Source organism: Prosopis cineraria, unplaced genomic scaffold (assembly GCF_029017545.1).
Source record: "Prosopis cineraria cultivar Desert tree isolate PC_DT_omini unplaced genomic scaffold, ASM2901754v1 PC7, whole genome shotgun sequence".
In the NCBI taxonomy this organism is placed as follows: Eukaryota; Viridiplantae; Streptophyta; class Magnoliopsida; order Fabales; family Fabaceae; genus Prosopis; species Prosopis cineraria.
In genome coordinates, this window is record NW_026555338.1 from 29,310,066 (window position 1) to 29,382,154 (window position 72,089).

Sequence of the window (72,089 nt, forward strand, 5' to 3'; positions counted from 1 at the left end):
ATCTAAATGAACATCACTCGCCTCAATTAAAAATGCAACATTAGATATTAAAAAATAAGACAAGATTTATATATTTAATTTTATATATCTAATATAAATAATATATAAAATATATACATGTTTTGATTTAATTAAAAATAAACACATTAAGTATTTTATTTTTAAAAAAATATAAGATATTTTTATTTTTTAACATGTAATTAATAAGTTTTTTTCAAAAATATCTCTAAAGAAATAAAACACTTAATTATTTATCTTTAAATGAGATACTTTATTAAAGAAGGATAAACATGAAAAAGTGATACTATTAAAATATTCCTTCCATACTAAATTATAAGACATTTTTAGATAAAATTTCACATATTAATAAAGCCCATTCAATACACTTTATAATTTTATTTTTTTAAGATAAAAATATAAATTTGCAAAAATGTCTTTTATTTAATACTCCATTAATAAAAAAATATTAAAGAAAAAGAATATATGAGAAGGATAATATTGAAAAAAATATCATTTATAAAACTTTATTTTTATCAAAATGTTATATATTTTAGGATATTGAATATTTTTTAAAAATGTCTAATAATTTGAGATGGAAGGCATAATTTATTACTTCCTTTATTAAAAAATGTAAAGCATTTTTTAAAGAATTTAGTATTAAAAATATAAGCAGTTTTAATCTTTTGAGATGGAATTATTATTTTTTTTAAAAATGGCCCTAGTGATAGTAGTTTTATATTTATTATAGAATATTTAATAGGAATAAATATAAAAAAATAAAATTAATTTAAAAATAAATAATTATTTATTAAAAATAAAATTTAATTAAAAATATTTTATATGTTTGAATGGTGGGAGTACTTTATTAAGAGTGTAATTTAATTAAAAATATTTTGTATTTTTTAAAAAGGGGTGGGCAGAATTTTTTATTATTAGTACAGACAAGAAAGTTGGATTGAATTCTGCTCGATTTAATTAGAAAACAGACATACGGAGATCCAATTCCCAAAGCTTCATTGACCAGCCGTGTTCAGTAAGATAAATTTCCTCAAATTATTGTACTTTTATTAGTTCGTGTTATTTGTTTTATTTTAATGTTCCGGAAAAATTAACTCGGCCGGTTCATTTTACTCGATTCAATCAATATTGTCCCTTTCAGAGGGGGAAAACAATAGTCTTATTTTAACTCTAATCACTGTTTTAAATATGAAAATGGAATATAATAATTTTTAATCCAGTTATATACACAAAATTTGAGCTGACAAGGCATGCGTGCCCAAGCGAGTGTAAGAATTGGTGTCCATGGATTTTTTTTTTTTTTAAATTAGAAGGGATGACATTAACTATCTGAATTTACATGCCACTAAATTAGGAGGCGATAAAGTACATGGAGTTTATCTTTGGCTCTACGTGTGTGTTGGGGTGAGATCTTATACTACTCACTCTGGTTCATACTATAAGATACTATAGATAGTTATAAAAATTTAATCATGTAATTTATAAATAAAAAAATTCTCTTAGTTATCTATAAATATAACCATGTGATGTGAATATTGGCAACGAATGATTTTTCAAATTTATTGCGCGCGCGTGTTTGGGTCAAGATTCCGCTATTAATTTGAGGATCTTTTACTAAATATTAGTTAACAGGCAACTTTCATTTACTTGAGTGATGAGGTTGGTCTTGACTAAATAAATTGTTATTATTTTATTATTAATATATTATTGCATGAAAAATATGTATTATATAATTGAGAATTACGAAGAAGATCAATTGTCCATTGTGGAATATATTTATAATTATTTTAGACTACCATGATAACTTAATATTTGTCAATGGTTTTGTTGTCCAATGGCATATAAACTTCATTGTAAGTGAGAGGTTGTGGATTATGCAACATCCCAAAATAATTTAATTTAGGATTTATAAAAATTAATTGAGTTTAATCATTAAATTGGTGAATTAATTAAGTTAATTATATTTTCAAATCATCAATACACACATTGGGATGCTGGACAGCCTTAGAATTTAGCTAAGATGGCCAACCGAGCCCAAGTAAGGAAACCAAATTCTCATTATTTAAGGGTTATGTGCCATCCACAACAGCGAAGGCCTTGTGCAACATGATGAACTGAGCAAGTTTTAAATAAAGCCACTTGTGAGTCGAGCTAGCAAAAAAGGAAAGAAACGAAAGGGGTCAAAAGAGTTCTATCATTTTAAAATACCGTCATGATAATAATTGTGTATTATAGTACATGGCACATGTTATATATAGTTGGCCGTAGTGCATGTAGTTTGGCCATGGTGGGTTGGTCAAAATTGGACAAAGTGATTTTTTTCGCTCTTGTTTCAATATTTTATTCTTTATGTTTAATTGCCATGGTTTCGTTTTATTTTAGACTCTATTTTCTTTTATGCTTGAGCTCAAAAATATTTAAAAGAATTTTTCAAAATCTAAACTTTGAAAATGTTTTAACTTATTAGTTATAGTTTAACCTTTTTCTGTTGTGATAATAAAAAAAAGATTAATCAAATCCTAACTATGATAAGTTGTATTATTGTTTGTATTTGGATAATGTTAAGGTTAATATTACAGGTTTGATAATCTCATGCTATTAATACATGTCCCTTTAATTAAAAAAAGAATAACCCAGTTTTTAAAGTTTTTTTAACACATTAAGAATGATCAGACATTCAGAACTACTATTGAAAATTAATACTCTACCAAGCTCACACCAACTATAATTATATACAACAGGCTACCTTGTGTTTAAAATTGACCGGCAAGAGATTCAAAACATTGATTATTATATATATGTACTGTCAGACATATATATCACATTCACGCGTTCGAATCCTTACTCATTTGTCTTTTTCGTCAAAAACAAAATAACATTCCATGCTAAAAAAAATATACAAATAGAAAGGCAAGCTCTCTTAAATTCAATTATATTATATTTTATGAATGAAATTATCTTTTTCTGATACCTATTAATTAAAATGTCCAAGACATATTACTTCCTGTCAAGTATACAAGGCGAATTTTTTAAAATTTTTTTTGTTTTCAATGCAAGGCAAAATTAAAATAAAAAGGTTTTTTTTTAAAAAAAAAAAGAACTACAAGTGTGGTTTGAAATTATATATAACAATTTACTATAACTATTAATTGTAAAGAAAATTTAAATTATATATATATACACACACTCCTTTTATTTTTTATTGTTATAAAAAATATTATTTTATTTTTTAAATCATCCTTCATAATTTACATTAATAAAAAATAATTAATGAATATTCTTGTTCATTAACATAAGGCATTTTAATTTAATTTTTTTATTTTTAAATATAATTATTATAATTAATTAATTTTTTTATATTATATGATATAATTTTTTTTTTTTTATATAGAAATGGAGGGAGTATTATAGTTTTAAAGGCGTAGCTAGCATTTCTTAATGGTTTTGAAATTGATTAATTTTGCCTTGTTTGTATCAAGGAGTTTTGAGAGCTTCTTTTTTCTTTTTTTTCTCCTTGGCACAAGACGAAACTTCTTTTCTTCAAATACTCCCTTCATTTAATATTATAAAATATTTTTTAAAGTTTCAGGTTAAAAAAATACTTCATTCATTCAAAAATATAAGATCTTTTTCAGGGTTTGGATGTTAGAAAATACAAGATATTTTTAATTTTTTAAAGTATAATTATTACCTTCTTTTTAAAAATATCTCTAATGAATAAATCACTTTATATTTATTTTAGAATAAAACAACTCATTGGATGAGATAAATATAAAAAAATAGTATTAGTTTGAAAACTATAACTATTATATTAGAGTAATATTCAGTTAAAAATGTCTTACATTTTGTAATAAATGAATTATAAAATATTTTGGGTCTTTCAATGTACAATTAAAGAACTTTTGGCAAAAATACTCTTAATTAGGGAGTGTAGTTAATAAGGTTTTCTAATTAATACACTCTACTCCATTCGTCCAAAATTATAGGGCACTTTTAAAGTAGTTTTTCCGTCCTAAAATACAAGATACTTTAAGTAAATTAATATTTTATTAAATACACCGATTTCAGTATTACCCTTTTTCTCTTTATGATTTACCTTCATCCCTTCTCTTTTTAATATATTAAATGATGAATATTTTTAAAATTTTATATTTTTATTTTGGGAATATAAAGTTGTTAAATGTATTCAATAAAATTTATTGGTATGTAAAATTTTATCTAAAAGTGTCTTATAATTTAGAATAGAGAGAGTATTAAATAAAAATAATCATTAAAAAGAGTGTATCATTTTAGAAATAATTAACTAATTGAGAATGTAATTTAATTAAAAATGTCTTATAATACTAAATGGGTAGGGCATACTGAAAGTGTTTAAATCCATGATCTTTGCGTGCTAAGAGTGTTCACAAGTTTTATTTTATTTGTTTTTGAGAAAAAAATAGATCGGATCCAACCAATCAATTTACTATAATCTAGGACTCATTCAATTTTTTCTTAATCAAATCAGTTTGGTTTTTGAGTTACTTGGCTTGATTTAGCTTAGATTCAAATTAAGTTTGAACTTTTTTAATGAGGTATTCTTTTTAATCACTAATATATATCACTGTTTATTGATAAATTTTAACTATTAATTACTATCCACGATAAAAAATCCATTGAGCACAAAAGAATATATTATCATATATAACTATTAAAAATTAATATATTATTTTTAAAATACTTGATTATTAAATTAAAGAAAGTATCTTAAACAATTATAAATAACTAAACTTGAAAAAAGGAAAAAAAATTGACAGGTTTATTGGTTCAAATTTTTTTTAAAAAAACTTGAACTAAAACGAGTCAATTGATTTTAGCCTAAAAAAAAAATCAAACCAAACTTTATTTATAACTAAATTTAATTGATTCATGTTAATTTTGCTCGGTTTAGTTTGATATGACTAGTTTGGATTGATTTTGAATTCTTTTACTGCATGCACCTCGCTTTTACCGCCAGTACATGTATTTTTGTTTTCCAATTGAAAAGAAGAAATCACAGAGGGTAAGACTGAGAAGTTCAGAACACAAACATCGCGTTGAAAATGGAGAGTGCAGTGCCAGGGATTTAACAGGCAGGAAAAAAAAATAGAAATAAAAAAGAGCTGGAGACCAACGAGCCTGTGCAAGTTGCCGGAAATTGCGGACTGATTCCGATTATTAAATTCTTAGATAAGTACCAATGTTTCTCAGACTTTATGTGACACTTTTCATGCAACTCTATAGTCTGTATATAAGCAGATGTTTAAAGATAAAATACTGAAAATGGGACTTATAATTGAACTGATCAAAATACTATTCAAAAGCTAATAATTAAATTCTAATTAAATTAATCATAATTAAAATATTTTACTACACCAGCTAAAATATTGGTTTAATTCTTTATTAGTTCGATAAGGTGAATTGATTTAGATTTCCATACTATATTTAAAGATTGAATGACTTGAATCCCAAACTTATTGAAACTAAAATATATCTTTATTTTTAAAAAGTGTTCATAAAGATACTTATAAATCAAGCTTGACTTCCCTCCATTTCTTTCTCTTTACTTCCTCTTCACTCCCCTTATCATCTCAACCCTTAAATCCATTTTTAAATAGTAGAGATTTAATGTATCATAAACTTATTATTAAAATGCGTGGCTTATGAAAAATAAAAAAATAAATTTAAAATATAACAAATTTCATATAAATTACAACTCAATGATTAGTATTATAATTAAAAATTAAAAATAATTTTATGAAGCATTAAATCTTATTCAAAAATGAATGTTAGGGTTGAGATGGAAAGTGAAGAGAAATTGAAGATAAAATAAAAGGTTAATATTCATTTTTATCCTTGAACTTTTTTTTAATGAGCAATTTTATTTTTAAATTTTTTTAGTAACACAAAAACCCTTCTACAAGCTGTCTAGCATTTTTTAAAAAATAATTTAAAAATAAAATTATCTTATTTATCAATACATGAGTAAAATTGTTTATCAAAAGAAAAAATTTATAAATAAAAAATCCAAACAGAGAGAGAATCAAAGTATTTATAAATCTTCTATCAATGAGATAATATAACACATTATTGGTGCTTCTTTCACTGCTATCAATCTTTTATTTTTGTTTTGAATTCAAGCCATATATAGTCGTCCTTTAAATTTTTTTTCGATATGAATAAATTTTATTCATGACAAAGAGGATCATATATTTTCTCTCGCTTACAGGGCGACCAAGAAGAGACACAATTCAAACACGTGATAATATGTCTACAGACATGGACTCACAGATATTCTTTCATGGATAAACCAAGGAGCTAGTACTCGACCTTAATTTGTTGAAGTTTAGTTATTTGAATACAGCAAAACACAAAAATCCTTTTTTTTTTCGGTTACATTTTCCATTCGCTTTATTTTCGCCTTTGATATGAACTATTGTTACATTTGCCGTGAATATATCTGATTTTAACTATTATGTTTTCATATTTTATTAATATTTTTATAAAATGTTAAAACAAACTAATAATTTAGTGCCTATTATTTTAACTCTGCAGTTTTTGATTAAAAAAAACTCGTTTAATCCCTACTAGTTATTTAATAAATCAATTTAATAAATCAATCCCTAATACTTTCAGAAAATATTTAATCCTTCCATACTTTGAGCTCAGTGAGTGTCAATCATAAAATGTAAGAACTAACGGATTGAATGATTAGAAAATTTGAAATACAAAACTGCATATCAGGTTAAATTTCAGGAACAAATTATAGTTGAATTAAAACTGCATTGTTCAGAGTAACTAAATATTAATTATGTTAAAAAATATAAGATATTTTTAAATGAAACTCACCCTCTAATATAGTAGTTATTTTTTTTAAATTAATTATATCTTTTTATATCTACTCCTATTCAATATGATGTCTCACTCTAAAATAAATATAAATTAATTTATTTAATAGGGATACTTTAAAAAAAGATAATGATTATACTTTAAAAAATTAAAAATATTTTATATTTTTGAACATTTAACACATCAAAATACGCTTTATAATTTTGAATGAATGAAATAATTTTTAAAAAAATATTAAATCTGAATCATTCATTATAAATATAATAATTAATCTAAATCATTAGTTAATGTACTTAAAATTTGAATTCAGCGAGCAACGTTAATCAAACCACTTGATCGATATCATATGTGGCATAATAACAACCATTTAACCAAACGATTGTCATATATTTTTGAATGCGATAATAAAAAAACACTTAATTTTAAAATTTTGAAAGGGACAATGTTTGATTGCAAAGGTTGTTTTAAAATTTTTTAAAAAAACATATTTTAATAATTTTAAAGTGCTAATAAAATTCAATAATTATATATCTTTAGTTAGAATGGTCATTAATTAAATAGATTGATGTCACTCACTAAATTTAAATTTATGACCTTTATTTTTAAGTTTTGTTTGGATGGGAGGGGAACCGGGGGGGGGGGGGGACCTAAATTTCTCCAAACGAAGTGTTAATTTTGGAATTCTGCTAGCCTTGATATTTTGACTTCGTCATGTTGAAACTCAAATGGAAAGGGAAATGAAAAGAAATTGTTGTCCATGGTGACGCGTTTGCGTGTATTTTGCATGGTCGTCGCGTTTCCATGTCGAAGCCACTTTCTTTCCCTTTCACGACTCCGTCACTTCGCAATTTGTCCTGCACGCGTCCAAACAGTGTTTTTGCCGACTCTCTTGCGCGTGTCTCCCACTCCTCCTTTTGATTTCGGCTCCACGTGTCCCTTTCTGCTAATCACTCTTGTCGGGTCACAGATTTAAGCACAAGTCCGTTTGTTTGTTGGTGCTGAGTTCTTTTGAGTGAAAACTGTACTCAGCACAAAGTACAGCCGTCAATTCAATAATATGTCTGATTTATTTGAATTAAATTTAAAATATCTAATTATATATAAAAGTTTATGTATCTAAACCTGATCCTAATACTTGAAATTTTGAACTCATTTAGATTGTCCGGATACCTAAATTACTAAATATGATTTTACTTTATTTTTTTAGTTCATTTTAATTTTTATCTTAAAAGATAATCTTATCTTAACACTATTTTATCAATAATAATAAAGAATTTGGGCATTAAATTTATTTTTAAATATAAGGTATTTTAGATTTTACCTGCAGACATTAATTTGAAATGTAGGACGCTCTACAAAAGGTCAATAACATTAATTTGCTTTTTTCCACAAATATCTTTATTAATTGTATAGTAGAGAGAGATTATATTAAAAATAAATCAGATGTTATTAAAATAGATTGATTTTAATTGGAGGGTATCATTGTAAAGTAGTGATGATGTTTTATTCATTTAATGATAGAAACCACTTTTAGTTTTTTTTATATTTTAATTATTGTCAATGTGGTTAAAGGTATCTTATATTTACGTGGTTAAAGGCAATAAGGTGCTCTCTTGAATCCTTGTGATAATTCACTAGAATTAATGAAAGATAGTTAAGTTATTAATTTTATTTAAAAATAAAATAAACTTCAAATCCTAAACCTTTTTAAATGAAAATTTTTTAAATTTGCATTATATTTTCTCTCATACTTTATAAGTTTAAATGAGAATAATATTAAAAAATATACAATTAATACCATATCAAATATCTCATGTTAGAAACCAAATAATCTTTCTAGAAGTTGTTCTATGACAGAGACTGAAATAATATTAAATAAGAAAATTAATTATTTTTTCAACTTAGTTAGAAGTTAAACTTCAATATTTATATACATGTCAAATTTTAGTATTTATAAGCGGTTGATATTTTTAGGTAATTGATTTCCATCCTACATGTGTATGTGATGAAAAGTAAACCCAGTTGAGAGAAATTTAACTTGTTCTCCTTTTTGTCTATTTTATCTTCTTCTTCCCCTTCTTGGGGTTTCATACACATTGCAAACATTTTTTCCCTCTGTCAATTACATGGGGAATTGATCTTGCAATCCCTGGATTCAAAGGGCAGAATATGTCATTTGAATTACAAGCTCTTGGTGAGAAATTTACCTTTTTTGCTTTCCAAGGTCTTAACAGAATATAATTAAACATCTAATGTAAATGATGAGTATATTTCATTTAATCTTATTTATAAGTCAATTTTAATATTTTTTACTAAAATTAAAAGAAACTTTAAACTTTATTAACTTTATCTAAAAATTTAATGAGTTTATAACTTTATTTCTATTAAATATACTTAATTTAAAATAAAATATTCTAGCATTCAACAAGCTTCTCCTAATATTTAATAGGAATAAAATGATAATGATGAATATAATAATCATTAAAATGTTTTATAAATATAACTAAAACAAGTAGTCTCTCTCTACCTTTTAAATGGAATTTAGAGGAGTACTCTTTGTCCATTGCAAATGAAGTTCAAGTAAAAGTGAAAAAAGTACTATAAATAAAAAATGGGGATAATAACATATAGGTTTTAAGATGATTAATTAATTTAAATTAAGTTTTAAGTGTCAAAATATAAGAATTTGCAGGTTCTCTCAATTTTATAATTTCATTATGATGAATTTGTAACTTGTATTTTAAATTTTAATATGGTTGAAAAATAAAAAAAAATATTTTTTCTATTAAAATTTAAAATATAAAATGTAAATTTATCATAATAAAGTTGTAAAATCAAGAACCAAACTTACAAAGTCCTACAGTTTGGTACTTTAAAATTAGTTGGGACCTAATTTAAATTAATTGATCTCTTTATAACCTTTCTTTCATTCTTCCCAAAAAATAGGGTGTGTGTGTATAACTATTTAGTTATTTCATATATACAATCACACTTTGAGTGTCCCTCTCTAAACATCTATTTAAATTCCCATCGTTTCTACCTTGATCAAGTATTGATTTACACACTTTTTTTTTTTGGATAAGGCACAAGGAGCGTCTTTCATTAATAGTAGAGTATAAGGAGTGTTTCTTTTTATTTTAAAAATCATTCAAACATTTTTAATTATCAAAATCAATTTTTAAAAAATATTATAAAAATATCATCAAGTATTATTTGTCAGTTTTTACCAATTCAAATTCAAACACACCTTCAAAAGTTAAAAAATAAAAACCTCATCATTCGTATGGATCCAAGTTGCTCACAATTCAACAAAGTTTAGCCTAGTTATCAAAAGTAGAAGTAGGCTAGATAGCCTATTAAAAACATATAGCCTAAGGCCACGTCCCACTTTGGAGGGATTATATTGAAGAGATTTGAAAAGGATCTTAATTATATAAATAAATATACTGCATATTTCACCGAGAAATTCAGCTAAAAAAAGGGTTTAGTCTCACTATTTTTCAGAAGTGATTTAATTCAGAATAAATTCAACAAAAAAGGATTTTGCGGAGTGATATAAAAAACAGGGGGAGAAAAACACACTTTAGATTTAGTGCAATAATGTAATAATATAAGAAAAATGTGTGTTTATGTATGACAGTATGAGACCTATTTTCGGCTCACAGTAGTACATTTTTGTTTTTATCGTATATTTTGCCAGGAGTCTATTTACTTTATTATTATGATGAGAAGCATGAAAAATAAATGATATATCTCTAAATTTATTTATAAGATATTTTAATATATTTTATTGAAATTTAAAACTTATTACCTCTGTCTATAAATTTAATTATTTTTTTAATTTTATTTTTATTAAATATACATACTTTAATATGTTTTTTTATTTCTAACAGTCTATGAAAGTTAAATAAAAAAATTATGATAAAAATTTAATAAAATAACTTATAAATAGTATAAAAAAAAGTCTTATCTCTACGCTAAACAGAGTTAGAGGGAGTACTACTCCCAACATGTTTCAACACAATTAAAATAAAATTTTAAAATTTATTAATTTTATTTAAAATTTTTTAAAAAATTTAACTTTATCTATATTAAATATACATATTTTAATCACATATTTTCTTCTTCTAACATTTAATGTAAAGTAAAAGAGGTAACTTCTGACGCAAATTTAATAATAAGACTTACAAATAAAATAAAAAATATTCTATTCTATCCTACAAACAAGATGGGAGGAAGCATAAATGTAATACATATTTTCTGGTCATTGTAGCACACTTTTGTTTTCATCATATCTTTTGTCTGGAGTCTATTTATTTTATTATTATGAAGGGAAACATGAAAAATAAATGATACTCACTTTCTTAAAAAATATAAATTATTTTGAGGGATTAAATGTTAAAAAATATAAAATATTTTTATCATTTTGAAATATAATTAATGTACTTTTTTTAAAGTGCTTATAATAAATAAATAACTTATATTTATTTAATAATTAAATATTCTATTAAATAAATATAAGTATAAAAAGATAATATTAATTTAGAAACAATTAACTTAAAAAAATTTATTAAAAATGTATTCCTTTTATTTAAAAATGTAAGTTATTTTTTGAAGAGTTGGATGTTAAAAAATTTAAAATATTTTTAATCTTTTGAGATGTAATTATTATCTTTTTTTAAGTACCCTTATTAATGAATAACTTTATATTTATTATAAAATATTTAATAGAGATAAATATAAAAAAATAGTGTTAATTTAAAAGTAAATGACTATTTTATTGAGATAAAATTTAATTAAAAATATTTTGTATTTTTTTAAAAAAATATTATATTTATAAACAGGGAGTACTATATTTACAGCACATGTTAGTTAAATTTTTATATATATAAATAAAAATAATGATGATATATTGATTACTGATCCACGGTCACCTAATTCTGCTGGCTGTCGCCACTATTACGTATGAGTAGAGTAATATCAGAATGAAACGACAACGCCCTTGTCATTTTCTAGTTTCTCGCTTCTTTCTCCGTATGCGGTGGTTCGTTTCAGTACACGTCTTCATCAATAGCACTGACAACTGTTTAATAAAAAAATAAAAAAATTCTCTTCATTAAAAAAAATATTTTTAATTAAATTCCATATTTTAATAAATAAATAATTATTTTTAAATTAATATTATTTTTTATATTTATTTTTTTAATAAAGTGTTTGACTTTAAAATAAATACAAAATAATTTATTTAACTAAAATATCTTACATACTTTAATATTCAATTTTTTAAAGAATACATTATATTTTTAGATAGAGAAAATAGAAATTATTATTATTTTTAATTTTTAATTATTTGATCTAATATTGACACTTGGTATAACTATTTGGCTGTGCTTTCATAATTCAGTCATCTCTTAATCCATCTTATTTGCACAGTAAGACCTTAATTACGAGATAAAGTTAAATAATTTCACAATTCTTAAAAAATGATAGTTAATACTCTCTTAATTTTAAATTATAAGATAATGTTGAAAAAAATTTTATTATCCAAAACATAATATAGCTTAATAAATTAAAAATAAAATTTTACTAATGATTTTTTTAATATTACTTTTTATGTTGAGAAAAAATTGAAATGATATTATATTATAACGATTAGATATATATTGGTACATTTTAAAAGTTTGTAATTTTATTTCGAGAAAGTAAATTTACAAATTATTATTATTAAACTTGATTATTATGCATGATCTTGTCCAATTGTTTTAAAATTTGAGACTGGAGGAAATATTATTAAACTTTGTGAAAAACAATGTTTAACTTTTCAATTTTATTCTAAACTAATTAAAACTAATGGCATGAAAAGGTGAGTCTACGAATTAACAGTTGCATATTTATCTTATATTCCCTCTGTTTTAAATTATAAGATATTTTTAAAAAAAATTTATCATTTTAAAATATAAGACATTTTAATAAAAATAAAATTTTATTAATAATACTTTTTTAATATTACTCTTTCTATATATTTGTTTTCTTCAATTTCTTTTATCAATTAAATATTAAATAAAGAGTATTTTTAAAAGTTTATATTTTTATTTTAAAAAATAAAAAATAAAACATATTTAATAAATTTTATTAACATATAAAATTTTATTTAAAAATATTTAATAATTTAAGACGAAGTAAGTATTTAGAAACAAATAAACTCTAAAACATTGCCTCATATAAATTATTAGGACGAGAGAGGAAGTACGTCTTGCATTAATTTTGTTTCCGTTTCATAGCCAGCACTCTTTTGTTTATTACCTAGCCTCATAACTAATAGGAACTGGGTTCAATAAAAATAACCAACTCCCTCATAACTCAAATTTTTATTGCGTGCCTAACTGTGGTTCAAATTAATATTTTTAAAATTAAATCGGATATTGAACTGAAAAGGTTAATGACTCATGACTTGCATGGTTCAATCGGGTTGGATCAATAGTCAAATTTGTGATATAATAATTAAATTAAAAAATTTATATATGTATATAATAATCTAGATATAAAAAATAAATATGAAATTGTTACTTAATTTAAAAAAATATTTTAAATTTATCATAACTTAATGAGCCACGTGATATAACATAACATTAAATGATTAAAAAATTAGTTATTTCCTAAAGAAAGTCAATAAAAAAATAAAAAATTTGTTAACGGTATAGTTCTTGAAAATCAAATCTAGTTTCTTTCTTAATTCCAGTTCCTGGTCCGAAATGGACTAACTCGGCTCAACCTCCAGCAAAGTTTTTATATATTGATCGAATCAAAATCCAGATCGATTGATGGTCAAACCAATCTGACTATTCAGTCCGATCTAGTTTTGCAAGTTCAAGCATGATTGCCTTATGTAAAATGATGCCTATGAGCAATGAAAAATATAATTCAATTGATCAATGTCAATATTAATACTTAATTATTGATACGTGTTATAAATTATGCATATAAGATTTTAGGGCCCCCATTGTTTCAACTTTTTTTATGAAAAAATTACCTTTTTTAAAAAATATATTTTTTGAGTTTTTATTATATTTTTTATACTTTAAAAAATAATATAAGTAAAAAAAGTAAAATTTTAATTATTTTGAGTAGTTTTTAAAAATAATTTAACACAATAGACAAGAGAGAGTCTTTTAACAAGAAGTAATATGCAAAAATATTATAAAATTTTAAAATAAAATATCACGTTTTATAAAACAAGAATTAAGGAAGATATTATAAAATTTAAAAATAATTAATTAATAATTATTTTTTATTATTATAACCAAACATAAAATAATGCTTGTTTGTAATAAAATCTCTAAAAAAATAAATATATTTTTATAAAATATTTAAATTATCTTAAAATCACCTATTTATCATTAATTTTAGAGTCAAAATGAACCTTGAACTCTTAAAATGTGTAAAATAAACCTAAACTTTTAAATTTTCTACAAATTAAATTCTAACATTATCTTTTGGTTAATGCTATTACTGTTCACCATTTACACCAGTTAAATGCTGATGTAGTAGTCCCTTACTGATGTATCATTTGTTAATTAGCACCATAAACCCTAAACTATTGCACGAGTAGCGCCTTGAACCTAAACTTTAAAATTTTGAACAAATTATCCCATCATTTATGTGTAGATCATTGACTATTATGTAGACCAAATAAGTTTCAGTGTAGTTTGCCTTGATGAATGCATCGTTAGTTGTGAAAAATGACTTATAATTTTATAAAATGATGTTCTTGTAATGTTTTTTAAATGATTGGTATCTCATGCTTTCTTATATTCTTTAACTTTGATTTAGCCTTATTTTGCATAATATTTTTTTATTTAATGGTGAAAACTTGGGATTATATTGAAAAAGAAGTTTAACTATCAGAGAATTTTAGTTAACCTAACCTTTGAATTTTAAATTTGTTAATGAAATCATCGAATTTCACATCCATCATCTAGAAAATTTTATGATACTTAAACTTCTTTTTAAATAGGGCCTCAAGTTTTTACTATTCAATAAATAAATATTATTTAAAATAAAATTAAATTAGAGTTATAAAGTATATAAAAGCATGAGATACTAATCATTTGAAAAGCATTGCAAAAAATGAACAAAAACGTCATTTCACAAAATTATAGGTCGTTTACCACGACCAATGATGCATTCACCACTACAAACCATGTTGAAGTTAAATTGGTCTATATAATAGTCAACGTTCTATATATAAATGATAAGGGTAATTTGCTTGAAATTTTAAAATTTACAGTTCAGGATGCTACTCATGTAATAGTTTAGGGTCTGTGATGCTAATTAATTAGGGCCCACGGTGAACAATAACAATGAATAGTAACAATATTAACAAAAGATAACGGTAAGGTTTAATTTGTTATAAATTTAAAAATTTAGAGTTTATTTTGCACATTTTAAGAGTTTAGGGTCTATGACGCTTTTCGAGCAAGAATTCATGGTCCATTTTGCTCATTGACCTGCCTTATTATTTACAAACCATGTTTACTTTTTTCTTTAATAACAAATAACGTAAACTAATAAGGAGAAATTTTTAAGTAAATTGGATATACCATGTCATTTGTGATATATCAAATAAAAATACAACATTTAGATGTCATTAAATATAAATTAATTATGATGTTAATAATAGCAGGGAGATAAAAAGTAATAAATTAAATGTGAATTCTATTATAAGAATAAAATTAATTAAAAAATGTCACATAAAATTTTATTTATAATATTTTAATTAGATAAACTACAAATGATGTGATGCATTCGATCTACTTAAGTATTTCTCAAATAATAAGACCGTTCTTTATTCTTGTACCTGAAGAAGAAATAAAACAAGCTTTTTATATATATAATTTAGACATTGGAAATTGTTTTAAAATAAATATTTCTTTTTGAGACAGATTCAAATTAACTCTACAATATATATATATATATATATATAAAATTATTGTTTGGGTCAAGCAGAAGGGATTTGATTTTCTTTAAACAAATTTAAAGAGTCAGATTAGTAGGATGCAGATCCAGTTGAGAAAAAATGGTGTAGGGGCAAAGAAGCGCAATCCTCACTGTGCATCTTGTCTAATGGCTGGAAAGAGATATGTGTATAAAAAAATCACACCAAAGAGATATGTGTATAAAAAAAGCTTATTATCTGTAAAGCACATAATTAAGTTAAATCTACTGTGATTTATAATTTTTATACATCATAAAATTGTTTATTTGATAACAAAATTATAATTTTTTTTAATAAGCATGGTTGTTTGCCGTTCAAATGTGAAGTCTTTTTCATGCATTTCTCTCCTCCCAATCATTAGATAAAATGCATGGTGAGGATTTCCCACTTTAATTTCAACCACTGCATCATTTCTATTGCACTGGATCCATATCCTAGATCATCACGATGTTAAAAGAGTTAACTTCAATTTAGACCCAACAAAAACCCAAGTTTGATTCAACATTATAAAATCGCCCAGATAAACATATCAATATACAACCATTTTTTGTTATCTAAGATAATTTTTACATGTAATACAAAAATTTTAGAAAATGGTTTTATTGTTATTTACGTGGTTATCTGGATATTGAAGCTATATATAGAGTTATCTCAGACACACGTACAAGGAATTGTGCATCAGTTACAAGTCCAAAGCATAGATTTATTTGTATAATTAACAACCCTAAAACTAGATTAAATACATTCTAGGAGATTGCAGTTATGACTAATTTTGGATGAAAGCGACCCTTGTTGGCTTCAATGATCAAGAAAGTGTAAAATAAAAGGAGTGACCCTTGGGTCTACTGGTGGGAAACAAGTTTACGGACGAAGCAGGTAGAAGCTAGTGATTTAGGAATCATCAAAACTTAATTGCTCCCAAACCTATAATGTGTGTGTGTCTGTATGTAAATATATATAGACAAACACGCGCGCATGTCGTTGACTAAGATCAAGCCTGAAAGAGAAGGATAGTTGAATCAACAATTTGTGTGCAAATCTAAGGAACACTGATCCCGCTTACCCAAGCAAATGCCCAACTATTAATATCAATATATAATTTATCATTAACATGTTAGCTTATTATTATATACAAATTATGAATTTTCGTGAAATCTTTTTCTTTTTCAAAAAATTCTCAGCACATTTTATAGGTTTCATGTACTTTTTTTTTTTATTCTTTTGCTCTCATGGGAGCATATAGTTAGAGTTAGATGTACTTGTAACACCCCTGTCTTTGCTCTTTATAATTGCAATACATCTCACTTAGCTTTCAATGACTATCCTTAATTAAGATGATGTTCAAACTTTGAACGTATAATTATTCATTTGGGATAGAATATAATTTCATGCGGAGTCATCTAAAAAGAGTTCTTGATAAGTCATCCTTAAAAGCAATAGATGCAGGGAAAATTATACATTTAATTGAGTGGTTGTTGGGTGAACTTTATGAGACTCACAACATTTTAAGATATGCGTCCTTTTTCCACAAAAATGTCTAGTTAAAATAGATAATGAATACTTAGTGTATACTAGGCGATTAATATTTATTAATATATATATATATATATATCATGTTAGATTAAATTTTATCTTAAAATTAATTCTTGCATAATAAAATTGCAAAAATACTTGGAAAGAGTAAGATGAAATGAGATATACATATACAATTTGTTAAACTTGCAAGTTTAAATAAACTCATGATAGGGATGTGAACTTAAAACATAAACTTGGATCATAAACTCATAAAAGTTTACCTTTACTAATAAATATTATTTAAAAGTACATGATTAAATAATTAAAATATAAAATATGACCATAATTTAATTTAAATATATTTTAAATATAAATTATTGAAATTAAATTTATCTACAATTATGCTCAATATAGAAATTTCAAAGTATAACAACTTGTATTTGGTATTTTTTGTTTTCTTTTTTATTAATATTAATATTTGTTTTTTTCAGTTTTATTTTTCATTAAACCAAATCCCATCACTTCCATGAATTAAGTTTTACATAGTATGTATCTATCTTGCTCCGCAAGTTTATAAGCAGATTGATATGATTTTATAAGTTAGAAATATAAAAATGATAAACTTAGAGAGTCAACTTGTGAGTTTAATCAAGTTATATTTAATCCGAACTTAAAAATGAGTTAACATAATTTTGTAAGCTAGAAATATAAAAATAATAAACTTGTAAAGTTAATTCGAGAGCTTGACAATAATACATATACCATACTTTGAGATTAAAGCGTGACATTGAGAAATTATCAAGGCTAGAGATGATTTCTCACCCAATTTTTACTAATTTAAAATGATGAATCATAGCCAGAGAATCCTCTGTGACAATTTTTAATTAAAAATAGAAGAGCGAGATCTTTTTTTTTGTGTGTGTCAAGAGTCATTGGATTGAGGAGAAATAGTATTTATTGACTTGGTCAAGTGTATACAATAACAAGTCATGACCGAAAAACTTGGCTGGAAACTTGACCAAAGTCTAGCAAATCACCCCGTATATATTTGAACTCACATTAGATTTCAACCAAGCCAGCCGGATATCCAGTCAAGAGTTTTGAACGAGTTGACTTGGTTGAATTTTACATTTTCCCCTCCCTTTATAAGCCTAAAATGATCTTATTTTGGGTTTTTAAAAAATATTAATTCATCATATAGTTGTGTTTAATAACTTCGTTTTGTTAGAATGCGTGTGGTTTATACATAAATGTTCAGTTTATCTGTAAATTAATGTATTTTTTATTTAAATATTACTCCTTCCAGCATTACATACATTGATGAATATTTTTATATATTTCAGTTAAATTAAATTGTTTTAATCATAAATGAGTTGATCGCAATTTAATCATTCTTGGACTATTAACTCTTAAATTACTATCTGGACTAGTTCAACAATAGATCAGATTTTTAGTGTGGATTTCTAGTTTTATTTACAGGCAGAGATAATATTAATTGTAGTCGTATTTATAAAAAATTATTATTTTTTATATTTATCTTTACTTTTTTATCGTTATTAAATACTAAAAAATTATTAAAAATAATTTGTTTTGTCTCTATTAAAAAGTAGAGTAAAAATTTATTAAATTTTAAAATAAAATTAATGAGATATATAATTTATTTAATTCTGATGAAATATACTAGAATATAAATACCACTGGGGGAGTATATGATAAATCAACTCAAAACTATTCACTAACCTAGCCCAAACCTTTGCTAGCTAATAAATTACACGGACCACCCCACCATTTTTGTTTAACTCTAAATTTTTTTCTTAGTAGTATAATACTCGTCCGGTAATTAATATAAAGCATTTGGTAGGGTAATAATTATAGTTTTGTAACATTATTTTTATTTAAACTCATTAATTATGAGAAAAAATATAATGTATAATTTAAATTTTTGTAAAATACTAAAATTAAATGTTTATTTTTTAATAAAATTAATTATTTAATCACTTCTCCTTAGTTTTAGGGAGATAATAAAAGATGTTTTATAACAAGAATGAGAGGGATTTGAATCGGGTAAGTGCTACAAATCTATTTATTTAATTGGGCGTCTCACGTGTCACAGTAATGTGAAAAGTGTTCTAACAGCTAAGAGTTGCTTCAAGGAAACTTTGACTACTCGTAGAGAGTAAATAGAATTTAGATTTGTATTTGATGGAGGTGAAGGCGTGTGGTAATGCAGCATACAATTGTTTAGCTTTAAGGGAGACAGCCTGCTAGTCTCGTCTCTGACTCTGCCTTCGCCTTTTACTTTCCCTCTTTATTTCTCTTTTCCCTTCTTGGCTTTCGCTTTTCCCTTTCGTAATCTCTCTCTCTCTCTCTCTCTCTTTCCTTCTTCCCTCGGTAATTCTCTCTCTCTCTCTCTCTCTCTCTCACACCCACTTCTTCCACGCGATATTTATATACACACATATATATAACTCTTACAGCCATTCATCATCACAACTGTTTTCAACCTTCATCATCATCATCATCATGACAGACCCTCATCAGCACTCTAATTTCTTCTCCCAGTGCTTCAACTTCATCCCCCTCCATCCTCACTTTTACTCTTCTAATTCCTACAGCAGTTTCTCCATTCAATTCCCTCCTCCTCCTCCTCCTCCTCCTCCCCCCCCCTCTTCCCCTCCTTCTGTCAGACAAGCTCTTCCTCTGCTGAACAATCTCAGTCTTCTCACCAACCAGTACAAGCAACAAACAAGTGATCAGGAAAAGGAACCATTAATTCTGCTGGACAAAGAGGCATCTGGTCATGATGATGAAACTGTCACTGTTGCTCTGCGCATAGGACTTCCTTCCATGACTACTGGTGCTAATAACAACACTACTACTAAGGCCACTAGCAGTTGCAGCAGTAATACTCAGATTTCAAACTCTTGCTCCTCCATTGAAACCACCACCACGACGATGATCGAGAAAGATGAAGTCGGTGGTGGTGGTGTCGTTTCTGGACACTGCTCTTTTGATCCCTTGAACAAGGGCCAGTACTGGATCCCCACCCCCTCTCAGATTCTCATTGGCCCTACTCAGTTCTCTTGCCCTGTCTGCTCCAAAACCTTCAACAGATACAATAATCTTCAGGTACTCTCCTTCTCCAGTTATTTAGCTAGTTTTTGTTTTCACTGTGAAAAGTTTTGATTATTAATTGTTTGTTCTATACTGTTGTGGATACTGTGATGCGAACTATGTAGTGGTACTTTTCGGCCGTATGTTTACTTTTCTCACATGTTCACGCTTCATAGTCACAACCAGAGAGTTATATTATATATGTTCTCACTGGTAAAGCATTATTGTATATATGCTACAGTTGCGATACAGTACAGTTCCAGGCCATTATTATGGTTTATGCCTTTTTTGCATGTGTGTTTGGTTTTCTTCCATTTCTTGTTTCTTATCTAAACGTGACTATACTGTTTATTTGGTGTCACACACAAACTCAGGCTTTACTTCGATTACGCTTCACAGAAATGGGAATTAGAGTAATTGTTTGAAACGTTTCTTCTGTTTTATATATGGCAAAGAAGATTAATGATAATATTTATACATCGTGCTTGTTTGAAATGTTTACAATCACTACTTCGTGATGCCTTTTTTGTCTTTGAGCTCAATTAACCTGACTTCGTGTGTCTGCAAAAGCCAGTACTGCTACTGCATCTACATGTACAGTGTAGATATTCAAAGGCTTGTGTCTGGAACATGATGAAGTCATTATTATTGAAGCCTATACTCTCATCAAAGTCCAGATCTAGAATACAGAAAAACCTGTTTGGGTTTCCGAACTAGATGAACTTTTTTTCTATACACCGTACGGACTTCAAGTTATTGGTACAAGCTCTTCATGTGAAAATGTGTCATGCGTGCGTCGGCGTACGTGTTTGTAAACATTGATAAATACAACATTACATTTATCTTGACTCATGTACAAGAGCAGACAAAATAATAATAAACCCTTTAATTATGTCTCAAGAATTTCATCAAAAAAAATAAATAAAGAATATTATAGATTAATCAATATGCATTTACATTGGCTCATTTATAAGTCATGTACATACACAGGTCTAGAAAACAATATCTTGTTTATTGGACTCTGTGCATTACCCCTACGTCTCTTATCTTTAAAATATTAGGAAGTAGGTTAGTTTTAATCATTTTGAATTAAATAGCAGGAAAAGAGGCTTAATTTTGTAATTATAATTAATCATTCTCTTAATTATTGGAAGCAATTAATTAGGACTATGAGATATGGTTCAAATAATAGACATTGTTACAAGTCGAAGCTAAGTGAAGACACAAGAACTAAAAAATTTGCCAGCTTATATAAAAACCTCGCCTATAAATCTTAGGAAAGCCAACATATTCTATCCCAGAAACACAGGATCATAAAATTGGAAACGTTCATATGTAATTGAAGAATTGTATTATGTTAATGCTAGCATCTGACAACTTTGGATCTTTAATTTTAAATTATAAGTGAGTTGTTAAGTGCTTAATATGGATTTAGAGATACAAAATTAGAAGTGATCAGTAACAAGAGAGAAATTAAAGTAGACTCTCACTCTACATATAAAGTTACACACACACACAGATATATATATATATATATATATAAATTATTCTCTTATCTCTCTATATTAATGCATGTGTATTACCGCTAGAAACATATATATATGTATATGACTCAATCTTGTACTTGTCTATATGTAAAACCTGTTCTCAGGAGCCATGTGGCTTATGAGCAGCTCATCCTTGTTTGGGTTGATTATCGATCTAACACAAGTTTTGCAGATGCATATGTGGGGGCATGGATCTCAGTACAGAAAGGGACCAGATTCTCTAAGAGGAACACAACCTACGGCAATGCTAAGGCTCCCATGTTTCTGTTGTGCACCAAACTGCAAGCACAACATAGACCACCCAAGAACAAGGCCTCTGAAGGATTTCAGAACCCTGCAAACTCATTACAAGAGGAAGCACGGCACCAAACCCTACATGTGCAGAAATGCAGCAAGGCCTTCGCTGTGAAAGGCGACTGGAGGACCCACGAGAAGAACTGTGGCAAAATATGGTATTGCCTTTGTGGATCTGACTTCAAACACAAGAGGTCTCTCAAGGACCACATTAGGGCTTTCGGCCATGGCCATGCTGGAGCTTCTCCTGCCCTTGATGATCATTCCTTGCAGGAAGAAGATGAAGCCAATTCTGAGATTGAACATGATGCCCACAACTCAATGTAGCGATGATCTTGAAAAGTTCAAGTTGCATGTTTACATGTTTGCTACTGGTCTGAGAGGTTCGTGAGTTTGACTTTTGTGAATAAAAAATGGTTAGTGAGAGAGCTGATTAAGCTGTTGACTCAACTCATAATTGGTCAAAAATTGGATAATATGAAAAAATAGAATCATGTATAATATATATACTTTTAGATATTATATTAGTATTGTCTTTTTATTATTTTGATATCCCTCGCGCCTCTAGCTAGTTTAGTTTCTTCTGCTTAAATATGGCTTTACAGTAGTATGTTTATAATTTGTCGAGCTAAGTGTTGCTTTTTTCTTTTTCTTTGTTTTTTTGGGTGATCACGTAAATGGATAATGTATAATCTAAACATTCTTGAGAAAATATTTATGGCAGATCAATGACTTCTTTTGATTTAGTCAATCAAAATTCAGGAATAAAAAACATTTATGAGCTTTCTTGAAAAAAATGATATCTTATTTTGAAGGGATGAAGAAGGGCATTAATATATTAATTTACCAATTATAAAATATGTAGCTTTTGCCTTTTTTGTGATTTTTAAGGTTATTAAAGGTGTGTTAAGAACCACTTTGGGGGTCAAAACTACATTTTGATCGAAGTAATCCAAAACCATGTTTTATTCCTTGCGTGCTAACGAAATTTCAAACATCCATTAAAGCATTTTCAAACTCAAAGAGTATTATCACATTACATTTATATTCAAGTTTATAGGTAATATATATTCTTTTTCTGATGAAAAATAAGGTCATAAAATTCCACCGATTAAAATATAAATTCAAGGCCAACTGAGAGTGACCTTACTTTTTCCCCTGTTACGTTCCTTCGTTTACTCTAGACATATAACGTTGCAATACTCTATGCAATATTGCTGCTTTGCACATTAACTTTGGTATATATTATTTCTACATATACTACTACCTCCCATTATTATTATAAATCATTTTTTAATGTAACATATTATGCTTAAAGTATTAATTTTTTTCACCTACTAGCTGTAACTGACTGTACAAAAATTTAACCAACGAAACAAATTCCTCTAATTAATAACTTTAATTGAGAGTAATTTTGTAACTTTTTTAAAAAAAAAACTTGACTAAATTGGTTTAATTTACATGGAATTGTTAATAGGTGCTCATCAAAAAGACTGGAAGGAATATTATCCAATATTATTATGAAGTAAGGGGGAACTAAACATAACAAATCAGGAGAAATTTTGAAGTCTAGCAAAGATAGAGGGGAATATATGATAGTATTCAGAGTTAGCTAAACCTTATTGTTGAGGGAGAAATTAAAAAACACACACTACAATATTTTTATTATAAAGAAAATTTCTTGGCTGGTTGTTCTCCATTCATCTTTTTGCATTATTCTTGACTTTCATTTATGATGTAATGACTAATAAGAGAAATGCCATCAATTTTTTTTTTTTGCCTCAAATCTTTAGGGTGTGCTAGTAATAACTTATACTCTGTCTGATTAGAATTATAAAGAATTTTTAATCAAATTATACCACCAATAAATTATTTAATTATATTTTAAATTACACACTTTTTTCTTTTTGTTCTTATTTAACAGAGTGTTTTAATTAAAAAATTATTAATTACATTTCCTAATTAATTTTTTTTGAATAAACCTTATTAATTGTACGTAGAAGATATTTTTAAAGAAATATTTTATAATACTGAACGAAGGAAAGTGGAGAAATGTCTCAGCATTCTTGCTTTTTGTTATTAGGCCAATAGAGAAGTCACGATTGAGAAAATACTGTAGAAGCAAGAGAATTGTTGGATTGTGAGTGGGCTAAGCTAAGGTCTGATATACTGGACGGGCCGAGAAGCCCAAATTCCCTGCCATTAACTTTTTCCGTACAAAGAAAATGATTTTGGGCCATGTTTTTAAATGAAAAATTGAGGTAAGTTATTCACTTGCCTTTATTTGTGGATGGACTCATTTTTTTGTTAATCCTAATGTTGTTGTCTTCATTTCTCGTTCAAAATTTTAAAAATTATATAATTTTTATTTGGTTAAAATTTATATGATACTTGATGAATAGCAAGATATACAATTTTCAAAAGCTTTTACAAAATGCTTTTTCAGTATTTAAACATTACTTATTATGTAGGAAAAGAGAAAAAATGTGGAAATAAAAAAAATTAAGAGACTAAAAAAAATCTGTTAACATATTATTTTATTTATTAAGTGTTTGAAGTTTTTTAATATAAAAAAATTAGGTAAGTTAGATTTTGCAAATTTATTAAGGTTAAGGTTATGATATATTTTTAAACTCAAAAAATGTTCATAAAGATAAATGTTATTGGTCAATTCATTGTCAATTGAATCAAATTTTTTAATAAGAGTTAAAAGTTTTTAATTGAATGGGTCGTAAGACACTCAAAAATAGAGATGAGAAGATAGAGACATCAATAATAAAAACATAAAAATGAAAAGTTAAAAGTGATTGAAATTTTAAATTGACTATAATATAAATGAAATTTTAAATTACAAAAAAATTAATAAGAAATAAATAAATTTGGATTTGGTACTTAAATTTTTGTGCACCTATAAAAGAGATTTGATCCAATTCAATTTTAATTAACCAAAACAAACACATTCATATAAATTCATTAATTCAAATTTCTCATGTTTTTTATTAATATCTTTATGTCTTTTTATCTCTCGTTCTTATTTCTTATCAATTAAAAAAATAAGGGCCTATTATGTAATACATCACTTTTAGATATGTAATACATCACTATTATATAAATTCATTAATTCAAATTTCTCATGTTTTTATTTTTTTTTCAAATATCAACATATCTCTCATTTTCATTTGAAATTTTTTAAACTACCCAAATAAATATTTTTAAATATGTGAATTTTAAACATCAAATTTAAAATGTAATATTTTAAATATAAAATTCATATACAAATCCACATGGATAACAGTCATACACAAGGGGAGATTGCATTAATCCAAGCAGAAGGTGATAATATCTTCAGGTTTTTCAATATGCCAACTATTGAGTAATAGAATAAAAAACAATGAAAAAGGGATGATTATTCACATATGTCAGCTTCCCACGTCAATTATTTTTAATAAAATATAAAATTTGGCTTGATTGAAATTAAGTCCCATGCTTTCATATTAAAAAAAATTAAACTCGATTTGCATCAAATCAATATTTAAATTTATAACATACCAGGAAATACTTTTAAAAGTGTAGCATACGGGGAAATAATTTTTTTTCCTTTTTATAGTACTGCAGTCAATTTGCCCCAAACAACTCCAGGTTTTTATAATTTGCAATTTGCAATTACAATGAATTATTAATTATTAATTAATTAACAAATACTGGTAAACAAAGATAACTATTTATTTTAAATAAACCACTACTTTATTTCTTGAATTAATCAAAAAATCTTCAAAAAATAAATATATGCAAACAGACGGAACAAATTATTATAAAATAAAATTATTCATTTTTATTTTCTTGCCAAGTCGAACTTCGCCACGGTACATTTCATGAAGTCATTATTTGCACCCAAGGCACACTTACCTTCTTACCCATGGAAAACAAAAACAGCCATCGGCAAAAATGTTAACTGTACTTATAAGTTTCATAAAATACATTATACTACATTGAAATTGAAACACATTTTAAAAAATGGAACAATAATTAATCGATATTAATTAACAATCAACGATAATTTAATTAAAACATCTAACATATTTATAATGAATTTTTATGATAAAAGAAAATCGAGTCCTTAATATTTGTGGGCCCCTCAAAGAGCGCGTAGCCTTCCCGCGGAAAGAGCACAATGCGGGGTATTTTCGTAACTTCAGGCAGACAGTGGTGTTATAAGCATATTGGTGTTGGCCTTTGTACGGGATCCTAACCGCCAAAAACCCTCGGGTACCATCTTTCAAATGGGTTACGCTTCGTTTCTTGCTTAGGTCAGGCTGTTAGGCCTTTAATCTGCGAAATTATCGGCCCTTTATACCCATCTTTATCTCCTCAAGGCCTATTCTGATTCTGATTTGCCCAGCACTCGTCCGCTCGCTTTCAGTTGATCGCCATGTCTAAGAGGTAAGAGGTTCAATTTATCTTTTGCTACTTGTTTTATTTGGTCAAATTGTTTATCGTTGTTCGGTTTTATCGATTAATCCTTCGGTTTCTTTTCCTTTCTTTTTTTCTTTTTGTGAATGGGCCTTCAAATTTCGCCTTCCTTTGATGCTGTCTGTCGGTAGTTTGCTTGTTAGCCATTGCTTGGTAATTTATGAATCGGTTTTATCGATTAATCCTCTCTGGAATGAATCTGGATTGGGGATATTTGGGGGCAATGTTCTCCGAATGCTTGACGGAGGATGGATCCCTATCGATTGATATTATGAACGATATTGGAAGTGTTTTGTACAATTATTTGATCGCTTTTCTTCCCCTTTATTTAATTGTATCTGTTAAAAAAAGAGAAGTCTGTTGGGGCATTATCGTGTGTTAATGTATGACCTCATTATTTGGCATGGGTTTACTGCAATTCCACTTTCTTATCGTTGGTTGAAACTTACAACTTATACTATGTTGGAATATTCAGTAGGTTCACAACTGTGAGATTTAATTTGTATGATATCTTGTCATTGTGTTTTGTATAGCTTTCCATTGGAATTTTCGGAGTCCTCTTCAATTATTCATTCCTGTAATTATTATGTGTGTGTGTTCTAATTTTTGTTTTTCTATTCCTCGTAGGGTTTGTAAGTTCTACGCCCGTGGAAAATGTTTCAGAGGGGAGCAATGTGATTATTCTCATGACAAACAGGATACTCCAGTTGATGTATTTTACTGCCTTTCTGGTTTCCTTTACTCTAAAAAGAAGGGATTCTGACTGGATATGAGACGCCACAAAACAAAAATAGTGTCTTCATGCAATTTTTTAATTATCATGTCATATTTGATACATGTCAAACATGTATATCGTATGGTTTCATTTTGAAATTACAGTACTTGATAGCCCACACGGTATGCTTCCCATGAAAAACTTGTATATGTTTCTCACTTGTCTTATTTGCTGAAAGCAGATTTGCGCATTCTATCAGAAAGGACACTGCTCTTATGGTAGTCGATGTAGATATAAACATGTCAAAGCTTCTCAGGCAAGTTCTGCATCATCTTCAGAAAATGGTCGACAGTCTATGTCTTCAAAGTCTGTTATAGATCATACTACTAAAGGAAAATCTAGGTGGATTCCCAAGAGTGCAAATTCTGCAAGTGTTGGTCGTCATAAGCATCCAAATTCTCCAAAGAATGGTGATGTTGGTGAATCTAGTAATGCTGTACATGCAAAGCATAACTTTTGTACATATGCTGCAGCCAACTGCCCCTTAGGGAAAAAATGTCTACACATTCATGGTGACCAGTGTCTGTATTGTAGAAAGTATTGCTTGCATCCTACTGATCAAAGGGAGAGAGACAATCATTTGAATTCTTGTGAGAAAAAAGAAAAATACAATCAGGCATTGAAAGATAGTCAAGATATAGAGTGCAATATTTGCTTGGAGCGTGTTCTTTCAAAGCCTAAAGCATCTGAATGTAAGTTTGGGATGCTTCCTGAATGTGACCATGCGTTCTGCTTATCCTGTATCAGGAATTGGCGTAACAGTGCCTTAGACTCTGAAAAGGACATCTTTAATGCTACTAATAATACAGTGAGGACTTGCCCTGTGTGTCGCAAGCTATCATATTTTGTAATTCCAAGTCCTATATGGTACTCCACAATGGAAGAAAAGCAGGAAATTATCAATAACTACAAGGCAAATTGCAAGTAATTTCTTACCCACTTATCTTCCTTTTCCAACATTAATTTTAAACTTAACTGCGTAATCTCAGTTTCTTTTTAGTTGTGGTAGAGTAATGGGGATTTCTTGTGTAAAATCTTCCCTTCCTCTCTTCACTGCTTTATTCCTTTTCCATCCTCTCTATCCCTCTTGCTCTCGTATGCACACTTTCTTCCCATTATGCATGGGATTTGTTTTTGTATTTACACATGTAGTTCTGGGCACTGTATATTAGGCTTATCTAGGGAACAGTCTGATTATTTGGAACGTTAGGTAAACTTAACAATATATCACTTTAAGCTAGAGTGTTTTCATTGAATGTGATCTTGTCTTGGTCAGGTTGATTGATTGCAAGCATTTTGACTTTGGAAATGGGAACTGTCCATTTGGAGCTAGGTGTTTCTACAAGGTAATAGAATTGTCATCTCTTATGTCTTATCTATGGAAGTTTGATTGTCACGATTGCTGGCAATTGTGTGGAGATCCCTTTGGAAATTTGGCCCTCCTTCCCCCCTTGATGAAATGAACGATAGTGTTTTTAATCTGTTTGTTGCTATCAAAATTCTGTGTGCGCAATTTATCCTATATTGTTTGTGAACATTTTAACATTGATCAATTGTGGTATTTGAATCATGAGTTTATATCATATGGATTAATAATGCCCATCTGAATCAACAACTAAGATTTCGCCCATTACCATTTTCAATTTTTTGTCGGTCTAGGTAAATTTTTCTTGCATGTTCTTGGGTAATCATTTGTTTATGTTATATGATTAGCAATCCTATAGTGTCCTTTATTGTAGTGTGTTCCAGTAAAATGTTAAAATATTTATTTGTAGAAGAGTTCAAAAATAAAAATAAAAACACCACAGCTAAATTCTAACGTTTTATCTCAGTATGGAATCATCCAAAATAGTAACATTGCTCTTTCTTTTTCTTTTTGCTGTGAGTTTGTCTTCATTTCTATGGCCTTTTTATTTGTTAAAAAAGAATAATGTCGTGGTGCCTCTAATTATTTTGATGGTTGGTCTTGCAGCATACCGTGAAGCCTGGCTCGGTGACATGGAGACATGGTAGGCCACCACCTCCTCGCCGCTGCAGAGCAAACAATAAAATGGACATGTGTGACATGATAGAAATGCTCAGTGAATTTGATTTACAAAGTGGAGAATTCTACAACATCATGCGGGACACTGAGTGTTTCGAAGACATGGATCCTTTGGAGATAATGGCTATATCAGATATGCTTGGTTCAGGACCCGGGTTTTTCGGTGACGAAGATTCTGATGATGAAGAAATGGGGTTTTTTGAGATGGGCGCATTATCAGCATCGTTGGAATACCCTTTTGAGGATTTGAACGTTGATGAATTAAAACCTTCGGAAGCAGCATTTTTATCAATGATGATGCGAGCTAACATGGAAGAAGATAGTGAAGAGGAGGAGGATGACTGACTAGTCTTAGCGAGTTTATTTAATGCTCATGATTAGCTAGGTTTTGGAATTGAATGCGTGGCAAGTTGGCAGCTATCTTTTAATTTGGAAAATCTCAGTTGTAACTGAAGGTTCTTGGCTCTTACACTGTAATTTGGATATCTATAGTTCTTTTGGATCCTTTGCCGGTTTGTATAACTGGCTAGTCTCATGCTTTTTTTGAAGATGTGATTTGTGCCAGCCTCTTTCTACAGGTTGAGATTTCATGCGGCAGGGTTCTTTAATCCTCTAAGGTGGGCTTTGGTATGTGAATTTTCAATTTATCTTGTAAAGATGGGTTATTCAAGCAATGCAAACTTGGTTCATATATGAAATGGTTATATTAGGATCACTATGCTTATATCCGGCTCTTGATATAAATTTCTTTTAATTGTTAAATTATGAATAGTTATATTAACAATTTGTTGTAAAATATAAGTTGTTTATTTTTTGTCAAACTATATCCGGTTTTTAGTTTTTTTTAAAAATAATATATTGAAAGAGCAAATTATACAATACATTTTCATTTTTCAACAAGTGTAGTTGAGTCAAGCAATATTTTTAAATTTTATATCAATTGGGACCGGCATATCACCTATTTCACTTTATCAACAGAGATCTTTTGAAACATCACTTCTAAGAAGTTATACTATTTTAAATCTAAAATGGTACTTTTTAAAAACAATCTCAAATTATTACTTTTTCATCAACTGATAAAATATATTTTTCATACAATATATTTGTTAATCAATTTCAAAGTTAAACAATTTATTTTTCATTTTTCAAGTGTAGTTGAGCCAAGCAATATTTTTTTCATTCTATATCACTTGGAACTGGGATATCACCTATTTTACTTTATTAAGTTCAAATTTTCAACAGAAATCGTTTAAAACATCACTTCTAGGAAGTTATACTATTTTAAATCTATAAATAGGATTTTTAAAAACAATTTAAAATTATTATTTTTAATCAATTTCAAGGTTATACAATATATTTTTCATTTTTCAACAAGTGTAGTTGAGTCAAGCAATATTTTTTTTTTATTTTATATCAATTGGGAACGGCATATCACCTATTTCATTTTATTAAGTTTAAATTTTCAACAGAAATCGTTTAAAACATCAGTTTTTAGGAAGTTATATTATTTTAAATCCATAAATGGTATTTTAAAAAAAAAAACTATTTCAAATTATTTTTTTTGATCAATTGATAAAATATACTTTTTAACCAATTTCAAAGTCATACAATATATTTTTCATTTTTCAACAAGTTTAGTTGAGTCAAGCAATATTTTTAAATTTTATACCAATTGAGACCGGCATATCACCTATTTTACTTTATTAAGTTTAAATTTTCAACAGAAATCGCATGAAACATCACTTCTAGGAAGTTATACTGTTAAATCAATAAATGGTATTTTAAAAAAAATAATTTCAAATTATTATTTTTTAATCAATTGATAAAATAATAAAAGTAAAAGAGAAGAGTCAGGTGTGAGTGTGGCAAAAAATTTTATGTTGAAAATACAAAATGACACAAATGAAATGGTGTTTTAAATAACCTGTGCTTACATAAAAAAATAAATAATAATTTAATCAAAAAATAAAATAATTCATAATAAAAAATAGATTTTAAATCCAAAGAAAATGATATATGATGCAGAGCAATATTCATCAAGATCCCAACCTCTTCCTCCAAAATGTATATATATTTCATTATTTATATGTTTTATTTTAAAATGTATATACATACCTAAATACATACACATTATAATTGGAATCGTAAATATGCATAAATCGTAACATAGAATTATGAATTAAAATTTTAAAAATAAAAAATATCACTGGTTCAAGCATCAATTCTACTAATTTAATATCCCTCAAGAGATCCTTTTTTTTTTTGGGGGATAAAAATCCCTGAATAGATATTTAATCCTTCGGTTTTTTCTCATGTCCAAACCGGACGCTAAATCAGTTTCCCATTCAACTAATTGAATCCACTAGTTTGAATGACCTTTCACCAATGAATTTTCGCTTTAAATTTTATATTTTGTATCAGTGTTTTAAAATTTCTGTAAAAAATATAATAATTTTATATTTAATTTACTTCCTCCAGTGCCTATCTCTTCAATAAGGGTTTAGAAATAATTCATTAAGATATATTTAATGAATTATTTCTTAATTCAGTAGCTGATAGTTGGAGAGATCATTTTTGCAATGATCATTGTTGTTGACTTGGTTGTAATTTTGTAAAAATGAACCGCACAGTGCTTGCTGGAGAGAGGAGGCAAGCTCGGACTCGGACGAGTTAACCGAGCTGAAACGGCGCGAGATGGGAAATTGGTTTGTGGTGCTTCAACCATTTTCTGCGACTTGTAGTCACTGAGGCTGTTTTATAGTCACCGTCCAAATCTTCAAGCGAAAATCTATCTTTCCTCATATCTCTAATTTTCTATATTTTTATCCTTCGCCCGCCACACCCCTCTCCTTCAGGTGGGATCCCCATAATACTTGCACTCTTTTTTCTTTCCTTCAACGGTTGCGAACCCATCTAAGAGATTTCTGGATTTTCGTTCTTCTTTCATTTTCTTTTTTACAACCAACAAAAATTGCTTGGAGGTTTAGGGTTTTGATCCTCCCGCCCGCCTCTCTCGATTAATTTATCGGATTTTCTATTCCCACCATGTCTAAGAGGTGAGAACCTTATAGCTGTTAAATGCGTGATTGATTGTTGGGTGTCCATTTTGCGGCCTACGGTTTCTGCCATTCTCGGGATTGTGATGGGGCTATGGTTGTTCTTGTTTCTTTATCCGGTTTAATTTGTGTTATTGGTTCCCTTTATTTTGGGTGCCGGCTGTTTGAAGGAAATTAGAGGAAAAGAAAAAAAACTTTAGTTTTTATTATCGGTTGGGTGGTCTCTCCATATGGAACAAAAGAGCGTGGAAGAATTGAGTATTGAACGTGGAAATTAGGTTGTTTGGCTTCTTGATTGTCAGATGCCGGTAGGCCAGGAAAAGATGCAAAATGGATATGATCTATTCACGAGCAGTTTGTGTTAATATGTTGTGCCGGGAAAATTGACAGTCGATTCTGTGCCCATGAACTATTCAGAAGGCATAAATAATTCTTTTTCTTATTGTTTTTAATTTTGGGAGGCCATCGTTGGATGCAAATAGCAGGAGGTAAAAGTATGGTTTAACTTTTATGTATAATTCCAGCGACTTCGTTCTTATCATTATTGCCCATGAATCTAGAAACTCTTTCTATGTTGCTTGGAAATGTTTAGAACTCTACAAATGGGTGAAATTTGATTATGTTGCTCTGCTTTATGAGTATTTTAGTTGATGTTGGACGCATTTTTCCTATGAATTTATCTTTTAATTAGCACACAGTGTCTTTCTTTGTAGGTTTGAGGCTAAATGCTTCTAATTGTGACCCTGTTTTCTGAAGTTTGGGACAACCAATGTGCTTGTTTCCTGTGTTGAGTTAGTCTGTCGTTTTATTTCAGCTTGCAAATTGTTCTAACTTCTATATTGTTGATTTCTGAATCCTCTAGGGTTCTTTGCAAATTCTTTGCCCACGGAGCATGTTTGAAGGGGGCGCATTGTGAATTTTCTCATGAGTGGAAAGATCCTCCAAATAATGTATCCAATACAAGTTCCTCGCTTTAACGTTTACCTAAAAATATTTAGTGATATAAACTGCTCTTATCTGCTTCTTGTATCTTGTCTTGTTTTGACAGATATGTACATATTATCAGAAAGGAGTCTGTGCCTATGGTAGTCGCTGCAGATACGACCATGTCAAAGCTTCTCATGAACAGTCCTATCATCCATCTTCTTCTGCAAGTGTATGCCCCCTAAATTCAGATTCTTCTATAGTTGGTAGTGCTAGAGTCACGTCAAATGGAGCTGCAACAATTCCTGAGTTGTCTTCCCGCAGTGGACCTTCCTTTCCTATTATTCCTGCATGGAATGGAGAATCTGAGTCACATGTTCCTGATCTTTTTCATGCTTGGAATACAGAATCTGAGTTTCAAGATTTTTCAGAGGATAGTGACGCCAGTGAATCCAGAATTGCAGATCCTTCTGAACGTCCTATCTGTTCATTTGCTGCTGCTGGTAATTGCCCCAGGAAGGAGAAATGCCCTTTTATTCACGGAGACCTGTGTCCTACCTGTGGAAAGCACTGCTTACATCCATTTCGACCTGAAGAAAGAGAGGAACATATTAAGACTTGCGATAAAAAGCAAAAGCATCTTGAGGCATTGAAACAAAGTCAAGAAATTGAATGCAGTGTTTGCCTTGAGCGTGTTCTTTCAAAGCCCACAGCAGCTGAACGTAAGTTTGGGCTACTATCTGAATGTGATCATCCCTTCTGCATATCTTGTATTAGGAATTGGCGTAGTAGTAACCCAACCTTGGGTATGGATGTGAATACCACATTGAGAGCCTGTCCAATCTGTCGCAAGCTCTCTTATTTTGTCATTCCAAGTGTTATTTGGTACTCTACAACAGAAGAAAAACAGGAAATCGTTGACAGCTACAAGGAAAAGCTCAAGTAATTTCTTAACTACTGGCAAATGCTCTCTCTCTCTCTCTCTCTCTCTCTCTCTGTGGCTCTGTATAATTAATCTATGACTGAGATTATTAATCAGATTGGAGCGTTTTTGCTTTGAATCACAATTTTATATTGTTTCATCTATGAGGGTTATTGGTAATTCTACTTCACCAGTTCACCTCTCATTCTTCTCTTTATTGGTATGTATGTGTAGGAAAAGTATGGATTCTACATGATGATTCTTGGTGGAAACATGAATGTCCATATATACATATATGTAACTAATGAATCCCATTTGTAGGTCAATTGATTGCAAGCATTTTGACTTTGGGAATGGAACCTGCCCTTTTGGTACTAGCTGTTTCTACAAGGTAATTTATGAATATTATTAGTTCTATTTTTTGCGTTATCTTTTTGTTTCTTTTTCCCCTAAAAATATGTCATTCAACCTGTATCTTCAGATATGGAGTATTTAGTTTTTATTTTGTTCTAAGACTTAATAGCATTGTTAATTTATCTTTGTGAACAGAGGTCAAATTCAATCTATTTTTCCAAGTAAATCAAATTTTTATTATGATTTATAATACAGCAATAGAATAATTAAATGGTTGATATTTTACCTTCTAATTAGATGATTAATTACATAACTAGATAAAGATATGCAGTTGTATTTGTGGAATATGATTTCTATTTCTCATATTCATCATTCCACTAAAATGCTTAGCTGTTGTCTTGACTTTGACTTGTATTAACGCTGATGCTTAATTAGTGGTTTAAGTGGTGTTTATAAATTGATGGGAGCCTACGTCATCTCTGTTCTCCTTTTTGCAGCATGCTTACCGAGATGGCAGACTTGAGCAGGCAGTTCTGAGGCATCTTGGGGCTGCAGATGGCAACACTGTGATCGCTAAGGACATCAGGTTTGCTCTTTCATTTTATCAATTTGTTTATCTTATTTTCTGCTCTGTTCAACCTTTCGTCTGTTCTTCTACTTCATCTATTTTAAATTTCACTAATTGATGCATGGGGTGGACAGGCTATCAGATTTCCTTGCTAATATGCATCTAAGATGAAGGGTGATGCTCATATTTTCTGATGTAAGTTTCAAAGCTTGTAGTTTCTCTTAGTATAAAAATGATTTCCATTCGTTGATTATGCTTATGATACTTATTTTTTTCATGTCCTGTTTCATCATGGTTCTTGAGGATTTGTGTTTTTCTGCTTCTCACCTGTGGGGATTGGTGGACGATATAAACTTAGAATTGGGAAGTTTTTGACAAAATTGGCAAACCGCTGAAGTAGGACTGTGATAAAATTGTGAATTCAACCTGATCCTTAGAAGGAAGAAAAAAACTGAAATTTTATATCAAATGAATATTAGAAGATTAGAAAAACACTGTAGAATGATAGAAAGAGAAAATGACATTAATTAAAGGAAGAGGGGTGGGGAGGAAGCAGCACTTTTGGCCATTTGATGCAGTTTTTCGGGTTTCTTCCTGACAAGTGAGAATTTTAGAGACAAAAAGACTTTTAGGTCCATTTGGCACTCATAATTTGGCTTTTTAACCACAGAAAAGCAATTGGACCTTCTATGTCCCTATTTTATTGTTACATGTGAATTTTAATTGATTAAATTCAAGGAATTGCAAAAGGAGCCGTTATTTTCATTTTAGCAGGAGGACTTGCGGCAAAAGTTTGCACAATCCAAACAACTAATTTGAGATTCTATGTCATTTCAGTTTTTGATGGAATCAAATTTTTAATTCTGAACTATTATTCTGATTCCATCCTCCGAACCACAAGCTGATAAAAATCAAAAGGGATTTGGAGTTTTGGTCTCTGGCTATCAAGAAAGGAATTAGACAAAACAAGGTCAAATACTTGAGATATAGTTGCGTAGGGTTTGTCCCGAATTATTTGTACTGTTAAATCTAGAATATAGTGATCTTTCAAAGAACTAAATTATTAATCTTCTTTTAGTTGTGTATAGAAATCGAAGCTCTTTCAAATTTGTCTCTTCTTTCTTTAAATGTGTTTTCCCTTTGACTTTAGGATTTTCCCTCAACTCCAACTCCTAAACCGAAAATGTTTTTATCTTAGATGACTGCTTGGTTTAGCCTTCCGCTTACGCATAGGTTGCACTTTGCCTTCAATAACAAATACAAACATCATTTAATTCCAGTAGGTTTTATTAAGGTCTAGAAGTTTTCTTGTTGAACAGTGTTTGTCTTAATCTCTTCACACGTGTTGTCTCTGCAGGATACTTGTATGAGGAAAAACGGATAAGCTTCAATGTGACAGTTCCTTTTTATTCAAGTAGAGCTCTTCTTGTTTTCATGGTTGGTGCTTCTGCAGTAAATTGGATATTATTAATTGCTTTTTTGATTTATAATTCATGCTGAAACCGAGTTTTAATTCCATTCTCTTAAATTTCATGTCCGTAATTTTGCCTGTGAAAAAAGTTTCACTTGGATGCAAGACAGTCTCTGAGTAACAATATACTGTGATCATTTACCAAATCCCGGTATGGTAAGGATCATTTTTTTCTTTCTACAAGATTTTGCTGAAGCTATCTACACGATTGCTATGTGGACAACTTTGAACATGCACCTAATTCTCAGATGGAAATATGACATGTGGACACCTGTGACAATTTAACTCTAGCTTACTAATTGTTTAGCAAATTCTCCTCATGTAAAGAGGACATTCCAGTTTGTTGGATGTTTAGGACTGAAATTACTTTCAGCCGTGCAAAAAATAACAGAGATTTCTGACTTGAATGTTGTATTGTGAATTTCCAGAAGCATCAGTGAAAGGGCAACACCAGTGCATTGTGTGGGCAGCGTAATAAAGTGCACCATATATTGTGTGATTATGAACAGAAGGACGTGGAATGCCGACTGTAATCTCAATAAGCTCTCAAAAGAGCGCATCATACAGAATTGGAAGTGTGTGTTTTTGGTGATGGTGGTGTTATAAACTTGACGTGTCCACATTCTTTGTTCAACCCATCAGTGAGTGTGGCTTGGAAAATAAGCACTGTGTGGCTCATTTATTGATTGGGTTTGGAAGTGCTATATATGCAATAACTAATGATTTTGGGTGATGAATGATGTTCTGCAGTTATTAGCATCCTTCAGTTACTTATTCTTAAAAAATTCGTATGCTCATTTATACTCTATAACAATAGATTGCTTTTGTTGCTGTTTGATTCTGCAACATTACATTATACTTCTTTTGCAGCACGCTAGCACCTTTGCAAGGCTTCTATCATGCTAATATTGGAGGAATTTTTCTCTTTGGTTGGCTAGAGACGGGATTGGAGAAGATACTTTATTTCCTTCTTCTTCTTGTTTTCTTTTTTGGTGGATACTTTTTTGTTCAAAGTAGTTAATATTTGATATAGAAAATGTCAGTGGCAGATAAGAGATTTTCAATACATGAAAGTAGTGCTGTCCATTTAAACTAGGACAGATGGTTAGACTATTGCAAAATACAATCATAGATGAAAATAAATAGTTATAGTATAATTTATTAATTTCATAGTGTATGTTTTAAAATTATATATTTAATTTTATAATGTGATAAATTTTTTGTTAAAGGAGAGAGGAAGATAAGTCAATTTTTTAATATCAAGAGTAGTTTGATAGCTAACTGAGGTGAGGGAATCAACTTTCCTCAGTTGCCTCTCCTCTCCAAAAACTTCAACCAAACACATCTTTAAGGGTGGAAAGAAATTTCAAATAGAAAATTTAGGGATAGAAGATTTAGTTTGGCCCTTCCAAATGAAGGCAACAAATTCTGTCAGGATGAGTAAAAAGAATGTATATTAGGCTTTTCGTGACTCCCGTGTAAACAAGTTGTGGCAAAGCATGTGAGCATGTCGACTTGATTTGATACATTATTGGGAGAATTTCAACTAATGATGACAGATGTGATTTAATTATTCATAAGTTTTAAAAAATTTTAAAACTTTAGTTCAATTCAAAAAGATTAAAATAAAAATAATTTTAATAATAAAAAAATTAAAATATTTTTTACTTATTAATTTTGTTCAAAATATAAAATTATTAGTTGTCAATTTTCTTACTTCATTTATTAATTTATCAATATGAGTTGTAAATTACATGATTTGTTATAAATTACATGACTTGACATCTGAATAATCATATAAGATTTAAACATCAATTGTCCAATCATTTTTACTGACAAGCAATAATAACAGTTGTTAATTTGTTAATTTTACTTATTAATATACTAATATTAATTATAAATTATTGACAAGTCTTGTAATTTGCTAACTCTAGTCTTTTTGGACTGAGCTTGAGTTAAAAAATATTTTTACTGTTGAAATTATGAGGCAACATTAAAAAATCTTATTGTTTCAAAATATAAAACAACTTAAAAAATGTTTCATTAATAATACTTTTTAATATTATTTTTCAAATAAAAAATAATTAAAATAATATTGTAACATAATGATTAAGTGTGTAGGGACATTTTTAATAAAGAAAAATAGCATCCAAGGACAAGAGTGTAAAATTTATATCTCATAAGGACCAAATGATTTGATAATAACAGTCCTTTGATCCTTTTGACATATTGATTCCATAGGTGAAAAGACTGAAATACCCCTCATAGTAAAAAGAAAAAAAGAAACCCCCACCGTCGCTAGCTCTGGTCATCAAACCACCATCGATGGTGAAGTCATTAGAGCCCCTACTGTCGATGAGGTTGTCAGACCTCCAACACTGACATTTTATTTGAGAAATGAGGTATTTAGGTGGGTAAGGGTGAGTTTGATCCCATGACCCTTGACCACCTAAAAAGTTTGGGAGCCACTAGGCCTTTTAATAATATATGGCAAAAAAAAAAATATAAGTAGTAAACCAAATACAAAACCATTTCTATATAATAACCTAATGGTGTGTTGTTAATTTTTGAACGAAATTTGTTATTTTACAAATGTCACTTATTAATCTGACATTGACAATTACAAATTAAGAAGTTCAAAACTTCACTCATTTTACTTGTTAAACATCCCAATATATTATTGTCAATGACGAATAGTTTGTTATCAAAACCAAACAGGTAATTGTCAGTGAATGACTAACATGTACTGACCCTTTCTATCAATTTTTCTAACAAGTATCTATTTAATTTTGACAACAACTTATCCATGATTGACAACAACACATTTGACGTTTAATAAGTAAAATGAGTAAAGTTTTGAAACTCTCAATTTATAATTGTCCATATTATATTAACAAGTAACATTTGTAAAATAACAACAATTTATTTGAAATTAATAAGAATCTATTATGATTTTAACAAGTTAACAAAATGATAGGAAATATTTAGTTGTACGTATTAGTCATTCACTGACAAGTATCCGTTTGATTTTGACAACAATCTATTTGTGATTGACAACAATACAATAGGACATTCAAGAAGTAAAATGATTGAAGTTTTGAAGCCTTTAATTTGTAATTGTCTATATCAGATTAATAAGTGACATTTGTAAAATAATAACAATTTATTTAAAATTAACAAGAATCTATTATGGTGTTAATAAGTTAGAAAAATTGATAGGAAGGATTCAGTTGTGCGTGTTAATCATTCATTGACAAGTACTTGTTGGGTTTTGACAATAACCTATTCGTGATTGACAACAATGCATTAGGACATTTAAGAAATAAAATGAGTGAAGTTTTGAAGCCTTCAATTTATAATTGTCCATGTTAGATTAATAAGTGATATTTGTAAAATAACAACAATTCATTAACAAGAATCTATTATAATTTTAACAAGTTAAAAAAATTGATAGAAAAGGGTTTAGTTGTACGTGTTAGTCATTCACTAATAAGTGCCCGTTTGGTTTTGACAACAAACTATTCATGATTGACAATAATATATTGGGACATTTAACAAGTAAAATGATTGAAGTTTTAAAGCCCCAATTTGTAATTGTCCATGTCAGATTAACAAGTGACATTTGTAAAATAATAAGTTTCATTCAGAAAATAATAACACACCATTAAGTTATTATATGAAAGTAGTTTTGTACTTGATTTATTACTTATATTTTTTTGCTATATATCATTAAAGGGTTTGGAAGCTTAGTGGCCACAAAAAAACTTTTTAAGTGGCCGAGGGTCATGGGATGAATCCCACCCTTGGCTACCTAAAAACCTCATTTCTCAAATAAAATATTCTCGACTAGCATTGGTGATCCTACTAGCAGCAAGGGCTCCAACGACCTCGTCGCCGACAATGGTCTGACAATCGGCGCCAACAACGGTGGAGGTTTCTTTTTTCTTTTTGTTTTTTTAACTATGAAAGGCATTTCAATCTTTTCTCCTATAGAATCAATATGTCAAAAAGATCAGAAAACTGCAATGCTATTATCAAATTATTTGATCTTTATCTCATATAAATATCACCTAGTAGTCCTTAAATGCTATTTTTTCTTTTAGTAATTTATAGCTTTCTTTTGAGAAAGTAAGTTTGTAAGTTGCTAATATTGTGTTTTTATTGATGTGCATGACTTTTTCTTACATTGTGTTATACTATCTTAGAATCATAATATAAGAAGTTTTTTAAAAGCTTTGCTTGGTAAAAAATGTAGGGCATCGAATGATGTTTATAATTTTTTTTCAATTATGCTTTTACTTTATTTATTATTATTATTTTAAATGATAGATTGAAATTTTAATTATTATTACCAAAAACACTTATATAAAATGTTTAATGACAGTAAAATAGAAAAAATCTAATTTTTTTTAACAAATATTAACATTTCAATTAATATTAATATTTTCATAAACAGTTAATTGATTAATAATATTCCATATTTTAATATGAGAGAGCAATCTGGTATGGAGGGAGTGAAAGCCTGAAAGGCAGACAAAAAAGGAAGGAGGGAGCAGAAATCACGTGGAAAGGACTGAATCCGATCGGAAATGTAATTCCAAATGAAGCTGACAGAAATCACGTGATGTGTTTCTGCAACATTCACGTTCACGCCTGCCAACTCTCTCCCTCTTCTTTTTTATTTTATTATTTAAAAATCGTATGATTCTTTTTTAAATTAAAAAAAAAAAGTATGTTCGTCCAAAATCCTTTTTTATGGGTAAAACAGATTAACATCAACAAATATTAAAAAATCATCATGATAGTTTATTGGGACCTAATTAAAAATAAAATTGGTTCCTAGAACCAAATAAACTTGAAGGACTAAAATTAATCTTTTATTTATTAAATAATTTAAATAAATAATCAAAATATTTATATGTGTTAATTAATTTTCTTTTCAAGAAGGCATAAAATATGGTTGCCAGAGCTCTAACAAGTGATATCACACTTGTCGGAGCTCCTCGTAACAGGTGAAGGGTTGCCAAAAAGTGTTATTGAAAAATATCAACACTCTTTGATTACATGTAAACTCAACAACTAGAAGGTGTAAGAATTCTAACTCAGGGTGCAAAAGCTTTTGGCTTGAATGCAAGGCTTATGACTTAAGGTGCAACGGTTGTGGCTTGAGTGTAAGGGTTCTAACTTATGTGCAAAGCTTTTAGCCTGATATACAGGGATTATGACTGGGGTGTAAAGCTTTTAACTTGGGGTGCAGAGTTTTTGACTTAGACAATTATATGTAATATCTTATGAATTATATATAAATCAAATAATATATAAATCAAATACACAGAGAATACCCACTGTCAATAACCTTATAATCATTTGAAAATGACAACTAATTATATGTAAATTAATATGAGAAAAAATTCACGAGAATATATGAGGAATGATTTATATGATTAAGCCAGAAACCTTAAACTAGACCCCTTGTATGTTAAGCAATAAGCTTTGTGTTCAAGCCATATCTCTTACACCCAAGTCAAAAACTTTACAACCTAAGTCATAACACGTACATTTTAAGTTAAAAGCCTTGCACCCAAACCAAAATCCTTTCATTTAAACCAAAATTCTTGCACTTTAAGCCAAAATTCTTACACCCTTTAGTTATAGTACCCAAAATAAAAAAATACATTATGGGGAGTAAAACTAAAATCATGTCCATATTAAATTACATCCTACCCTATATAAAAAACAAATAAGAGAACATTCACAATAAGTTTCCACTTATTTCAGTATCATACATTGTATATCAAGCTATATTAACATGTAAATGATACAGATTCAATAATATAACATGGATGACAACTAAATTGTCTTTAAAAAACAAGTAAATGTAAATAAGGAGAACGAATAATAATTATTTCAATGAAAAACATTAATTTCATTAGATTTGGTATCAAAAAATATATTATGAGGGCTAAGAACAATATCATACCCATGTTAAACTATATTTTACCATATGCAAAAAATAAATAAGGAGGATGATCATAGGTATACTTCAAAATATAAATCAAATTTTCATTCAATCTTTTAGAGAAATTCCTTGATCAACATTTCCTTATAGTTCACTTAAATTATGATATGCATGCAAGAGTTTTTTAACTTGAACTTCTTTTTTCTTGTCTTCAAACAAAATCTTGAACTGCTGTGCATTTGGAACATTGTGCCTAAAATAAAAATTAATAGCCATCACAAATGGGTCTTTCAAGCATTAATTGATCACTTCTTCATGGGTGACATACAGAAAACCTTTCCTTCAAGGTAGAAGAATCAAACATTTAAAAAAGAATAAAAATGAAGTTAGTTTCAGTCATCCAATTTCAAGAGTTCTTTTAAACTACTGAAGGAAAGAATTAAAAACATTGTGTAAGAGTGATGAGATGAACTAAATTATTGTTCATGATCACATTTTATAAATTGCAGCATGTGTTGGTAATAGTCATTCTTCATTCAGAAATAGAAAGCAAACAAAACAATAAAATTTACTAAAAACTATTACAATACTTGAGAATGGTTTTGGCAACTCAATATTGGATAGAAATTTTCAATAGATTTTGGCAATATATACCATTCTTAAAGAAAAATGAAGTTTTGAAGCCATTAGTAATGCTTGAACAAGAAGGATCAACAAAGAGTATCCATTTAGAATGAAGCCATATTTTAGAGAAAAGCTTACTCAATTCAAGGTTCAAAATCATAATTTCTATCACATCTAAATTGGCAATTTCATTTGAATTCACAAATGAACTAAAAAGGAATGCAACATTTGAGGTGAATATAATATACATGACAAAACAACCAGTAGATCCACTTAATAATTTTTAGTGGTCCCTCCTCAAGAAGACGAGCATTTGCTATTATTATATCTCCAAGTTGAATACTAATGATATCACCTAGAACTAGGATTAAGGCATCTTGATCATTCCATCAACTGTCTCGAAGAACTTTAACAACATAGAAATTGGAAATGAAACTAAGGAAAATGATTTCATGGGGTAAGGAAAAGAAAAATAGAAAGGGAAAACAAGATTGCACCAATAATTAAGCTAAATTAAAGTTGGCAGCCATTAATATGAAAGGAATTAAATGCCAAAATGACACATTTGCTTTTAAAGCAAGATGAGCCAAGAGAGCAGCTACAGCATTACTCATATTGTTTTCCTAGATGAAACTAATTGTTGAATTGATGAGAAGCAAAGTGATGATACCCATAAAGTCTTGCCAGTTAGGGGGCTTCCCCTTTATACAAAAGTTTTGGGAACAATTAAAATTCTCAATAACAAAAACATCAAAGGCTTGAAGAAGTTTTTTAAAAAAGTTTAGCAACAAGAACTTTAAAAGTTGAACATACTTACCCTTTCATTAGCAAACATAATTGTCATTATAGCAGTAGCCTCTATAACTTATGATAGAGGATTTCACATAAAACCCAAGAACTTTAAAATTCTTCTCTCTTGAAAGATAATTTACTAGAAAAACCAACACTTTCTATTTTTTACTTGGCTTTAATTGAAAAACAGCACTAGGAGAAGGAAAAGGTACAGGATAGGATGAGTTCTAAACCTTTTTCTCTTCAAGCTTGTTATGCTAAAAAATGATGAGTCTCTCCTTAGCTTTGCTTCTGGGGGAAGGCAATGGTTGAAAACTAAATGAAGATGAAATAGAAGCAACAAAACTAAGAGAAGAGGAAGAGAATAACGAAATCGCGAAGGGAACTACTTGGTAGCAAGAAAGTAAAAAAAAAACGTTCAGCCAACGTCGGACCAACCTCATATAAGCTTAGCTAGCAATTTTACAGTGAAGGTTGATACCATCTTGACTGATGAGACAAGGCAGTATCATCAATCAAGGAGTTGCTAGCAGTGAGATAGGCAATGCAACGATGACCTAAATGGAGGGACACAACCAAAGGGAGACACAGACACATTACATAGTAGATAGGACAAAGGGGCATTTTAATCAAATGAGGAAAGAGTTAAATGAATAAAATTAATAATCGTGGTCATTCGGTGACATTTGGTCCTTGAGATCAATTTTTATTTCAATTTGGCCTTTCTGACCAATTTTTCCTAGTTTATTTTAATTTATTATGAGACTTTGATCGAACTGGATTTATAATTGAGTTTATTAAATTTATTTATACATTTATATATCCGCATATACATGTCTATAGGTTTAGTCGCCGCCAGTTTGTGCGTGATAGCTCCCTCTCAACTGCACAACCACGCATCATACTACAGTGTTTTCATCAATGTTTTTTTAAAGAAACATAATTTAATTAGTAAGTATACTGTTATGTAAACAATTCACTCTTTTATACTGTAACTAGAAGCGAATTTTGTGTATATTGTATCGAATCTAAAAAGTGTATGATTCATGATTTGCAAATAATTATATTCAATATAAGTTTTACATTTGATATTGGTAAAAATATAATAAAAATTATAAAATACATGTTACTTTTATATGGATACCTCCCAAAACTATTTAACTCATTTGAGGGTTGAGACGTAATTTTATTTTTAAATTATTTTTAAAAGAGCAATATTGTCCATAAATTAATTAAATTGGAGCAATGTTGCTCCCGCCGTTTAAACGTCCGTTAACTATACTTGTAAAACTTACTTTTCATGAATTAAGGTGGAATTTTACCTTTAAACTATTTTCAAAAGAGCAATGTTGCCCTTGCAGTTTAAAAATCATAAACGTTCATTGATTGTAGTTAGTGAGACTCATTTTTTTATTATCTCTCTCTAGCTAACATTGAATTGGGTCAGGATTTCATCTGGATCATGACATTCCAATTGTTGAATTGGTTTTTAGGTAGTCACTTTATGATGGTTTATGTACAGACTTTTTTGTTTATAATGCACATGAGATAGTATATTTATGATGATTAATTTTGTGGGTTGATCCACTCAAGAAGTGAGAAGCAACATTTTTACCTTGGAAATGTTGTTTAATATGCTTTTTGTTGAATTAAGAGCTTCTCTTGTTGTATTGTCGATGATAATTTATATTTCAACTATTATTATATTTGTCATTGAAGAAAATTAGTACAAAAATTGAGCTTCTGTTTAATGTATAGTTTATGACTTGTTGAAATGTTGATGAGGAATATCATGACACAGATAAATACTTTCACATGAATATTGAATGTTAGAAAAGATGTGAATGGAATGGCACTAATACAAAAAGTACTTTTTATTATTTTTCTCTAGTTAATAGCCGCTTATGATTTTTAAATAGTGAGGGCAAAATTGTTCCAATTTAATTAGTTTATAGGAGACATTACTTTTTTTAGAATAGTTTAGAAATAAAATTACATCTTAATCCATAAAAAGTGGGTCCCAGTGATACAGTTAACAAACTTTTAAACGACGGGAACAACATTGCTTCAATTTAATTAATTTAGAAGTAATATTGTTATGATAAGTAGTTTAAAAACAACATTATTTCTCTAAAAATAATTTAAGTACAAAAATATACCTTAAACATTTTATTTAAATTCAGTTTGCACGTATATGTAGATTCAAAATATAGAAGGTAATTCATTGAAAAAATTAGAAGGTAAAACAAAAACCATGCCTTTGTCTTCATATCAATTAAATTAAATGGATACCTGCAAGATGAAAGAAAAACTCTAAAAAAAATACTGGTTTTTTTTTTTACTTTTTTTAAGACAACTCAGATTTTTAACTCTTTGGACAACAGAATATGGGTATAAATTTGATACAAATTATAAAATTCACCACTTGCAATTCTCTCAAAGATTCCTTTTAAATCTTGTATAGTATTGAAATATATAAAAAAAATAACAAAGGAATATTTTCCCTCCATCGAATAACAAATATTATAAATCATTTTTAATGAAATATCATGTTAAAAAATATAAACAGCATTTTGGATCTTTTAAAATATAATTAATATGATTTTTTTAATGTTTTTAATTGGAAATATAATTAATAAGATTTTTTAATAGAAAAACCAATTAAATAAGACAAACATGAAAAAAAAATATAATTTTAAACTACGGCATCAAATACCTCATTGAAAAGTGTAAATTAATTGAAAGCGTTTGTTTTTTTCTTAAGCAAATCATTTGTGCCCCAAAGCCTATGGTGTTACAAAAAAGACCTCAAAATTATAAAAAAGGAGAATTTTTTGAGTCATTTTTTTTGGATAATTATCAGTCATTTTTGAATCCTTTTTTACAATAAATAAATTTAGAACTTATGGTGTTTATAGACATAAAGCTTAGGGGATGATTTGCTTAGTTACCCAAAAATGTTTTACAATAGTGCATAAGATATGTTGTTGTGATAAAAAAGAAAGAAAAGGAATAATAATTTTTTAATTGTTTACAATATTCTCTTATTAAAATCAATTCTGTTTGAACTTTGAAGTATCAGTTGAATATTAAATATAAATATTTTTTAAGAAAAATTTAAAATTTTAAAAATCCAGATTTTAGTTCACCTTATTGTGTGAGGCTATTGTTGCAACGCCTAAAATACGTTAGTAAAATCGCAAAAGAAATGATAATTGATAGCGACGAAAGTTGCGAAAGAGCAAAGACCGAGACCACGAATATGAAAAGTATTATTTGCACCGAAAGTTATGGTCTACCGTAATGTAGGGTCCCTATTTTCTCTCTTTCCGTAAATAAGCATTCATTAATTCCTTTCTCCCTCCAATTTCCACCGTTGTTTTTGCTTCTCTTTCTGCCTTGTACCTTGCCCCCATTGCCTTTTTGCTTTCTTATTTATGAGAAACAAAAAGCAAGGTGCAGGCACATATTTCCCCCTCCTTAAACTAATAACTTTAATTAAGTGTAATTTGATTTTTCTGTAAACTTTCTTGATAAAATAAAGTTCTTAACTAATTTTGATCATTTTGTTTAATTGTGATTTGATTAAAGATATCTTATACATTAAATCCGAGGAGAGAGTTAAGAAATTGCTTTTGCTTCTTGTCTGATTGCCATCCATCATTTTATTCATTTCTAAACTTTAAATTCATAAATTATTCAATGTTAGTATGATACAGTTTACACACGAGAGGTTGCACTATTCTTCTTGGATTTTTTGTTTGTAATCAGTTTTCTTTGTTTAATATAATTTGTTTTTATACAAAAAAGGCACTGTCATTGAAAAATTATTAGTATTTAGTATTTTAATAATAACTCACAAACTCATGGTATTGTGAGTAATTTTAAATTTTTAATTGAATAAAAATTCGTTGATTTTTTCATCGTTCTTCTAGTGTAAACGGATTGAGCAACTCTATTGAGCCACTAATCCCTTTTTCCCACAACTCTTCCGAGCTCACATCTACTCCTTTCAATCAAAGGAATCAGAATAAAGATTTATATTCCCAACTTGAAAAAGCTAACTTAACTATGAAGACATAGACCTTAATGTGCTTAGACAGTAATATAGTATTACAATTCTCCGATTTTAAGATATCATATAGCACAAACCGGAAGATGGAAAATCAAGACGTCAAAATGTATCAAATCAAAACCATCAATCATAATCATCATCATATATTACATAAACTGATAAACATACATAATATAAAAACAACCTAGCAACAGAGTGCAAACTCCGCAGATTATTTCCCCCTAACACCTACAATAAATAGAGTATTAATGATAGTATTAATACTAATAACATCGATCAATGTAAATAAAAAACAGTAAAAATCTCTCTAAGTATATGCAGATCCAGTCACAGCAATCACATCTCGCTCAAACAAAACAATCAGAATCCCGAGAAAATGAAAGAACTACTCTTCCTCCCTCAGATCTACATCTACTGCTTCAAGATAGCTACCATTGACATGACGATCGAAGCGCCGATCATGGCCAAAGAGGCTGAGACAGATCCGGCCGCACCGGCTGCAGGAGCCGGAGCCGGAGCCGACGAGGGGCTGGACTCTTGAGCCAAAGCGGCTGCGGAGAAGAGAGCGACAGCAAAGACGACAGCCAAGGCCTTGAATGTAGTCACTGGAGCCATTGCGCTGTGAATGAGAGTCAAGATAAGGCCGGAAAGGACGCCGGTGTGAGAATTGTGCGGCTGAAGAGCAGGAAATCAGAGAAGTGAGAAGTGTTTGAACGGGAATGGTTGATATTTATGGGGCGGAGTTGGTGACAGGGAGGCTGTGAGGCCCAGTGCAAACGTGGACAGCTGGCAAGGGGGCTGGCCACGTTGTGGCAACAGAAAGATTAGAGAGGGAAAAAAAAAGAGGTGGGGTACAGTGTGTGTTGGTGCGGGATTGGTGCGAATAGGTTAGAACTTAGAACTGTGGGTACGTTTGTGTGCTGGGCTTTGCTGTGCTGTGACGCGTTCTTACTTGTTTTCTTGTTCTTTTCTTTTTTAACATCGATATGTATATATAAAAAAAAACATTTTAAGGTATAATATCAATCAATCATTGCGTATGTATATAATTAAAAGTTATGTTGGCTTAATATAAACTAATAGTTTTCTTATAGGAAAAATTTCCACAAAAACCTCTTAATTATGGTTAGTAAAAAAAACTTTTATAAATTTTAAAATTTTATTATAGTCTAAAAGTACTACAATATAGTTAAAATGTTGAGAGAAATTATTTGGATGTACTTATTGAAAGATAGTTATTTATTCATTATTGTAAATTGTTCGTTTTTCTACATACTATTGCTCATTACCTTATATTAAGTTATTCATTGTCATACGGTATGTTATTTGTCCATTACTTTAAATTAACAACTAATTTTTTTCTTTGCTTTTGGACATTTGTAATTTACAAACAATAAACAGTAGTGCAATGGACAACTTAATATATAGTAATGAACAGCAACATGTAGAAAAACAAACAACATGTGTTAGCATGATAACAATACTTGAAATGAAATCAATTGAAATTAATGAACAAACAACAGACAATAAGGTAATGAACAATTTAATGTAGAGTAATGAACAACAATATGTAAGAAAATGAACAACTTGTGTTACAAAAATGACAACACTTTAAAGGAAATCAATTGAAAATAATGGACAAGCAACAAATAATGGGACAATGAACAACTCAATGTAGGATAATGAATAATAATATGTAGAGAAATGAACAACTATTGTTAGCATAATAATAACACTTGGAATGAAATTAACTGAAAATAATAGATAAACAACAAACAGTAGAGCAATAAATAACTTAATATAGGGTAATGAATAACAGTACGTGAAAAAACGAACAACTCATGTTTGCATGATAATAAAATTTGGAATGAAATCAGCTAAAAGTAGTGGACAAACAACATATAATAGGATAACAAATAATTTAATGTAGGGTAATAAATAATGGATAGTAAAAAAATAAACACTTCATGCTCGCATCATCCAGGTATATTTTGTAGAGAGAGTTAATTTTGTCATTTCTCTCAGTATTTTAATTTCACTTTAGTATCCTTGGATTGCACTAAAATTTTAGAGTTTTTTGGGTTCTTTTTTTTAATAACAATGGTCAAGGGGTTTTTATTGATTTTTTTTAAATGAAAAGGAAAAATAATTATTTGATTTTATAGTTGTGGTCTGGATAAAAGGACACCCTTAAACTTTGGTGCTTACATCATGATGATAGTTCTGAGCATTAATCTTTCAAAGGAATTTACATGCAATTAAACTGAGATTGTTTAAGAATTAAGAATGAGAATCCTGTAAACCATACGCAATTGGGGAACGTAGGTTGTTTAATACTATAGGTTGGCTAATCTACTTAGCTTTCAAGGTAAGCAACCTAATGTCTGAATTTGGCTATTCCCTTTCCAGGTAAATTCTGCTCTTCCCAATAATTATTTCAAAACAAATATATATAATAATAGCAATATAAGAGACATTTTTGGTTGGGCGGTCTACGTAGCTTGCTCCTTTTTGTTTTTGACCAACTGAAGAAAAAATGATGCCGTTTCCTTTTGTAAAAAATCAAATGATAATATTAATAATAAAAGAGAAATTTACATACAAGTCCCACGTAATATAGTTAATTACTATAAAATTTATTAATAATTAAGTTAAGGAAATGACAAACCATTGTATTGTGTGGACCTTAAAGTAATTCTCTCAAAATGTTTTACAAATGAATATAAAACAAAAAATGAGAGAGAGAGAGAGAGAGCATGCGGGAGAACAGTTTAAATTTAATGTTTTAACTAGTTAAATCGAGAATTAACTTTTGATCCTATTTGGTTGACTCTCCAAAATCAGGCACAAAGAAATGGGTCAACAACCAGAAAAATTGACTAAAAATTGGACTAGTTTCCTTAAAATATCATATAGAATTAATTACAAATTAAAAATAAAAATTAATTAAAGCAAAGACAACCAAAAATAGTAATATTAAAAACCATGGGCCATGAGCTGCAAGTTTTACAAAATCGAAGCCTGTAATACTTCAGACGCCCTCCACCCCACTTTTTATAGATATACACGAGGCCTCACTTCTCTTCTGATTTGAGCGATGTGGGATTTCTACAGTATATATTATTGTCCACATATTTCACAACTTACTGCATTCTTTCCCATTATTCTTTTCCCCTCCATGATTTTGGTTTTTTTTTAATTTTACACATATATTTAATATTAACACTTTCTACTATTATCTATATTTTTTATTTAAACTTGATTTTTTAAAGTTGACATAAATATGTATTCAAAAAATGTCTAACATCATCATTTTATCAATAATAATGTATTCATCAATAATAGATCATTTTACCAAGCATTTATTATTATTTTTTTAAAAATTTAAATATTTGCATGTATTTTTTATCTAATTATAATACATAAATTAAAAATATATTAATTTAATGTCAATCAATTTAACTACGGTTGAAGTAATGAAGTAATGAATTGTGAACCAATATTTATTATAATTCAATAATCGATTTAATTTTTAAAATCTTAATTAAATCTTATGCTTGTGGTCTGGTACAATGAAACAGAAATGATGCCTTTTTCACTTTCAATTGAATCACTACTGTTTCATCATCTAGATCAATGCCTAAGTACTAGGAATATTTTGTTGTTTAAAAGATAGAGGTAAATAATAATTTGTTTATGTAAAAAAAAATATAAATAACGTGTTTTATTTTATAATTCATTACCCTGTACACATTCAAATATAAATAATTTTTTTATTTCAGAACTTGTTATATGCGTGTAAATTAAAAATCAAATAAAATGTTACGTCTTCTATGCTATAAAAAAAAAAAACTTGTTTTACTTTAGTATTTATTATCTCGCATATATTTTTTATTGTATATCTTTAATTTCCTTTTTTTTTTGTTTAAGGAGTCTAAAATCCCTTGGATACGAAACATTTTTAGTTTATATTTATTTTAAAATATAATTAATGTGTTTTTTAAAAATACTTATAACAAATAAATTATTTTATATTTATTTTAAAATGAAACACTTTATTAAATAATCTATTCTGTATTGGTCCTTATCTATAAATAATTTTTTAAAGGATTCTTGAATGTGATTTTTCTTAAAATTTTTATTTCAAAGACTGAAATACCTTTTATGAAAAACTACACTGGCAGAACCCTAACCTTAATCTGTTGGAGGTTGCAACCATTGCCAAGAAAGCAATGATCAAAATTTTGAATCCAAAGCAAAATACTTGTTTTCTTTAACTTTTACTTACTCTATTGTGGTCAAGAACTTTGATTTCTACCATTAATGGAGTTCATTAGGACATACAAACCTCATTCTCTTTCTTCTCGGCCATATCCAGAAGCAGGAATTGCGTGTTCTTAGATCTACAGAGGTACTGAAGATACTTGCCATTAAGCTTACTCGTCGGAGCTACATGGCCTTGTGATGTAAATCTTAGAGCATGACAGAAGTCGTTGATGGTTGTTGGAGGTTGTCGTCACTGAGATGTTCACCAACAATGGGTGAGAAGATCACCGACGATGGGTGGTAGCCGGTGTGAAAGGTTAAAAATGTCACAAATCCCACTTCCATCCATGGGTCAAGAGGTGGAAATCAATTTAAGCACTTTTTTTTTTTGTTTGGAATTTAATTCTGTGTGGAATTCACATTTGACATACCAAATAAGTTAAAATTTCATTTCCATTTTCAATTCAATTTCCTTGATGCTCAATTTCATCATCCCAAACGACCCTTAAAAATTTGATAGCACTTCCCTCGCAACATGAAAAATCAAAATTAAATTTCTTATTAAAAGACATTTTTATATTTAGTATTCAAACAGAATTATTTCTGGTAAGAGATTATTTTTAAGCAGTTTTGTTTTTTTTTGTTTGATGCCATTTGTAATTTTAATTTGGAAAAGCATAATTATTGGTCTTTATATTCTTAACATATTTTAATATTAGTTCTTATACTTTTTTTGTTGTTGAATTCCACAAGTTTTATTTGTCTGTGATATCAGGCCTTATATTTTTTAAATGTTACCAGTGAGTAATGCGCACATAAGCTTTTTTACTTTTTGTATTAAATTGTTAAAATTATAACGAGTTGTATAAAAAATGAGTAGAAAAAAAATTATAATATTAAATCAAAACCCTTAAAGACACAATGAGTGAATATTTAAAAGGGAAAAAAAAAACGACAACTATGACAAACAGGCAGAAGTGTTAGTGACTATTTTGCTTATGCAATGTTTAATTAATAATCATTTTACTAATTCAATGATATAATTAACATAGCTAGTTATGTGCAGAACAGCAGATTTAACTTCGGCAATGATAAATGTGACAAATGAAATTTTAGGGACTTGCATAACAAAAAAATAAAAAAAGTATAAGAAGTAATAACAAAACACCTTAAAAGTGTAGGCTTCTCCTTTTAATTTTTCGGTGCTTGTGCTTTGCCCGCGCGGCCCCTACCTATGGCCGCATCTTTTAGATGCTAAATCAATTTATCTGGGACCACATTGCACTCAAGCTTGAATATTTTATTCACACATCCCTTTCACAAATCAATGGCAATCAAATTCTTATGCTTTTTTTTTTTTGGGGTCAAATTGGACTTTACTGGGGGAAAAAAAAGGACGGAAAATGAGTGTTAAATATCAGCCCACTAACCATCACATTAGGTGCCTCTGTTTTGCAAGTTCCATTATTTTTAAAACCAGACCAATTAATCATCTTTCAATCTTACATAGATTATTTCTTGAGTCAATGGCCTTGTACCGTAAGCTCGTTTGTAAGAAAGAAGTTGTGAGTTTGATTCCACTTATAACTTTAGGTTGTTAGTGCTTGCCTCTACAATTTAAAAAAGAAAATATTTTTTAAGCTTAGCTTAACTTTAGGTCGCATTACATGTGAAAGTTGTTGCTTTTTCAAATTACTCAAAAATAATCTTCTAACATTTACAATTTGTAGCTTGTTTGGTTCTTCGTTTTATGCTCAAAAGTACTATTTGCTGACCAAGTTTGTATTGTATGCTTGTTTGGCTATGCTCCTCTGCCAGTTAGCAAAATGGAATCTCACTAGAAAACTGGGTTTTGCAAGTGGGAAAAAAAGAGTTCTTTGCAGAAAATTGGGTTTTGTAAAAGAAACCTTTATCACTCCAACAGTCCACAACAAAGATATGATTGAAATCATGCATTGTTGTGTACTACTTGTTCCAAGTATGTCCAATGCATGCTAATGAAGATTTGACATTATGTCTCTTATTTCATGATTGCAATTGTTTGCGGTTTGTTTGTTGGACATTATAGTCATGGAATTAATTTAAAAAAGGTATTGTGTTTGGTAAGGGAAAAAAACAGTTATTGCGTTATTCTTCAAATTAATTTGGGCCATACTCTATGCATCACTTCTGGACTTGGCCCAGACACACAATCCAAAGACAGTCATATTACCTAATTTGCGATTTAATCCTTGTATTTAATTGGATCACTATAATTCTTTTTTAATATGTTTTATTTAATGTTTTGAAACCCTTCGCTAAACGTTTTTTGGAATATATTCAAAGTATTATAACCATTGATATGACATTTCATTTTTCATTATTTCAAAGTCACCGGGGGCCAATCCCAAATTAATTAATTGGATGAAATTGTGAATAATAAAAGCTGTGTTCCTTTTGTAAAAAGGTTGCACAAGACAATAAACCATGATTTATTATCGATCCATAAAGCATGAAAATATTCTAAAGTTCACTTTTTAAAATTTTCTAAATTTAAAAGTATTTGAGTCGTCAGATAAATCACGTGATGACAGATACATTTGATTTTGATTCATAAGTAACAATATATGAACATAGGACAATATGAACATAAGTAATTATTTGATTTTGATTCATTTAATTAAATGCTCTCAAATTCAAGAAATTTCATAGAATGAAACCCGGAGGTTTTTCTTCCTTTATTATCAATCATGATTGAAAAAAAGTAAAGTATTTACAGTAGGTTCTTATGAAATTGCATTCAGACCTTGGTTGAAGAACATGGTAAAGGTGTCCATTTTCTTATGAGGCAAAGCCAAACCCATCTCTATCCCACCATCAACATCTCTGCTCTCAATAAGTGAAATGGCTTTGCTCTTATCAATTGATATCTCCTCTATCTTCCTTGCCTTCCCCCACCCAAAATCTGTCTCATAAAGCTTCAATTTTGGAGACCATGTTGCCACCACATGGAGCTCCGACCCGTATATCTCCTCCCAATCCGATACCCATTTCTCTGCTCCGTCCAGCATCTCCTTATCCAGCTTCTTAATTGTGCCTCCGATGGCTCTCGCCGCCGCCACAATCCCATCTTCTCCAAGCAACTCATCCCTCATCGCAGACCCACGACCGAACCCCACGCAATTCCCGAGATAAGTCGCCGGCACAGGAAATTGTAGGCGAGTCATGCCGCCGGCGATGAACCCGAAATAAGCCGGATCCTTGTGGACATGTTCGTTGCTGGTGATTTGATGAGTTTTGAGCATGCAAACCCAGAGAAAAGCACATGTTAAGACGTAAGGAGATAAGTGCACAGGCTGGGACTGGTTCTTCTCTCTGCATAATGAAACAATGAAGCGTTTGATCTTCTCCATCTGAGTCGGATCCATCAAGAAAGTGGCTCGAACCAGGTCGCTTAGCGATGAGTTGACCTTGGTGTCGTCAATGAAAGAAGTTCTCTTCCGGCGCCATTGCTTCAAGAAAACCCCTTCAAGCCCATGGGAATCCATAATCACGCTTCGATCATAAAAGGGTAGGGATTTGCATGGAAACGATGAAGCTTGGGAGGAGGAATACGCTGCCCAGGTCTTCATGAAATTGTTGAAGGTTCTTCCATCAGCAATAACATGCAGATAAGCGAGTCCGATACAAATACCAGAACCTGGGAACACGGTGATCTGAATAGCCATCAAAGCAAGCTCCTTTGTTCCAGATTTCAGCTCGGGAACAAGTGGGTAGAAACAATTGACGTCTCTGGCATGGTTGCTGCAGAGATGGTTAAAGTCGTCGGCGGATTCAGCGACGAGCAGAGAGACAGAGTTTGCTTCGGAGTAAACAATGTGGGGTTTGGAAGGTTCCGGCGAGGGAAGGAAGGTTCCGGCGAAAGGGAAGTAGTGTTGCAGGGTGAGGGAGAGAGAGTGCTTGAGGTTAGGGAGAGTGAAGGCGGTGAAGTAAGAGAGAGGGAAAGGGAAGTCGAAGAAGAAGAGAGGTTGGCTTGGGGAGAAGAAGAGCCATGGAAGGTCGAGGAAAGTGAGAGGAAGAGAGGTCGGTGAGGTTGAACGTGGCGGAGGAGAGACCTGGCTCTGCTCGATTATCTTCACTCTGAGACCTTCACACATGGTTGACACCTCAGAAGGAAGCCTGTGATGAAGAAGAAGGTAAATTGTATGGCAGGCTGCTTACACTCAGTCTCAGGTTCTTAACTCTTTTGTACTTGTCAGGACACAAGCAGAACACAAGGCTCTGATTTAGTGCCCACTCGCACTAATTTGGATAATAATATTTTAAAATTATAAGATATTTTCTTTAAAATGTTATATTTAAAAATACAAGATTTTTTTATTTTTTAAATAATTAATTATTTTTCAAAAAAATAATTTCAATAAATACTTAAACATTGACGAGAGTTGTCATTAAGATACGCTATTATAAAATAAAAATATATGGAGAGAAGCAATATAATTTTTAATGATATGAACTGTATTTAAGTGAAAATTAATTAAAAATGACATATAATTTCAGATGGAGGGAGGGATTGAGGGAGTAACATTTCTAGGTGCATTTTGTTGATGTTTGAAAACATAACAAAGTGCGGATCTTGTAATGGTATTAACAATAATTGGAGATCTTGAATTAATGAAATATTTGTGAAAATATTATATATAGTCTTCATTTACAATATTAAACCAACAAATTATTTAATTTATGAAAATTTAGTTACAAATTTAAGAATGTTAAATCCAAGGGCAAAAAAAAAAGCAATGCATGAATCATGAATTTATCATTGTTATTTGTGAATTTAATAAAGTTTATTTGTGAATTTTTACTAAATCACTTGTAAATTTGTGAAAAATTAATTCTGAATGATTAGATGATCTTATTGATTTATACACTCTCTCTTATAATTTATTAACAATCACTTGTGAATTTAAGAAATGCTACCATTTATGAATATGTGACACATATATTGTGAATGGATATTAATAACTTTAATTCCAAATCCATAATCTAGGAACTTATTTTTATTTTTGAATATTCATTTACAACTAATTTTCTATAATTTCATAAATTTATAAGTAATTATTCTTACATTTACAAATAACAATGTATAAATTCATGATATTATCTATTCATTTACGTATTATATGAATTTACATATAACTTTAAATTCACAATTAATTTTTCTTAAATTTATAATTGACTTTTCATTCACCACTTCAATAATTAGAGTTCTTTTTATTATTAATAAAAATTATGATCCTTACATGATGGGGTATCTTAATAATTCAAGATTTTCAATTATTATTATTAATACTCAACAACCATATTGATAATTGCCATTTTTCTGTAATATTTTGTGATGGTTGCTTTCGTCATTGACAATACTTTCCTACTTCCGTTCATTTGCAGAATGACCAGAAAAAGAATAGACGCGTGTGAACAACGTGTGACCGAGTCAAAGCTAATTATTTATTACGGGCGGAGCGACACGTGACTACCATATAAGAAGAAAAATTAACAAGGAAGGATTACGGAATAATTAAATTACAGAGAAGGACCGGAACATAAAAGGAGAAACAATTGAACAAGCATGCCGACAGATATGTGTTTGAATTTCAGTTGGATGTGACTAATAAAAATAATAATAAATATAATTAATTAATAAAATTTATTAATAAGATTGATTTTAATAAAAAAAATAAAAAGTATAATTAAAAAGAAAAATTGAAAAGTGGGATTGAAAATTAGGTAAAATTATAATTTTATAAAAATATATCCAAACACTTCTACTACATGTTAAAATTAATTATAAATTTAAAATTATATTTTTTAAAAAAATATGCAAATATCCACAATGCATGTCAAAATCAATTATGAATTCAAAATTATAATTTTTTAAAAAATATTCAAACACTTTTATACATGTTAAAATCAATTATAAACTTAAAACCATGATTATCTTATAAGTTATTATTATCTACTTTTCAATTATACTTTTCTAAAAATTTATATAAAAATATTATAGACTATTTTAAAAATTCTTATATAGTATATGTCGAAGAATTGTCTAAAAAATTCCCTCTTCTTGGCGTAAAATGACATAATGATGTGTAAGTTGTAAACAATTTAATTTAAGCTTCGTCTTCATTATGTGTGCATATCCTAGTGTGTGCGTGTGTGTACTCTGGAAGGGTTATTAGTTTCTGCCATCCTGAGCTGTCAATAATGAATTAAATTCCTTTGTGGAACTAATATTTTTTGTGATGAACTAATATTTCCTGCTACTCTGGTCATGCCGTATATGATTATCTATAGATAATTAATAAATTGATCCTAAATTATATGTCTAAAAGTTTCAAGGATCTTAAACTTATTTTTTAATGCAATATTCGTATTGACTTTTCAAAATAATAAAATCTGACCTTTATCATTAACAAAAGTTAATTTTAACAGTCAATTGATATAAAAATGATAAAAAAGTTATAAAAATGACAAAAAATTAATATAAAGGATTGAAAAATTATAGACAAAGATCTAAAAAATTGCAAAAAATGACCAAAAAATTTTATCGATCTTTTTCCATTATTTTTTAGCCAACTAATTTTTAGAGTTAACTTTTGTTAATGATAGTTAGTAGATGCCAAATTACTGTTTTCAAAAGTTAAAAGGAAACATTACATAAAAAATAAATTTAGAAGTCCCAGAAGCTCATAAAGTGTAGTTCAAAAGTCAATTTACTCATTACATATTGATAATAGTTGGAGAAAAATAGGCATCCTAAATAATACTAAAAAAATTTAATACTCAAATTATGCGAATCACAGTAATTGAATAAAAAAATCACAATTTTTTAAGTAAAATTTCTTTTATCAATGAAGTTCCAATTCTTAAAATAATTAATTATAATTTTGTTTAAATAATTACAACTTTTATCATGTGAATCACAAGAATTAAAAAAAATCCCAACTTCCCCCTTAAACCTATTTTTTTAAAAATTTTAAATAAGTTATTTATTATTTAACTTGAAATTATTAATGTCAAAATGATACTTAAAAACTTCAAAGAAATTATGATATCTTAAGAAATCTGATTATCATTCATATATCTTGATAAAATTTTATTATCATTTTTCTGTATAAATAAACGGGAGATCATAGAAAATGCCAATATGGCGGAAAAGTAATTAGCATATTTGTCCTATTGTGCGCAACTTTAACATTTCAGTCATGTTTCATGATCAACAACGCTATTCTTTGCACTAGGAGATGACATCCTCCGTGACTTGTTCAATTATTCATTTCTTCTGGAGTGATCTTGGGGAAAAAAAGTCCTTTTACCGAACCACTAAATCCAATTGGTTCAACTGATGAGAGATTATGGTATTCTATTTAGAAATCTTGAATTCAAGTTCTAATAATGTATTAGTGTTGTCAGTGTTTGAAAGGATTCCGTCTTAACTGGAATTACTCAAGATTCTCGTGAAAGTCCTCTCAATTTAACATGAGGTAAATCCTTGGCTCAAAGCAAAAAAAAAAAAAAAAAAGGGAGAGAAAAAACAGACGGAGAGAGAGCCAAATCTAAGATGTTGAATGCTTTAAAAAGGAAATCCTTCCATCAAACACGCTTAAATCACTTCCTTTCCTTTCCTTTCCTTTCCATTACATTGGTCGGGGGCAGTATGATTAAAAGTTCCGTTAACATATTTTAATTAAGCAAACGGGGCTTAATGTTCTTTAAATCAACGATCTTAAATTAAATTATATACACGTGATCACAAGTCATTTTCATTTAATAATCAAACCCTAATGAACGATATTATGAAAAAAATGACAATAAAATCTCGTTAAAATATAAAAATAATAATTAGGACTCTCAAAATATCATAATTATTCTCAAGTCCTTGAATATCTTTCTACATTAATAATTTTAAATTAAATAATTAAATTGCTTTTTGTTTAAAATAATCAATCATTATTCTTATTTAAACAATCACAATTTTTATTACGTGAATTATAAAAATTAAACAAAAAATTACAACTTAATATGTGAAATTTTTTTTATATTATTGAAATTCAAATTCTAAAAATAATTAGTCATAAATTTTATTCTGTAAATTTCAAATATTAGACAACAAATTATAAATTTTTACTTAAAAAATTCTTTTATTATTTAAATTTAAATTTTAAAAATAATTAATCATAATTTTTATAATAAATGTTGAATAAGAAATCACAACTTTTTACATAAAATTTTTTTATCATTAATTAAAAAATAATTTAATTATTTAACTTAAAATTATTATTGTGACGAAGGTATCAAAAAATTTTAAAGAAATTATTACATTTTAAAAATTTAATTATTATTTATATATTTGGGATGAAATAGGCACCGTACCTGAGGCTGATACCGCCAGATTTGCTGTGTCACGTTCACATGATTGCAGGAGTTTTTTTAATTTTCGGTGTGGGGCAAATAATGTCGACGGGACAAGGGACAACGGATACCAGCCAGCGTGCTTTGATGCTTTCTTTCAGATCTGTTTTCGCAATTTTTAACCAATCAAATAAGTTATAATTTTTTCGTAATAAATTTGTACTGTATTTTATAAGTTAGTTGTCAAAGGGCAGGGGTTCATAACGATTTATATGTATAAGTACGTCTGCATTTGGATAAGACTAAGGTATGTAAAATCAGACTGGTTATTAAACTGATCATGACACTAAGTTATGAATTAGTAGTTTAATTAGAATTTAATTGGAATTGAACAGGTGGCAAATCGCTCATGATAAAATAATATAATTTAAATTAAAAGACATTAATTATAAAAATATTCAACCAAATTCAACTATTCAAAAGTCTAACAATAATAAAGCACAACAGTTTAAATATCTATCCTTACAATTACAACCCTTCAATCTCAAAAGTTTAGAGAAGAGACAGAAATAGAGCTGGAGAAGAAATGGAGACAGCAGAGACGAAGATAGAGCTGGAAAAGAGACGAAGAGTCAAAGACTAAGCTAGAGAAGAGATGGAGATAGCAGAGACGGAGATAGAGCTGGAGAAAAAATGAAGAGTCAAAGACTAAGTTGGAGAAGAGACGGAGACAGTAGAGATGGAGATGGAGCTGAAGCCTAGAGAAGAGACGGAAGCTGAGCTAGATAAGAGACGCCGATTAAGTTAGAGCAAGAGAAGAGAGACACAGATGAAAGGTCGAATTGAATGCTGTCTGAAAATCTGAATTGGACTTAGCATGCTTTACCTCTAATTTTTCATTTTTTGTTATCTTATTTTTGAACTCAGCAATCTGAAAAATAAAAAATAAAAAAATCTCCCAAAATGATGTCATTTTAGGGGTTTTGATTAAAAAAATAATAACCTGATTAACCCAGTCAACCCACTGGGTTATCCGAGTTATGGTTGACTGGGTTATTATATCGATTCATTCCCTCACCGATTTATGAGTAAACTTAGACCGAACAAGGGATCTGGTCACCGATTTTCGAATTGACTCGGCTAGTTCGATTCAGGTTTCAATATCATGGATAAACCTTTAAAAATTATAAAGATAATTTCTACATAATATTACTTGCTATGGATGGTGATCAAATAGTTAGTTTGCAGGAAATTAGTAGTGTTTAGTGATAGAATTTATGCCTGAGAAGATTCCAACCCAATTCAATTTAAATTAGTCGAAATTATTGTCTTTCAAACTTCAAATGGTTTACTAAAAAAATATCAACTTTTTTTGGGACGAAATCTTGTGGTTAAGTATGCGCATTGGTTTGTAATGTTTCTAGTTTCATGATGCCTATTATACTTTTTTTTATTCCAATTAACGAAAGAAATGCAACCTATATAAGCACTTATTTGGTGAAAATTTCACATGGTTTAACCCATTGAAAAGTCTATTTAAGAAAAGGGTCTCATCACCCATCATAAATTATACAATTGAACTAGCATTTCTCAAATGTAACTTAATCACTACATTCTTGAGAGTCAACTATATCTGAAAGAAATTTTTTAAGATTAACTCTATAATCAAGTGTCAAAGTAATGTCATTGTCATGGATGGCGCGTCGCTTCTCTTTAATTTTCTTTTTCTTTTTTTTTTGGCCGAAACGAAGTTGTTATTATTTCACATGATGAATATTTTTTCCTCTATTTTTAGTTTTTCTCTTTGAGTTTTAAATTATATAATGATACCTTAATCTTTTTATTGTGTGTGTGTATTAATTTTTTTCCTTTAAAAAAAGAAAAGGGTTTCACATTGCCCATCATTGTTGCCCCACAAAAAAAAAAAAAAAAGCCAATGATCCTGCTTAATTTCCCACACATCAATACATATAAGCCCTGAGGCCTGAAGAAGATATATATATATATATATATACATATTAGACAAAAAGAAAAGGATTGAGTTTGGACCATCAAATCTCGATCACATAGTATGAAATACATAATTTCTTATTATAATATACATATAATGTGAAATAAAGATGATTTTTTGACTGTCATTTTATGAGAAAATTAGAGTTTACATATATGACTAGATAAGTTTTCCCTTATTACTAGCCAAATAATGTTTTCTCATATTTTTTGTATTCTTAAAAAACAAAAAATTTATTTCAGGCAATATGAATAATTGTAAATGTTATTTTTAAGGCCTTCTTGAACAAATGCCATTTTTTTTCAGGTCTTTTGTCAAAATTTTCCCCTATTAATTTTGGTAAAAAAAGCAAATAATTAAAAAAATGCACACGTGGGGGCAATATACTTTAAAAACTATATATGTGGAAATGTTCTTTTAAGAAAAGGAGAAAATTTCAGAACCATAAAACAAATCCAAAATACCCGGTCAACAAAACTGATTTTTTTTTTTTCATGCATAGATAAAATTACCACGTGATTCTAAGCATTGATTTTGATCTCCAAAAATAACCAAAGACCATACCAAAATTAGTCCCAAACCAGATTCGGCTCCATTCCTCCCCAGCTATAAAATCCCCGGGCAGCTTCTGCAGATCTAATAAAATAAAAACTATAAATAATAATAAATTACTATATTTATTTTTTTCTCTTATTATTTCTCGATCAATCAATCAGCCACAATAATGGAGATGAAGAAGCTTGCTTGTGCCGTCATCTTCGCCGTCGCCTCTGTCAGCGTCGTCATGGCAAACGTGCTGCCGGCCGTTTCTACCCAAGCCGGCACCACTCCGGAGGCCTCTCCCGCCATCACCGTCACCAGCACTCCGGCCGCAGCTCCGGGCCCGTCAAGCGGATCGGCTGGTCTTGTTCCTTTGGTCGGCGCCACCGTTCTCTCCTTCGTTGCCTGCTACATGCATTTCTAAGCCATGAACAGCTTGATCATTGCGTGAATTGAAGGGAAAAGGAGGAAAACGCAAAAGGATATAAGTGGTATATACATTTAAACATTATATTTATATGCACACACGCACGTGTGTGTCAAAAACATTTATTTATTTGTTTTTCTTTTTGGTCAAGACATTATTTATTTGTTAGATGATAGTAAATGACCTGTGAAAGATCCATAGAAAGAGGGTAATCAAATATCATTCTCTATTATTCCCCCCCCCCCCACAGAAAAGTCTGAAACAGATTGATTACTGATGAATAAGTTTACTGTTTTCACAGGACGACAATTTTTGTTGGCTTAATAAAAAATAATGTATCTAATTATTTATTATTTATTTTAATTCCTAACTTTTAAGCTGGCTATATTCATTCTTATACACACACACATTGAGAATTGTACTGGAAGGCTAAAATGACGAGATTTTGAAATCAATTTTTTGGTGGGGACTAATCTCTTTCACGGTGTAGAAATCAGAAAAGTGAGCTTTGACTTGCCTCTCCAAATAAGATCTTTTCTCATGCATTTTTTTTGAGAACCAAGTGATCCAATCTTCTAGAGCTAACCCCGAAACATAAACTAAATATCTAATTATGTGAATGAATTTTGTTAATCAGTCCACCAACCCCAACCACATTATTTACAATCAAATAACTCCAATGATATGTGCCAAAGATAAATGATCTTTGAGGGACTCCATGATGAAGCTGCAACAATTTATCTATTTAATGCCTTAGATTGCTTATAAAGAAATTAAACTTAATCTTGCTGCCTGAGAATGAAACTCGGAAGGCCATGAATTAAAGGAATGAGCTGAAGCACATAAGCTAATAGTTGAGTTGAAGCACAATAATACCATGACTTTTAATTGAAGATAGAAGGTGACAAGTCCTTTAATAGATACTTATATTTGTAATGTTTGGCAATTTTTTGCCACATCTCACTACTTTTTTCTCTCTTGTACAGAAAATTACCACCAATCTCTTCATAAGGATATGATATTTCATACTTTGATACTGCTATGAATAGTCTTTTGAAAATGCTATGCTGCTATAAAATTTTTAAAATTGTCTCATCTTCATGTCCGATTTGGTCATATGTCTTACTGTCTGCTAATCGTGAAATGCCAAACTAATTCCATTTCTTCAAGATATGGCTTCTCAAGGAACTCTGTAAATTCAGCCTCGTTTATGTGATCCTGCTGGGATTGCATGCCTAATTCAATTACTAATAACCCTCACAAATTTAACCCCGCAAATGTAGAACCTTTTTTCGCTTATCAAGATGCTTCATACATCCCTGTATTTTTCTTCTTATTTTTAGGACCAGAACTTATATTTTAATTGTGCATGGATGATAGAGAAAGGTTATTTAATTTCTAGAGCTTTGTACTTTTTCTTTGCTCCTCCTGCACCAACTTGTGAATAATTATTTAATTTGTGTCACTTATACCAAATCACTTATCTGCAAAAGGATTCAAGTTCTCTAGCTCTAATAACCATCAATGTCCAATCCTATGCCACTAATGTCTCCATTTTGTAAGTTTGTATATTATGTGAGAGTCCCAAAAACTTAAAACACTTTCTTTTTGTTTTATTATACAATTACTTATTATTCATGAGCTAAGCCAAATACGACCACATTAATAGCAAAACTCTCTCAACAAGTATTTAACATAGTTGTATATTCACGACTCCAATTCGAGACTACTAGTTAAGTTAGAATCACCCCTTGCCATGATGAAAATTTCAAAAGTATGTAGGTATCTAAAACAAAGTTCTAGCTTTAGAGATATCAACATCATCAACAACAAAAATAACAATAATTTGAAGCATAATATCCTGAGTTGAGTGAGTGTAAGATAATACCAACATTTTGTTTATCGATTACTTTGCATTTTTGGCAAATTCTTACTCTTTTCTCAGTGGCATCTCAATGGAAGACTTAGCCAGTGATGGGAGATTCCTTATTGACTCTGGTAATGGCGTCAAACTCGAGCAATTCTTAACATGAAGATTTTGCAGTGATGTGAGATTTGCTTCTGGTTGTGATAGTGATGTCAGAAAATGATAGGAACAAGATTAGATCTCAAGTTGACAATTGATATTAGATTTCCCACATAATCTGGCAACCTTTTACTAGAGAACCCAATGATGCAAAGTCCATTGATCACCTGATGTGGCTGCAGTGCTTCTAAAATGATTTTCATCTTTATATTCAAGATTGGACTTCTCTTGGAAAATTCATCCTCTTCCATGTTATGCCTCTGACTTTCCAAGCATTTGACCTGTATTTGATGTGTAATTTCCCTCTCAATCCATGAAACCTTCCCAATTCATGGATCTTGACTGCATTGAGAGTCCTTCTATGGTTCAATAAAAATCATTGAAGTGTTTGCAGATGAATCAATAAAAGTCCGTGTCATACAAATCAAGGAACTTGATCTATCCAACTGAAGATTTTTGCGACTTATGTTTTGTTAATATCTCTTGGCTTTTTTTCCAAAGCTGGACCCAAAAAACAGAGTTTAAGGGCCTGCAAGAGTGACTACAGCACACAACTGATAAGGTCTTTTCCATTTTCAACTAGCTTAACAATTTCTTGTTCTTTTTCCTTTTCAAAAGGCCACAAAGAATAGTTCTCATGATTGTTGGAATATTTCTGGATTAGTGTTAATCGAAAACAAAATTCTAATTAAAATAATATTGTGGATGTCAAGTAATCCTTATGTTCTAATATGTACTATTTTGAAATGAATTGACTCTAATTGAATAAACTATAATATGTTGGAATATTTAATTTTAGGTAAATTGAAAGAAATTCCAACTCACAGCATATATGTTATTGGCAATCATGTTTAAACTAAAAGGGGTATTTTGGTTATTGGGTTTTATGACAAGAAATTTATGCATTGCTTTTGTTTTAGCAAGTATACGCTTGCCTTCATTATATTTCATGTGAGTTGCTTCTCGCAATAATCTCTTTCCCTCTATTAAGATCTTAGAATCTTTTGAGCAACCTCATTGTTGCAATCAAGTTGAGCAAGTGTAGAATTTCCTAGTCCTCCAATGCCTACTATAGAAAATACTTAGACATTGTCCTGCACACTAGGGTTTATCATATAACTCATGATATGATTCTTTTCCTCGTCCTTCAAAATAAATTTCAAATCGTTCATAATTGTAGCGATGTGAACTAGCCTTTTCATAATTCCTTCAACTTGTCTGACACCGAAACCTTACTAACTTAAAAAAAACTTAATCAAATACCATAATGATAATAAAAAAATTTAAACTAATAAAAATGATTACTATAGTATAAAGATTTAAAGTCAATTCTCATATTTATTTTGAAAAGATGAGCATGGTGAAAAAAGTTAATTTATATTTTAAGAAACTACCATAGTTACAAAAATTTTATCTACTAAATAAATATTTAAAATCTAGCCTTAATAAACAATAATTAAACTAATTAAAAAGGCTACAAAGATTATAACAATTTGTACTACTATTTAAAATTCATAAATAACACTCTACAATGGTATAAAAAGAATCTACCATAGTAGATAGAAAGAAACAAAAAAATAAATATTCTATTCAACAAAAATTTAGACTTACTAAAGCTTGCAAACATGCATGTCACATCCCAACATAAATACTTAAATGTTTATTTTAATAAATGTCTCGATACTTTTAGAATTTTATATCAAAATATTTAATCTAAATAGATTCATTAAGCAATTTCTATAACCTTAGGCCTCAACTAATAAAACCCTTTTCAGTCATCAATAAATAACAAACAATTTCAAAACTCAACCCAAATGACAAATGAATCCTATATTGATAAATAATTATTCTATAAACTAAAATGGGACTTAAAGCTTACTCAAGCTAAGTCCCAAGCTTCTAAACGCTTCTCCTTTGCTTCACTAAGCTTACTTAAAGTGTTAAAGAGTGGGGTGAGCACTAACGTTTCAATAAACTCAAAGTTTAACCATACATGCACAAACTACAACTACACAATTATACAATCAATATATAAGTGAGTGTACAAGAGTTATTCAGTTATAACATAAGAATTTTATAGGATATAACTCATAACATGTCAATATGCAACACCAATAATCTCCCTTGTTACTTCGTCCATCCTTATTCCACTGACTGGAACCATAAACTCAAATACGGTCTGTCCACATGTTAGACTGACCAAGCTTCTCTAGTGCTTGAGATATACCCGGCCAAAGGTACAGAGCCTAAGCCCAAACTATAGCTCCTTACTTAAAAACCCAATCAGGAGGTGTCACTGTCCCACATTCTCCCTTTACAAACCTGACCAGTAAGTATTAAGGAATCGGGTTTTGAAAAAAAGGCAACCATTGTGCGCATAGTGGAGGCGAACCACGTGGTCACTAAATCATATATATAAATCAACATCATTATCTCCTCATCAACCCATCCCCAAATGCATACCGCATCTATACAACATTCACGTTGTATACAAGTATGCTTGAAAAGAGATATAAATATCTCATTCGATCAACTCAATTTATAAGCATGCTTGAAAGAAATAAACTACTCTTAAGTAATATACAATTTTCATCAAATAAACATTATTAATCTACATTCACAAGCATGCTTAAAAAGAAACACCAACAATAATATATAGCTAAGGTACAAGCATGCTTGACAAGATTCAAATAATATATGAATTTTTTACAATTAAATTTACAATTATATACATTTGTTATCAAACACAGAGCTTGCACATATATAGAAAAACCCTAAATTACCTGTTCTCCTTAAGCCAACAAGTAGTCCCACAGCCAAAATTCAAGCAATTAAAAGCTTTTAATGAGATTTACAAAAATCACATACATACAAAAATATTAAGATATAATTTAAAGTTATTAAATATTACCTTAAAACTATTCTAAGGTAACTCTAAAATTACTCTAAATATTAAAGCTATCCTAAAAAGCTCCGAAATTTCTCCTTTTTTTAAGACCCATGTCTCTTTATAATTTAATTAATTTGTTACATTAGCTTGAGGATCCTAAACTTTAATTTTACAAGTTTTAAATTAGATATTTAAATCTTAGTCTAATTTTTATTATCCAAAAAATATAATGTTATAAGATGCCTTGGAATAGCATCACGTGACTAGGAATGTCATAAAGGAAGCTAGCATTATTATATATGTACATATAAGGCGAAAGCTTTGAAAAGAAAAGGACGAGTGAGGAAGAAGAACTATCATTATATATATATATATATATATATATATAATTTAAAGGTCAATGGGAGGATGACTTGACGAAGTACGCATATATTCACTATATATAAATCGAAAGAGATGGAAGGAAAGGCAAAGAAGGATACCTGTGAGAGAGAGCTCTTGAGAAACAGTAGGCGGCCGTGTTAGGGGAGAGTGAATGAAACTAAATAAATATAGAGTAGGATTTTCACAGTGTATATAGATTTATAGTTATAATAATTTTTTTATAATTTCTTTTTATTATTATTATTTAAACACCTATATCTTTGAAGATAATTTTAAGAGGATATGATATATTGCAAATTTTAACGAAATTATCTAACTATTATTATTTTAATTAACTTTTTAGTTTCAAACATTTGTTAAATTTAATTGCTTTAGTTATTATCTCACACACGCACTGTATTATCACTCTAGGCCCAATCATTTTAAGGTCCTTATGGATGCTTTAAAAGATTAATAAAATTTAGGAGGTTACAATTTGACATCAAAAGTATAAAACTTGGTCCCACATAGAGAACAAAAGCCATACCTCTTCAGCTTCCCTTATGTTCAGCCAGAGAGGTCAGGGTCTTGAAACCTAGAGACAAGTTGGAACTCTGATGTTCAGTCATCACTCGTCTTCTCAAAGCTTCAACAGAACGGAGCAGACAAATCATCAAAGAGGTCATCGGCATCAAGAAACAAACCTTCCAGACACAGTTTGTTTGATGGTTTCTAAGTCATCAGAATAGGACTTGAGCTACCTTGCATCAACAATTACTGGAATATTGTTCTCTTCTTGAGGATTGAGTAATCCATCACCCCCATCATAGAGTTGACACTTCTTTGGAACTTTCCAATCAAACGAAATGTGTAAATATGAATTGAGGCCTTCATGCTGACATAGGCTCAGGGGTAGCAATTAATCATCATTAACATGGTAATCTGCAAAAATAGCCAACGTTGTTTGTTGCAACCTCGAGTATCGAATCGTGAGAAGTGGGTTTTAAAATTCTAGTATTGATGCTTTGCATTTTAAATGCACTCTGTGCAATTAGCATTAGAGGCAGATCGCTTAAGAGATTTGAGGCCATGCAGCTTCAAAAGATAAAGCATTATATAAGGAAATCCACATTGAACTGAAAACTAGACCAAGTTGACCTGGGATGCACAGTACACAATACACACAGAACATAACCAGACACATATATACTGAACACACCAGTAGACATAACAGCTTGCTCGGGTATTTTGGTTTTCTTTTAAAAGCTCGTTCAAGTGATTGTTTTGAATTTAAATTTAAATGTTGTTTAAAACTGTTTTAATTTTTTATTTAAAATATGAAAATGAAAAGATCCAATAGTTGCTTTTGTTTTCTTTTTATTTTTTTTAAAACACTGTTTTTTTGGAGATAATTTAAAATAAACTGTATTTAGTCATTGAACTACCTCAAAAACATTCATTCTAATTGTTTGTCATCACCTACCAAAGTCAACATCCATTGTTAACCACCACTAGTGTTCAATTTATCATTACCAATTTTCATTAATTATTATCACTAGCCATTACTATTGATTATCATCATTTATTGTGCCATCGTTAACCAATCATCATTTACTATTAATTAACCATCATCAGCCACCACCACCACCTATTGTTAGCTATTGCCAATGACCCTGCTATTAGCCATTGATTTGCCAACCTTGACCACCACTATGAGGTAGTTGCTATCATTAATTGTATCATTGGTCAGCTTGGCTGTTAATTACAGATAGTCATAATCAACCACCATCACATGTTACCACCATTAACTTCACCACTATTGCTGATTTTTAAATTTAATACTTTTTTTCAATCTAACATAAGTAAATAGATTTTTGTTTTGTTTTGTTTTGACTTTTTTTTATAAAATGGTTTACAAAATAGCTTTAAAAATAAAATATGGAACGAAATCAAACAAGACGTTTAAAAAAGGATAAAATTAAAAAAATCCAAAGCATAAAAATGAAATAACTTGAAAATGATCCACTTCAAAAATACCCTGAGAAATTACACTGCAAACTCATGTAAAATAGGTAAACTACAAAGAAAAGAAGACTTAAATTATATATATATATATATATAAATTTATTTCCTTAAAAATTATATTTTTGGTAAATAAATTGGTCAATTTATTCATGATTTTGTTAGCCAACCAAATTTTTTTTTTTAACCCCTATAATTTCATCAAGTTTTGCTTTTAATTCCTACAATTTTGTTCTAGTGTTTTCAGTTCTTATAGAAATTAAAAATATTGAAAAAATAAAATTATAAGAATTTAAAGAAAAAATATCATTCAAATTTTTTAAAACTATAGAAATTAAAAATATTAAAAAAATTATAAAAATTAAAAACAAAACTCCATAAAAACAATTGATTGACTGTATTTCTCCACAAAAACATTTAATTCGAATTGTTGAAGAACAGGGGATCGAGGAGGCCCAAAGCCCACAAGCGAGTATGGGTTCACAAAATTATTAGAAAAACTGCTCTGAAGGAAAACTTCGCCGCCTCTCAGCCACTTCCTGTGCTTCTCCTTCAGTGCCCCGAAAACCTCCTCCTCCCACTTCTGCTCTAAAACCTTCCTCGTATATTTTAATATTCATTTTGCATGATTCTTTCTTAATCGGTGAATTCAGCTATCATTGGAGCATTTCCTCTCTGGTAAACTGCACTGCCATGTCTAAGTGTTTGACCTTCAATCGCTGTGCTAATGACAAAACTTTCTACTTGGGGTTCACTTTTTGATTATGTT

The 72,089-nt window shown here is 29.3% G+C and overlaps 4 protein-coding genes and 1 pseudogene across 11 annotated transcripts in view; 4 read left to right on the forward strand and 1 right to left on the reverse strand.

Annotated features, from left to right (window-relative positions):
* The first annotated feature begins 19,889 nt into the window (after window positions 1-19,889).
* On the forward strand, window positions 19,890-22,872 carry LOC129316401 (zinc finger protein WIP2-like; annotated as a pseudogene).
* Window positions 22,873-26,594: 3,722 nt separating this feature from the next.
* LOC129314977 (E3 ubiquitin-protein ligase makorin-like) lies at window positions 26,595-30,363 on the forward strand. Its single transcript, XM_054958467.1, has 5 exons — window positions 26,595-26,790; window positions 27,448-27,532; window positions 27,777-28,519; window positions 28,872-28,941; window positions 29,568-30,363. The coding sequence occupies exons 1-5, from the start codon at window positions 26,780-26,782 to the stop codon at window positions 29,982-29,984; spliced, it is 1,326 nt and encodes a 441-aa protein (XP_054814442.1). The 5' UTR covers window positions 26,595-26,779; the 3' UTR covers window positions 29,985-30,363.
* A 1,919-nt stretch (window positions 30,364-32,282) lies between these two features.
* Window positions 32,283-38,077, forward strand: LOC129315659 (putative RING-type E3 ubiquitin transferase C3H69). 6 transcript variants are annotated; one of them, XM_054959541.1, is made up of 9 exons: window positions 32,283-32,695; window positions 33,558-33,645; window positions 33,744-34,561; window positions 34,863-34,932; window positions 35,393-35,481; window positions 35,598-35,658; window positions 36,821-36,900; window positions 37,363-37,575; window positions 37,805-38,077. In XM_054959541.1, exons 1-6 carry the CDS (start codon window positions 32,685-32,687, stop codon window positions 35,632-35,634), a joined length of 1,113 nt encoding a protein of 370 aa, XP_054815516.1. In that variant the 5' UTR covers window positions 32,283-32,684; the 3' UTR covers window positions 35,635-35,658; window positions 36,821-36,900; window positions 37,363-37,575; window positions 37,805-38,077. The 6 variants fall into 6 exon arrangements, with proteins under 6 accessions (XP_054815516.1, XP_054815517.1, XP_054815514.1 ...); XM_054959542.1 differs by lacking the exon at window positions 37,805-38,077 and adding an exon at window positions 37,024-37,090 and having other exon boundaries at window positions 37,363-37,792; XM_054959539.1 differs by lacking the exon at window positions 37,805-38,077 and having other exon boundaries at window positions 32,283-32,494; window positions 32,601-32,695; window positions 37,363-37,792.
* A 17,239-nt stretch (window positions 38,078-55,316) lies between these two features.
* LOC129316160 (anthocyanidin 3-O-glucoside 6''-O-acyltransferase-like) lies at window positions 55,317-56,882 on the reverse strand. The gene has a single exon (XM_054960451.1). The coding sequence runs from the start codon at window positions 56,784-56,786 to the stop codon at window positions 55,416-55,418; it is 1,371 nt and encodes a 456-aa protein (XP_054816426.1). The 5' UTR covers window positions 56,787-56,882; the 3' UTR covers window positions 55,317-55,415.
* A 14,957-nt stretch (window positions 56,883-71,839) lies between these two features.
* Window positions 71,840-72,089, forward strand: part of LOC129314948 (clustered mitochondria protein) — a 14,370-nt gene continuing 14,120 nt past the window's right edge. For 2 of the 3 annotated variants that reach the window (XM_054958429.1, XM_054958432.1), the window contains exon 1: window positions 71,840-71,998. The gene's annotated coding sequence lies outside the window, so the exon portion shown is untranslated. The other variant, XM_054958430.1, reaches the window with a different exon arrangement.

What these genes read in the sequence shown, in the direction of transcription:
- LOC129314977 (XM_054958467.1), top strand. An exon ending in AACAGGATACTCCAGTTGAT is followed by an intron (nt 27,533 to 27,776) that starts GTATTTTACTGC and finishes TGCTGAAAGCAG; the next exon opens with ATTTGCGCATTCTATCAGAA. An exon ending in AACTACAAGGCAAATTGCAA is followed by an intron (nt 28,520 to 28,871) that starts GTAATTTCTTAC and finishes TGTCTTGGTCAG; the next exon opens with GTTGATTGATTGCAAGCATT.
- LOC129315659 (XM_054959541.1), top strand. An exon ending in AGCTACAAGGAAAAGCTCAA is followed by an intron (nt 34,562 to 34,862) that starts GTAATTTCTTAA and finishes TCCCATTTGTAG; the next exon opens with GTCAATTGATTGCAAGCATT. An exon ending in GTACTAGCTGTTTCTACAAG is followed by an intron (nt 34,933 to 35,392) that starts GTAATTTATGAA and finishes TCCTTTTTGCAG; the next exon opens with CATGCTTACCGAGATGGCAG.
- LOC129316160 (XM_054960451.1), bottom strand. Translation starts at nt 56,786, where the DNA reads ATGTGTGAAGGTCTCAGAGTGAAGATAATCGAGCAGAGCCAGGTCTCT.